Source organism: Miniopterus schreibersii (assembly GCF_964146895.1).
Source record: "Miniopterus schreibersii genome assembly, chromosome: 1".
Classification (NCBI taxonomy): Eukaryota; Metazoa; Chordata; class Mammalia; order Chiroptera; family Miniopteridae; genus Miniopterus; species Miniopterus schreibersii.
Window position 1 is genome coordinate 108,011,541 of NC_138101.1, and position 72,089 is coordinate 108,083,629.

Here is a 72,089-nt window from a genome sequence, read left to right on the forward strand (position 1 = left end):
AACGAGCACAGCAGTATGGGAGATGTGCATGTAGGCAGTTTCAACCAGAAGATCTTTGTGGACACTTGGAAACAGCGCTGTGAAAATATTTCGTACGAAGCGGGAATTGACCAAAGATGAAAGACCTTCCAAAACCAACCCTAAAGAACTTAGCCAAACAATGAATGCTGCAATAAGCTCCTGCAGGAGAGGTGCTTCTATGACACAACCCCCGAGCATGTAGCTACATTCTGCACAGTACAAAATGCATATGAATTCCTGGCTGAAAACTGATTCCAGAAGAGTGAAATGCGTGTGTTTCTCATTGATGGAACACTCAGCCACTATGCTTTTGCTTGCTGCTTCAGAGTCTTTCTAGAAACGTGTGTTTTCACTCCTGGAATACGTTTTGGGGTGCATTGTTCAAAGTCTTGCAAGCCTCACGTTCTTTCTTACACAATGTGGAAAAATAAGGAGTATGTTTCCCAATCACTTGTAATGCAGAAAAATGCACACTGCATCACTCTTGCTCAAACAGATCTTTCTCCTAACGTGTTGAGAACTTTCAAGAAACAAGAAAAGAAGGGCATTTTGCTGTGAAATTCACACGGGCATGCACAAGAGGTCATTTCTACTGTTTGCAGAGTGCAAAACCATGATTGACTTCATTTTCTCTATGAAAGCCTTATATTTGCAAGTGACTTGAGGTAGCACTTTCCCAAAAAGATGTGGTTGCGTGTCTGTGGTGAAAGGAGCTCTAAGTTGTGTATTCAGTGCCTGAGAGTGACACACTCTAACTAGGTTACACAGCTTTTTGAGAGCACCAACAGGCTTCAAACTGAAACTGCTACAAGGTGTGTGTAGCATGCAGAATGAAGGCTTGTCATTTCAAAGAAAGAAGAGGAAACCAAAATCCAGGTAGTGAAACGAGCACAGCAGTATGGTAGATGTGCATGTAGGCAGTTTCAAGCAGCAGATCTTTGTGGACACTTGGAAACAGCGCTGTGAAAATATTTCGTACGAAGAGGGATATGACCAAATATGAAACACCTTCCAAAACCAACCCTAAAGAACTTAGCCAAACAATGAATGTTGCAATAAGCTCCTGCAGGAGAGGTGCTTCTATGACACAACCCCCGAGCATGTAGCTACATTCTGCACAGTACAAAATGCATATGAATTCCTGGCTGAAAACTGACTCCAGAAGAGTGAAATGCGTGTGTTTCTCATTGAAAGAACACTCAGCCACTATGCTTTTGCTTGCTGCTTCAGAGTCTTTCTAGAAACGTGTGTTTTCACTCCTGGAATACGTTTTGGGGTGCATTGTTCAAACTCTTGCAAGCCTCACGTTGTTTCTTACACAATGTGGAAAAATAAGGAGTATGTTTCCCAATTACTTGTAATGCAGAAAAATGCACACTGCATCACTCTTGCTCAAACAGATCTTTCTCCTAACGTGTTGAGAACTTTCAAGAAACAAGAAAAGAAGGGCATTTTGCTGTGAAATTCACACGGGCATGTACAAGAGGTCATTTCTATTGTTTGCAGAGTGCAAAACCATGATTGACTTCATTTTCTCCTTGAAACCCTTACATTTGCAAGTGACTTGAGGTAGCACTTTCCCAAAAAGATGTGGTTGCGTGTCTGTGGTGAAAGGAGCTCTAAGTTGTGTATTCAGTGGTGGAGAGTGACACACTCTAACTAGGTTACACAGCTTTTTGATAGCACCAACATGCTTCAAACTGAAACTGCTACAAGGTGTGTGTAGCATGCAGAATGAAGTCTTGTCATTTCAAAGAAAGAAGAGGAAACCAAAATCCAGGTAGTGAAACGAGCACAGCAGTATGGGAGATGTGCATGTAGGAAGTTTCAAGCCGCAGATCTTTGTGGACACTTGGAAACAACGCTGTGAATATTTCGTACGAAGCGGGATTTGACCAAATATGAAACACCTTCCAAAACCAACCCTAAAGAACTTAGCCAAACAATGAATGCTGCAATAAGCTCCTGCAGGAGAGGTGCTTCTATGACACAACCCCCGAGCATGTAGCTACATTCTGCACAGTACAAAATGCATATGAATTCCTCGCTGAAAACTGACTCCAGAAGAGTGAAATGCGTGTGTTTTTCATTGATGGAACACTCAGCCACTATGCTTTTGCTTGCTGCTTCAGAGTCTTTCTAGAAACGTGTGTTTTCACTCCTGGAATACGTTTTGTTGTGCATTGTTCAAACTCTTGCAAGCCTCACGTTGTTTCTTACAAAATGTGGAAAAATAAGGAGTATGTTTCCCAATCACTTGTAATGCAGAAAAATGCACACTGCAGCACTCTTGCTCACACAGATCTTTCTCCTAATGTGTTGAGAACTTTCAAGAAACAAGAAAAGAAGGGCATTTTGCTGTGAAATTCACACGGGCATGTACAAGTGGTCATTTCTATTGTTTGCAGAGTGCAAAATCATGATTGACTTCATTTTCTCTATGAAACCCATACATTTGCAAGTGACTTGAGGTAGCACTTTCCCAAAAAGATGTGTTTGCGTGTCTGTGGTCAAAGGAGCTCTAAGTTGTGTATTCAGTGCCGGACAGTGACACACTCTAACTAGGTTACACAGCTTTTTGAGAGCACCAATATGCTTCTAACTGAAACTGCTACAAGGTGTGTGTAGCATGGAGAATGAAGGCTTGTCATTTCAAAGCAAGAAGAGGAAACCAAAATCCAGGTAGTGAAACGAGCACAGCAGTATGGGAGATGTGCATGTAGGCAGTTTCAAGCAGTAGATCCTTGTGGACACTTGGAAACAGCGCTGTGAAAATATTTCGTACGAAGCGGGATTTCACCAAAGATGAAACACCTTCCAAAACCAACCCTAAAGAACTTAGCCAAACAATGAATGTTGCAATAAGCTCCTGCAGGAAAGGGGCTTCTATGACACAACCCCCGAGAATGTAGGTACATTCTGCAAAGTACAAAATGCATATGAATTCCTGGCTGAAAACTGACTCCAGAAGAGTGAAATGCGTGTGTTCTCATTGATGGAACACTCAGCCACTATGCTTTTGCTTGCTGCTTCAGAGTCTTTCTAGAAACCTGTGTTTTCACTCCTGGAATACGTTTTGGGGAGAATTGTTCAAACTCTTGCAAGCCTCACGTTGTTTCTTACACAATGTGGAAAAATAAGGAGTATGTTTCCCAATCATTTGTAATGCAGAAAAATGCACACTGCATCACTCTTGCTCAAACAGATCTTTCTCCTAACGTGTTGAGAACTTTCAAGAAACAAGAAAAGAAGGGCATTTTGCTGTGAAATTCACACGGGCATGCAGAAGAGGTCATTTCACTGTTTGCAGAGTGCAAAACCATGATTGACTTCATTTTCTCTATGAAAGCCTTACATTTGCAAGTGACTTTAGGTAGCACTTTCCCAAGAAGATGTGGTTGCGTGTCTGCGGTGAAAGGAGCTCTAAGTTGTGTATTCAGTGCCGGAGAGTGACACACTCTAACGAGGTTACACAGCTTTTTGAGAGCACCAATATGCTTCTAACTGAAACTGCTACAAGGTGTGTGCAGCATGCAGAATGAAGGCTTGTCATTTCAAAGCAAGAAGAGGAAACCAAAATCCAGGTAGTGAAACGAGCACAGCAGTATGGGAGATGTGCTTGTAGGTAGTTTCAAGCAGCAGATCTTTGTGGACACTTGGAAACAGCGCTGTGAAAATATTTCGTACGAAGCGGGATTTGACCAAATATGAAACACCTTCCAAAACCAACCCTAAAGAACTTAGCCAAACAATGAATGTTGCAATAAGCTCCTGCAGGAGAGGTGCTTCTATGACACAACCCCCGAGCATGTAGCTACATTCTACACAGTACAAAATGCATATGAATTCCTGGCTGAAAACTGACTTCAGAAGAGTGAAATGCGTGTGTTTCTCATTGAAAGAACACTCAGCCACTATGCTTTTGCTTGCTGCTTCAGAGTCTTTCTAGAAACGTGTGTTTTCACTCCTGGAATACGTTTTGGGGTGCATTGTTCAAACTCTTGCAAGCCTCACGTTGTTTCTTACACAATGTGGAAAAATAAGGAGTATGTTTCCAAATCACTTGTAATGCAGAAAAATGCACACTGCATCACTCTTGCTCAAACAGATCTTTCTCCTAACGTGTTGAGAACTTTCAAGAAACAAGAAAAGAAGGGCATTTTGTGTGAAATTCACACGGGCATGTACAAGAGGTCATTTCTATTGTTTGCAGAGTGCAAAACCATGATTGACTTCATTTTTTCCTTGAAACCCTTACATTTGCAAGTGACTTGAGGTAGCACTTTCCCAAAAAGATGTGTTTGCGTGTCTGTGGTGAAAGGAGCTCTAAGTTGTTTATTCAGTGCCGGAGAGTGACACACTCTAACTAGGTTACACAGCTTTTTGAGAGCACCAATATGCTTCTAACTGAAACTGCTACAAGGTTTGTGTAGCATGGAGAATGAAGGCTTGCATTTCAAAGCAAGAAGAGGAAACCAAAATCCAGGTAGTGAAACGAGCACAGCAGTATGGGAGATGTGCATGTAGGCAGTTTCAACCAGAAGATCTTTGTGGACACTTGGAAACAGCGCTGTGAAAATATTTCGTACGAAGCGGGATTTGACCAAATATGAAACACCTTCCAAAACCAACCCTAAAGAACTTAGCCAAACAATGAATGTTGCAATAATCTCCTGCAGGAGAGGTGCTTCTATGACACAACCCCCGAGCATGTAGCTACATTCTGCACAGTACAAAATGCATATGAATTCCTGGCTGAAAACTGACTCCAGAAGAGTGAAATGCGTGTGTTTCTCATTGAAAGAACACTCAGCCACTATGCTTTTGCTTGCTGCTTCAGAGTCTTTCTAGAAACATGTGTTTTCACTCCTGGAATACGTTTTGGGGAGCATTGTTCAAACTCTTGCAAGCCTCACGTTGTTTCTTACACAATGTGGAAAAATAAGGAGTATGTTTCCCAATTACTTGTAATGCAGAAAAATGCACACTGCATCACTCTTGCTCAAACAGATCTTTCTCCTAACGTGTTGAGAACTTTCAAGAAACAAGAAAAGAAGGGCATTTTGCTGTGAAATTCACACGGGCATGTACAAGAGGTCATTTCTATTGTTTGCAGAGTGCAAAACCATGATTGACTTCATTTTCTCCTTGAAACCCTTACATTTGCAAGTGACTTGAGGTAGCACTTTCCCAAAAAGATGTGGTTGCGTGTCTGTGGTGAAAGGAGCTCTAAGTTGTGTATTCAGTGCTGGAGAGTGACACACTCTAACTAGGTTACAGAGTTTTTGAGAGCACCAACATGCTTGAAACTGAAACTGCTACAAGGTGTGTGTAGCATGCAGAATGAAGGCTTGTCATTTCAAAGCAAGAAGAGGAAACAAAAATCCAGGTAGTGAAACGAGCACAGCAGTATGGGAGATATGCATGTAGGCAGTTTCAAGCAGCAGATCTTTGTGGACACTTGGAAACAGCGCTGTGAAAATATTTCGTCCGAAGCGGGATTTGACCAAATATGAAACACCTTCCAAAACCAACCCTAAAGAACTTAGCCAAACAATGAATGCTGCAATAAGCTCCTGCAGGAGAGGTGCTTCTATGACACAACCCCCGAGCATGTAGCTACATTCTGCACAGTACAAAATGCATATGAATTCCTGGCTGAAAACTGACTCCAGAAGAGTGAAATGCGTGTGTTTCTCATTGAAAGAACAATCAGCCACTATGCTTTTGCTTGCTGCTTCAGAGTCTTTCTAGAAACGTGTGTTTTCACTCCTGGAATACGTTTTGGGGTGCATTGTTCAAACTCTTGCAAGCCTCATGTTGTTTCTTACACAATGTGGAAAAATAAGGAGTATGTTTCCCAATCACTTGTAATGCAGAAAAATGCACACTGCATCACTCTTGCTCAAACAGATCTTTCTCCTAATGTGTTGAGAACTTTCAAGAAACAAGAAAAGAAGGGCATTTTGCTGTGAAATTCACACGGGCATGCACAAGAGGTCATTTCTACAGTTTGCAGGGTGCAAAACCATGATTGACTTCATTTTCTCTATGAAAGCCTTACATTTGCAAGTGACTTGAGGTAGCACTTTCCCAAAAAGATGTGTTTGCGTGTCTGTGGTGAAAGGAGCTCTAAGTTGTGTATTCAGTGTCGGAGAGTGACACACTCTAACTAGGTTACACAGCTTTTTGAGAGCACCAACATGCTTCAATCTGAAACTGCTACAAGGTGTGTGTAGCATGCAGAATGAAGGCTTGTCATTTCAAAGCAAGAAGAGGAAACCAAAATCCAGGTAGTGAAACGAGCACAGCAGTATGGGAGATGTGCATGTAGGCAGTTTCAAGCAGCAGATCTTTGTGGACACTTGGAAACAGCGCTGTGAAAATATTTCGTCCGAAGCGGGATTTGACCAAATATGAAAGACCTTCCAAAACCAAGCCTAAAGAACTTAGCCAAACAATGAATGCTGCAATAAGCTCCTGCAGGAGAGGTGCTTCTATGACACAACCCCCGAGCATGTAGCTACATTCTGCACAGTACAAAATGCATATGAATTCCTGGCTGAAAACTGACTCCAGAAGAGTGAAATGCGTGTGTTTCTCATTGAAAGAACAATCAGCCACTATGCTTTTGCTTGCTGCTTCAGAGTCTTTCTAGTAACGTGTGTTTTCACACCTGGAATACGTTTTGGGGTGCATTTTTCAAACTCTTGCAAGACTCACGTTGTTTCTTACACAATGTGGAAAAATAAGGAGTATGTTTCCCAATTACTTGTAATGCAGAAAAATGCACACAGCATCACTCTTGCTCAAACAGATCTTTCTCCTAACGTGTTGAGAACTTTCAAGAAACAAGAAAAGAAGGGCATTTTGCTGTGAAATTCACACGGGCATGTACAAGAGGTCATTTCTATTGTTTGCAGAGTGCAAAACCATGATTGACTTCATTTTCTCCTTGAAACCCTTACATTTGCAAGTGACTTGAGGTAGCACTTTCCCAAAAAGATGTGTTTGCGTGTCTGTGGTGAAAGGAGCTCTAAGTTGTGTATTCAGTGGTGGAGAGTGACACACTCTAACTAGGTTACACAGCTTTTTGAGAGCACCAACATGCTTCAAACTGAAACTGCTACAAGGTGTGTGTAGCATGCAGAATGAAGGCTTGTCATTTCAAAGCAAGAAGAGGAAACCAAAATCCAGGTAGTGAAACGAGCACAGCAGTATGGGAGATGTGCATGTAGGCAGTTTCAAGCAGCAGATCTTTGTGGACACTTGGAAACAGCGCTGTGAAAATATTTCGTACAAAGCGGGATTTCACCAAAGATGAAACACCTTCCAACACCAACCCTAATGAACTTAGCCAAATAATGAATGTTGCAATAAGCTCCTGCAGGAGAGGTGCTTCTATGACACAACCCCCGAGCATGTAGCTACATTCTGCACAGTACAAAATGCATATGAATTCCTGGCTGAAAACTGATTCCAGAAGAGTGAAATGCGTGTGTTTCTCATTGATGGAACACTCAGCCACTATGCTTTTGCTTGCTGCTTCAGAGTCTTTCTAGAAACGTGTGTTTTCACTCCTGGAATACGTTTTGGGGTGCATTGTTCAAACTCTTGCAAGCCTCACGTTGTTTCTTACACAATGTGGAAAAATAAGGAGTATGTTTCCCAATCACTTGTAATGCAGAAAAATGCACACTGCATCACTCTTGCTCAAACAGATCTTTCTCCTAACGTGTTGAGAACTTTCAAGAAACAAGAAAAGAAGGGCATTTTGCTGTGAAATTCACACGGGCATGCACAAGAGGTCATTTCTACTGTTTGCAGAGTGCAAAACCATGATTGACTTCATTTTCTCTATGAAAGCCTTATATTTGCAAGTGACTTGAGGTAGCACTTTCCCAAAAAGATGTGGTTGCGTGTCTGTGGTGAAAGGAGCTCTAAGTTGTGTATTCAGTGCCTGAGAGTGACACACTCTAACTAGGTTACACAGCTTTTTGAGAGCACCAACAGGCTTCAAACTGAAACTGCTACAAGGTGTGTGTAGCATGCAGAATGAAGGCTTGTCATTTCAAAGAAAGAAGAGGAAACCAAAATCCAGGTAGTGAAACGAGCACAGCAGTATGGTAGATGTGCATGTAGGCAGTTTCAAGCAGCAGATCTTTGTGGACACTTGGAAACAGCGCTGTGAAAATATTTCGTACGAAGAGGGATATGACCAAATATGAAACACCTTCCAAAACCAACCCTAAAGAACTTAGCCAAACAATGAATGTTGCAATAAGCTCCTGCAGGAGAGGTGCTTCTATGACACAACCCCCGAGCATGTAGCTACATTCTGCACAGTACAAAATGCATATGAATTCCTGGCTGAAAACTGACTCCAGAAGAGTGAAATGCGTGTGTTTCTCATTGAAAGAACACTCAGTCACTATGCTTTTGCTTGCTGCTTCAGAGTCTTTCTAGAAACGTGTGTTTTCACTCCTGGAATACGTTTTGGGGTGCATTGTTCAAACTCTTGCAAGCCTCACGTTGTTTCTTACACAATGTGGAAAAATAAGGAGTATGTTTCCAAATCACTTGTAATGCAGAAAAATGCACACTGCATCACTCTTGCTCAAACAGATCTTTCTCCTAACGTGTTGAGAACTTTCAAGAAACAAGAAAAGAAGGGCATTTTGCTGTGAAATTCACACGGGCATGTACAAGAGGTCATTTCTATTGTTTGCAGAGTGCAAAACCATGATTGACTTCATTTTCTCCTTGAAACCCTTACATTTGCAAGTGACTTGAGGTAGCACTTTCCCAAAAAGATGTGGTTGCGTGTCTGTGGTGAAAGGAGCTCTAAGTTGTGTATTCAGTGGTGGAGAGTGACACACTCTAACTAGGTTACACAGCTTTTTGATAGCACCAACATGCTTCAAACTGAAACTGCTACAAGGTGTGTGTAGCATGCAGAATGAAGTCTTGTCATTTCAAAGAAAGAAGAGGAAACCAAAATCCAGGTAGTGAAACGAGCACAGCAGTATGGGAGATGTGCATGTAGGAAGTTTCAAGCCGCAGATCTTTGTGGACACTTGGAAACAACGCTGTGAATATTTCGTACGAAGCGGGATTTGACCAAATATGAAACACCTTCCAAAACCAACCCTAAAGAACTTAGCCAAACAATGAATGCTGCAATAAGCTCCTGCAGGAGAGGTGCTTCTATGACACAACCCCCGAGCATGTAGCTACATTCTGCACAGTACAAAATGCATATGAATTCCTCGCTGAAAACTGACTCCAGAAGAGTGAAATGCGTGTGTTTTTCATTGATGGAACACTCAGCCACTATGCTTTTGCTTGCTGCTTCAGAGTCTTTCTAGAAACGTGTGTTTTCACTCCTGGAATACGTTTTGTTGTGCATTGTTCAAACTCTTGCAAGCCTCACGTTGTTTCTTACAAAATGTGGAAAAATAAGGAGTATGTTTCCCAATCACTTGTAATGCAGAAAAATGCACACTGCAGCACTCTTGCTCACACAGATCTTTCTCCTAATGTGTTGAGAACTTTCAAGAAACAAGAAAAGAAGGGCATTTTGCTGTGAAATTCACACGGGCATGTACAAGTGGTCATTTCTATTGTTTGCAGAGTGCAAAATCATGATTGACTTCATTTTCTCTATGAAACCCATACATTTGCAAGTGACTTGAGGTAGCACTTTCCCAAAAAGATGTGTTTGCGTGTCTGTGGTCAAAGGAGCTCTAAGTTGTGTATTCAGTGCCGGACAGTGACACACTCTAACTAGGTTACACAGCTTTTTGAGAGCACCAATATGCTTCTAACTGAAACTGCTACAAGGTGTGTGTAGCATGGAGAATGAAGGCTTGTCATTTCAAAGCAAGAAGAGGAAACCAAAATCCAGGTAGTGAAACGAGCACAGCAGTATGGGAGATGTGCATGTAGGCAGTTTCAAGCAGTAGATCCTTGTGGACACTTGGAAACAGCGCTGTGAAAATATTTCGTACGAAGCGGGATTTCACCAAAGATGAAACACCTTCCAAAACCAACCCTAAAGAACTTAGCCAAACAATGAATGTTGCAATAAGCTCCTGCAGGAAAGGGGCTTCTATGACACAACCCCCGAGAATGTAGGTACATTCTGCACAGTACAAAATGCATATGAATTCCTGGCTGAAAACTGACTCCAGAAGAGTGAAATGCGTGTGTTCTCATTGATGGAACACTCAGCCACTATGCTTTTGCTTGCTGCTTCAGAGTCTTTCTAGAAACCTGTGTTTTCACTCCTGGAATACGTTTTGGGGAGAATTGTTCAAACTCTTGCAAGCCTCACGTTGTTTCTTACACAATGTGGAAAAATAAGGAGTATGTTTCCCAATCATTTGTAATGCAGAAAAATGCACACTGCATCACTCTTGCTCAAACAGATCTTTCTCCTAACGTGTTGAGAACTTTCAAGAAACAAGAAAAGAAGGGCATTTTGCTGTGCAATTCACACGGGCATGCAGAAGAGGTCATTTCACTGTTTGCAGAGTGCAAAACCATGATTGACTTCATTTTCTCTATGAAAGCCTTACATTTGCAAGTGACTTTAGGTAGCACTTTCCCAAGAAGATGTGGTTGCGTGTCTGTGGTGAAAGGAGCTCTAAGTTGTGTATTCAGTGCCGGAGAGTGACACACTCTAACGAGGTTACACAGCTTTTTGAGAGCACCAATATGCTTCTAACTGAAACTGCTACAAGGTGTGTGCAGCATGCAGAATGAAGGCTTGTCATTTCAAAGCAAGAAGAGGAAACCAAAATCCAGGTAGTGAAACGAGCACAGCAGTATGGTAGATGTGCATGTAGGCAGTTTCAAGCAGCAGATCTTTGTGGACACTTGGAAACAGCGCTGTGAAAATATTTCGTACGAAGCGGGATTTGACCAAATATGAAACACCTTCCAAAACCAACCCTAAAGAACTTAGCCAAACAATGAATGTTGCAATAAGCTCCTGCAGGAGAGGTGCTTCTATGACACAACCCCCGAGCATGTAGCTACATTCTACACAGTACAAAATGCATATGAATTCCTGGCTGAAAACTGACTTCAGAAGAGTGAAATGCGTGTGTTTCTCATTGAAAGAACACTCAGCCACTATGCTTTTGCTTGCTGCTTCAGAGTCTTTCTAGAAACGTGTGTTTTCACTCCTGGAATACGTTTTGGGGTGCATTGTTCAAACTCTTGCAAGCCTCACGTTGTTTCTTACACAATGTGGAAAAATAAGGAGTATGTTTCCAAATCACTTGTAATGCAGAAAAATGCACACTGCATCACTCTTGCTCAAACAGATCTTTCTCCTAACGTGTTGAGAACTTTCAAGAAACAAGAAAAGAAGGGCATTTTGTGTGAAATTCACACGGGCATGTACAAGAGGTCATTTCTATTGTTTGCAGAGTGCAAAACCATGATTGACTTCATTTTTTCCTTGAAACCCTTACATTTGCAAGTGACTTGAGGTAGCACTTTCCCAAAAAGATGTGTTTGCGTGTCTGTGGTGAAAGGAGCTCTAAGTTGTTTATTCAGTGCCGGAGAGTGACACACTCTAACTAGGTTACACAGCTTTTTGAGAGCACCAATATGCTTCTAACTGAAACTGCTACAAGGTTTGTGTAGCATGGAGAATGAAGGCTTGCATTTCAAAGCAAGAAGAGGAAACCAAAATCCAGGTAGTGAAACGAGCACAGCAGTATGGGAGATGTGCATGTAGGCAGTTTCAACCAGAAGATCTTTGTGGACACTTGGAAACAGCGCTGTGAAAATATTTCGTACGAAGCGGGATTTGACCAAATATGAAACACCTTCCAAAACCAACCCTAAAGAACTTAGCCAAACAATGAATGTTGCAATAATCTCCTGCAGGAGAGGTGCTTCTATGACACAACCCCCGAGCATGTAGCTACATTCTGCACAGTACAAAATGCATATGAATTCCTGGCTGAAAACTGACTCCAGAAGAGTGAAATGCGTGTGTTTCTCATTGAAAGAACACTCAGCCACTATGCTTTTGCTTGCTGCTTCAGAGTCTTTCTAGAAACATGTGTTTTCACTCCTGGAATACGTTTTGGGGAGCATTGTTCAAACTCTTGCAAGCCTCACGTTGTTTCTTACACAATGTGGAAAAATAAGGAGTATGTTTCCCAATTACTTGTAATGCAGAAAAATGCACACTGCATCACTCTTGCTCAAACAGATCTTTCTCCTAACGTGTTGAGAACTTTCAAGAAACAAGAAAAGAAGGGCATTTTGCTGTGAAATTCACACGGGCATGTACAAGAGGTCATTTCTATTGTTTGCAGAGTGCAAAACCATGATTGACTTCATTTTCTCCTTGAAACCCTTACATTTGCAAGTGACTTGAGGTAGCACTTTCCCAAAAAGATGTGGTTGCGTGTCTGTGGTGAAAGGAGCTCTAAGTTGTGTATTCAGTGCTGGAGAGTGACACACTCTAACTAGGTTACAGAGTTTTTGAGAGCACCAACATGCTTGAAACTGAAACTGCTACAAGGTGTGTGTAGCATGCAGAATGAAGGCTTGTCATTTCAAAGCAAGAAGAGGAAACAAAAATCCAGGTAGTGAAACGAGCACAGCAGTATGGGAGATATGCATGTAGGCAGTTTCAAGCAGCAGATCTTTGTGGACACTTGGAAACAGCGCTGTGAAAATATTTCGTCCGAAGCGGGATTTGACCAAATATGAAACACCTTCCAAAACCAACCCTAAAGAACTTAGCCAAACAATGAATGCTGCAATAAGCTCCTGCAGGAGAGGTGCTTCTATGACACAACCCCCGAGCATGTAGCTACATTCTGCACAGTACAAAATGCATATGAATTCCTGGCTGAAAACTGACTCCAGAAGAGTGAAATGCGTGTGTTTCTCATTGAAAGAACAATCAGCCACTATGCTTTTGCTTGCTGCTTCAGAGTCTTTCTAGAAACGTGTGTTTTCACTCCTGGAATACGTTTTGGGGTGCATTGTTCAAACTCTTGCAAGCCTCATGTTGTTTCTTACACAATGTGGAAAAATAAGGAGTATGTTTCCCAATCACTTGTAATGCAGAAAAATGCACACTGCATCACTCTTGCTCAAACAGATCTTTCTCCTAATGTGTTGAGAACTTTCAAGAAACAAGAAAAGAAGGGCATTTTGCTGTGAAATTCACACGGGCATGCACAAGAGGTCATTTCTACAGTTTGCAGGGTGCAAAACCATGATTGACTTCATTTTCTCTATGAAAGCCTTACATTTGCAAGTGACTTGAGGTAGCACTTTCCCAAAAAGATGTGTTTGCGTGTCTGTGGTGAAAGGAGCTCTAAGTTGTGTATTCAGTGTCGGAGAGTGACACACTCTAACTAGGTTACACAGCTTTTTGAGAGCACCAATATGCTTCAATCTGAAACTGCTACAAGGTGTGTGTAGCATGCAGAATGAAGGCTTGTCATTTCAAAGCAAGAAGAGGAAACCAAAATCCAGGTAGTGAAACGAGCACAGCAGTATGGGAGATGTGCATGTAGGCAGTTTCAAGCAGCAGATCTTTGTGGACACTTGGAAACAGCGCTGTGAAAATATTTCGTCCGAAGCGGGATTTGACCAAATATGAAAGACCTTCCAAAACCAAGCCTAAAGAACTTAGCCAAACAATGAATGCTGCAATAAGCTCCTGCAGGAGAGGTGCTTCTATGACACAACCCCCGAGCATGTAGCTACATTCTGCACAGTACAAAATGCATATGAATTCCTGGCTGAAAACTGACTCCAGAAGAGTGAAATGCGTGTGTTTCTCATTGAAAGAACAATCAGCCACTATGCTTTTGCTTGCTGCTTCAGAGTCTTTCTAGTAACGTGTGTTTTCACACCTGGAATACGTTTTGGGGTGCATTTTTCAAACTCTTGCAAGACTCACGTTGTTTCTTACACAATGTGGAAAAATAAGGAGTATGTTTCCCAATTACTTGTAATGCAGAAAAATGCACACAGCATCACTCTTGCTCAAACAGATCTTTCTCCTAACGTGTTGAGAACTTTCAAGAAACAAGAAAAGAAGGGCATTTTGCTGTGAAATTCACACGGGCATGTACAAGAGGTCATTTCTATTGTTTGCAGAGTGCAAAACCATGATTGACTTCATTTTCTCCTTGAAACCCTTACATTTGCAAGTGACTTGAGGTAGCACTTTCCCAAAAAGATGTGTTTGCGTGTCTGTGGTGAAAGGAGCTCTAAGTTGTGTATTCAGTGCCGGAGAGTGACACACTCTAACTAGGTTACACAGCTTTTTGAGAGCACCAACATGCTTCAAACTGAAACTGCTACAAGGTGTGTGTAGCATGCAGAATGAAGGCTTGTCATTTCAAAGCAAGAAGAGGAAACCAAAATCCAGGTAGTGAAACGAGCACAGCAGTATGGGAGATGTGCATGTAGGCAGTTTCAAGCAGCAGATCTTTGTGGACACTTGGAAACAGCGCTGTGAAAATATTTCGTACAAAGCGGGATTTCACCAAAGATGAAACACCTTCCAACACCAACCCTAATGAACTTAGCCAAATAATGAATGTTGCAATAAGCTCCTGCAGGAGAGGTGCTTCTATGACACAACCCCCGAGCATGTAGCTACATTCTGCACAGTACAAAATGCATATGAATTCCTGGCTGAAAACTGACTCCAGAAGAGTGAAATGCGTGTGTTTCTCATTGAAAGAACACTCAGCCACTATGCTTTTGCTTGCTGCTTCAGAGTCTTTCTAGTAACGTGTGTTTTCACTCCTGGAATACGTTTTGGGGTGCATTGTTCAAAGTCTTGCAAGCCTCACGTTGTTTCTTACACAATGTGGAAAAATAAGGAGTATGTTTCCCAATCACTTGTTATGCAGAAAAATGCACACTGCATCACTCTTGCTCAAACAGATCTTTCTCCTAATGTGTTGAGAACTTTCAAGAAACAAGAAAAGAAGGGCATTTTGCTGTGAAATTCACACGGGCATGCACAAGAGGTCATTTCTACTGTTTGCAGAGTGCAAAACCATGATTGACTTCATTTTCTCTATGAAAGCCTTACATTTGCAAGTGACTTGAGGTAGCACTTTCCCAAAAAGATGTGTTTGCGTGTCTGTGGTGAAAGGAGCTATAAGTTGTGTATTCAGTGTCGGAGAGTGACACACTCTAACTAGGTTACACAGCTTTTTGAGAGCACCAATATGCTTCTAACTGAAACTGCTACAAGGTGTGTGTAGCATGGAGAATGAAGGCTTGCATTTCAAAGCAAGAAGAGGAAACCAAAATCCAGGTAGTGAAACGAGCACAGCAGTATGGGAGATGTGCATGTAGGCAGTTTCAAGCAGCAGATCTTTGTGGACACTTGGAAACAGCGCTGTGAAAATATTTCGTACGAAGCGGGATTTGACCAAATATGAAACACCTTCCAAAACCAACCCTAAAGAACTTAGCCAAACAATGAATGTTGCAATAATCTCCTGCAGGAGAGGTGCTTCTATGACACAACGCCCGAGCATGTAGCTACATTCTGCACAGTACAAAATGCATATGAATTCCTGGCTGAAAACTGACTCCAGAAGAGTGAAATGCGTGTGTTTCTCATTGAAAGAACACTCAGCCACTATGCTTTTGCTTGCTGCTTCAGAGTCTTTCTAGAAACGTGTGTTTTCACTCCTGGAATACGTTTTGGGGAGCATTGTTCAAACTCTTGCAAGCCTCACGTTGTTTCTTACACAATGTGGAAAAATAAGGAGTATGTTTCCCAATTACTTGTAATGCAGAAAAATGCACACTGCATCACTCTTGCTCAAACAGATCTTTCTCCTAACGTGTTGAGAACTTTCAAGAAACAAGAAAAGAAGGGCATTTTGCTGTGAAATTCACACGGGCATGTACAAGAGGTCATTTCTATTGTTTGCAGAGTGCAAAACCATGATTGACTTCATTTTCTCCTTGAAACCCTTACATTTGCAAGTGACTTGAGGTAGCACTTATCCAAAAAGATGTGGTTGCGTGTCTGTGGTGAAAGGAGCTCTAAGTTGTGTATTCAGTGCTGGAGAGTGACACACTCCAACTAGGTTACAGAGTTTTTGAGAGCACCAACATGCTTCAAACTGAAACTGCTACAAGGTGTGTGTAGCATGCAGAATGAAGGCTTGTCATTTCAAAGCAAGAAGAGGAAACCAAAATCCAGGTAGTGAAACGAGCACAGCAGTATGGGAGATATGCATGTAGGCAGTTTCAAGCAGCAGATCTTTGTGGACACTTGGAAACAGCGCTGTGAAAATATTTCGTCCGAAGCGGGATTTGACCAAATATGAAACACCTTCCAAAACCAACCCTAAAGAACTTAGCCAAACAATGAATGCTGCAATAAGCTCCTGCAGGAGAGGTGCTTCTATGACACAACCCCCGAGCATGTAGCTACATTCTGCACAGTACAAAATGCATATGAATTCCTGGCTGAGAACTGACTCCAGAAGAGTGAAATGCGTGTGTTTCTCATTGAAAGAACAATCAGCCACTATGCTTTTGCTTGCTGCTTCAGAGTCTTTCTAGAAACGTGTGTTTTCACTCCTGGAATACGTTTTGGGGTGCATTGTTCAAACTCTTGCAAGCCTCATGTTGTTTCTTACACAATGTGGAAAAATAAGGAGTATGTTTCCCAATCACTTGTAATGCAGAAAAATGCACACTGCATCACTCTTGCTCAAACAGATCTTTCTCCTAATGTGTTGAGAACTTTCAAGAAACAAGAAAAGAAGGGCATTTTGCTGTGAAATTCACACGGGCATGCACAAGAGGTCATTTCTACAGTTTGCAGGGTGCAAAACCATGATTGACTTCATTTTCTCTATGAAAGCCTTACATTTGCAAGTGACTTGAGGTAGCACTTTCCCAAAAAGATGTGTTTGCGTGTCTGTGGTGAAAGGAGCTCTAAGTTGTGTATTCAGTGTCGGAGAGTGACACACTCTAACTAGGTTACACAGCTTTTTGAGAGCACCAACATGCTTCAATCTGAAACTGCTACAAGGTGTGTGTAGCATGCAGAATGAAGGCTTGTCATTTCAAAGCAAGAAGAGGAAACCAAAATCCAGGTAGTGAAACGAGCACAGCAGTATGGGAGATGTGCATGTAGGCAGTTTCAAGCAGCAGATCTTTGTGGACACTTGGAAACAGCGCTGTGAAAATATTTCGTCCGAAGCGGGATTTGACCAAATATGAAAGACCTTCCAAAACCAAGCCTAAAGAACTTAGCCAAACAATGAATGCTGCAATAAGCTCCTGCAGGAGAGGTGCTTCTATGACACAACCCCCGAGCATGTAGCTACATTCTGCACAGTACAAAATGCATATGAATTCCTGGCTGAAAACTGACTCCAGAAGAGTGAAATGCGTGTGTTTCTCATTGAAAGAACAATCAGCCACTATGCTTTTGCTTGCTGCTTCAGAGTCTTTCTAGTAACGTGTGTTTTCACACCTGGAATACGTTTTGGGGTGCATTTTTCAAACTCTTGCAAGACTCACGTTGTTTCTTACACAATGTGGAAAAATAAGGAGTATGTTTCCCAATTACTTGTAATGCAGAAAAATGCACACAGCATCACTCTTGCTCAAACAGATCTTTCTCCTAACGTGTTGAGAACTTTCAAGAAACAAGAAAAGAAGGGCATTTTGCTGTGAAATTCACACGGGCATGTACAAGAGGTCATTTCTATTGTTTGCAGAGTGCAAAACCATGATTGACTTCATTTTCTCCTTGAAACCCTTACATTTGCAAGTGACTTGAGGTAGCACTTTCCCAAAAAGATGTGTTTGCGTGTCTGTGGTGAAAGGAGCTCTAAGTTGTGTATTCAGTGCCGGAGAGTGACACACTCTAACTAGGTTACACAGCTTTTTGAGAGCACCAACATGCTTCAAACTGAAACTGCTACAAGGTGTGTGTAGCATGCAGAATGAAGGCTTGTCATTTCAAAGCAAGAAGAGGAAACCAAAATCCAGGTAGTGAAACGAGCACAGCAGTATGGGAGATGTGCATGTAGGCAGTTTCAAGCAGCAGATCTTTGTGGACACTTGGAAACAGCGCTGTGAAAATATTTCGTACAAAGCGGGATTTCACCAAAGATGAAACACCTTCCAACACCAACCCTAATGAACTTAGCCAAATAATGAATGTTGCAATAAGCTCCTGCAGGAGAGGTGCTTCTATGACACAACCCCCGAGCATGTAGCTACATTCTGCACAGTACAAAATGCATATGAATTCCTGGCTGAAAACTGACTCCAGAAGAGTGAAATGCGTGTGTTTCTCATTGAAAGAACACTCAGCCACTATGCTTTTGCTTGCTGCTTCAGAGTCTTTCTAGTAACGTGTGTTTTCACTCCTGGAATACGTTTTGGGGTGCATTGTTCAAAGTCTTGCAAGCCTCACGTTGTTTCTTACACAATGTGGAAAAATAAGGAGTATGTTTCCCAATCACTTGTTATGCAGAAAAATGCACACTGCATCACTCTTGCTCAAACAGATCTTTCTCCTAATGTGTTGAGAACTTTCAAGAAACAAGAAAAGAAGGGCATTTTGCTGTGAAATTCACACGGGCATGCACAAGAGGTCATTTCTACTGTTTGCAGAGTGCAAAACCATGATTGACTTCATTTTCTCTATGAAAGCCTTACATTTGCAAGTGACTTGAGGTAGCACTTTCCCAAAAAGATGTGTTTGCGTGTCTGTGGTGAAAGGAGCTCTAAGTTGTGTATTCAGTGCCGGAGAGTGACACACTCTAACTAGGTTACACAGCTTTTTGAGAGCACCAATGGGCTTCTAACTGAAACTGCTACAAGGTGTGTGTAGCATGGAGAATGAAGGCTTGCATTTCAAAGCAAGAAGAGGAAACCAAAATCCAGGTAGTGAAACGAGCACAGCAGTATGGGAGATGTGCATGTAGGCAGTTTCAAGCAGCAGATCTTTGTGGACACTTGGAAACAGCGCTGTGAAAATATTTCGTACGAAGCGGGATTTGACCAAATATGAAACACCTTCCAAAACCAACCCTAAAGAACTTAGCCAAACAATGAATGTTGCAATAATCTCCTGCAGGAGAGGTGCTTCTATGACACAACGCCCGAGCATGTAGCTACATTCTGCACAGTACAAAATGCATATGAATTCCTGGCTGAAAACTGACTCCAGAAGAGTGAAATGCGTGTGTTTCTCATTGAAAGAACACTCAGCCACTATGCTTTTGCTTGCTGCTTCAGAGTCTTTCTAGAAACGTGTGTTTTCACTCCTGGAATACGTTTTGGGGAGCATTGTTCAAACTCTTGCAAGCCTCACGTTGTTTCTTACACAATGTGGAAAAATAAGGAGTATGTTTCCCAATTACTTGTAATGCAGAAAAATGCACACTGCATCACTCTTGCTCAAACAGATCTTTCTCCTAACGTGTTGAGAACTTTCAAGAAACAAGAAAAGAAGGGCATTTTGCTGTGAAATTCACACGGGCATGTACAAGAGGTCATTTCTATTGTTTGCAGAGTGCAAAACCATGATTGACTTCATTTTCTCCTTGAAACCCTTACATTTGCAAGTGACTTGAGGTAGCACTTATCCAAAAAGATGTGGTTGCGTGTCTGTGGTGAAAGGAGCTCTAAGTTGTGTATTCAGTGCTGGAGAGTGACACACTCCAACTAGGTTACAGAGTTTTTGAGAGCACCAACATGCTTCAAACTGAAACTGCTACAAGGTGTGTGTAGCATGCAGAATGAAGGCTTGTCATTTCAAAGCAAGAAGAGGAAACCAAAATCCAGGTAGTGAAACGAGCACAGCAGTATGGGAGATATGCATGTAGGCAGTTTCAAGCAGCAGATCTTTGTGGACACTTGGAAACAGCGCTGTGAAAATATTTCGTCCGAAGCGGGATTTGACCAAATATGAAACACCTTCCAAAACCAACCCTAAAGAACTTAGCCAAACAATGAATGCTGCAATAAGCTCCTGCAGGAGAGGTGCTTCTATGACACAACCCCCGAGCATGTAGCTACATTCTGCACAGTACAAAATGCATATGAATTCCTGGCTGAGAACTGACTCCAGAAGAGTGAAATGCGTGTGTTTCTCATTGAAAGAACAATCAGCCACTATGCTTTTGCTTGCTGCTTCAGAGTCTTTCTAGAAACGTCTGTTTTCACTCATGGAATACGTTTTGGGGTGCATTGTTCAAACTCTTGCAAGCCTCATGTTGTTTCTTACACAATGTGGAAAAATAAGGAGTATGTTTCCCAATCACTTGTAATGCAGAAAAATGCACACTGCATCACTCTTGCTCAAACAGATCTTTCTCCTAATGTGTTGAGAACTTTCAAGAAACAAGAAAAGAAGGGCATTTTGCTGTGAAATTCACACGGGCATGCACAAGAGGTCATTTCTACAGTTTGCAGGGTGCAAAACCATGATTGACTTCATTTTCTCTATGAAAGCCTTACATTTGCAAGTGACTTGAGGTAGCACTTTCCCAAAAAGATGTGTTTGCGTGTCTGTGGTGAAAGGAGCTCTAAGTTGTGTATTCAGTGTCGGAGAGTGACACACTCTAACTAGGTTACACAGCTTTTTGAGAGCACCAACATGCTTCAATCTGAAACTGCTACAAGGTGTGTGTAGCATGCAGAATGAAGGCTTGTCATTTCAAAGCAAGAAGAGGAAACCAAAATCCAGGTAGTGAAACGAGCACAGCAGTATGGGAGATGTGCATGTAGGCAGTTTCAAGCAGCAGATCTTTGTGGACACTTGGAAACAGCGCTGTGAAAATATTTCGTCCGAAGCGGGATTTGACCAAATATGAAAGACCTTCCAAAACCAACCCTAAAGAACTTAGCCAAACAATGAATGCTGCAATAAGCTCCTGCAGGAGAGGTGCTTCTATGACACAACCCCCGAGCATGTAGCTACATTCTGCACAGTACAAAATGCATATGAATTCCTGGCTGAAAACTGACTCCAGAAGAGTGAAATGCGTGTGTTTCTCATTGAAAGAACAATCAGCCACTATGCTTTTGCTTGCTGCTTCAGAGTCTTTCTAGTAACGTGTGTTTTCACACCTGGAATACGTTTTGGGGTGCATTGTTCAAACTCTTGCAAGCCTCACGTTGTTTCTTACACAATGTGGAAAAATAAGGAGTATGTTTCCCAATTACTTGTAATGCAGAAAAATGCACACAGCATCACTCTTGCTCAAACAGATCTTTCTCCTAACGTGTTGAGAACTTTGAAGAAACAAGAAAAGAAGGGCATTTTGCTGTGAAATTCACACGGGCATGTACAAGAGGTCATTTCTATTGTTTGCAGAGTGCAAAACCATGATTGACTTCATTTTCTCCTTGAAACCCTTACATTTGCAAGTGACTTGAGGTAGCACTTTCCCAAAAAGATGTGTTTGCGTGTCTGTGGTGAAAGGAGCTCTAAGTTGTGTATTCAGTGCCGGAGAGTGACACACTCTAACTAGGTTACACAGCTTTTTGAGAGCACCAACATGCTTCAAACTGAAACTGCTACAAGGTGTGTGTAGCATGCAGAATGAAGGCTTGTCATTTCAAAGAAAGAAGAGGAAACCAAAATCCAGGTAGTGAAACGAGCACAGCAGTATGGGAGATGTGCATGTAGGCAGTTTCAAGCAGCAGATCTTTGTGGACACTTGGAAACAGCGCTGTGAAAATATTTCGTACAAAGCGGGATTTCACCAAAGATGAAACACCTTCCAACACCAACCCTAATGAACTTAGCCAAATAATGAATGTTGCAATAAGCTCCTGCAGGAGAGGTGCTTCTATGACACAGCCCCCGAGCATGTAGCTACATTCTGCACAGTACAAAATGCATATGAATTCCTGGCTGAAAACTGACTCCAGAAGAGTGAAATGCGTGTGTTTCTCATTGAAAGAACACTCAGCCACTATGCTTTTGCTTGCTGCTTCAGAGTCTTTCTAGAAACGTGTGTTTTCACTCCTGGAATACGTTTTGGGGTGCATTGTTCAAAGTCTTGCAAGCCTCATGTTGTTTCTTACACAATGTGGAAAAATAAGGAGTATGTTTCCCAATCACTTGTTATGCAGAAAAATGCACACTGCATCACTCTTGCTCAAACAGATCTTTCTCCTAATGTGTTGAGAACTTTCAAGAAACAAGAAAAGAAGGGCATTTTGCTGTGAAATTCACACGGGCATGCACAAGAGGTCATTTCTACAGTTTGCAGGGTGCAAAACCATGATTGACTTCATTTTCTCTATGAAAGCCTTACATTTGCAAGTGACTTGAGGTAGCACTTTCCCAAAAAGATGTGTTTGCGTGTCTGTGGTGAAAGGAGCTCTAAGTTGTGTATTCAGTGTCGGAGAGTGACACACTCTAACTAGGTTACACAGCTTTTTGAGAGCACCAACATGCTTCAATCTGAAACTGCTACAAGGTGTGTGTAGCATGCAGAATGAAGGCTTGTCATTTCAAAGCAAGAAGAGGAAACCAAAATCCAGGTAGTGAAACGAGCACAGCAGTATGGGAGATGTGCATGTAGGCAGTTTCAAGCAGCAGATCTTTGTGGACACTTGGAAACAGCGCTGTGAAAATATTTCGTCCGAAGCGGGATTTGACCAAATATGAAACACCTTCCAAAACCAACCCTAAAGAACTTAGCCAAACAATGAATGCTGCAATAAGCTCCTGCAGGAGAGGTGCTTCTATGACACAGCCCCCGAGCATGTAGCTACATTCTGCACAGTACAAAATGCATATGAATTCCTGGCTGAAAACTGACTCCAGAAGAGTGAAATGCGTGTGTTTCTCATTGAAAGAACACTCAGCCACTATGCTTTTGCTTGCTGCTTCAGAGTCTTTCTAGTAACGTGTGTTTTCACACCTGGAATACGTTTTGGGGTGCATTGTTCAAACTCTTGCAAGCCTCACGTTGTTTCTTACACAATGTGGAAAAATAAGGAGTATGTTTCCCAATTACTTGTAATGCAGAAAAATGCACACAGCATCACTCTTGCTCACACAGATCTTTCTCCTAACGTGTTGAGAACTTTCAAGAAACAAGAAAAGAAGGGCATTTTGCTGTGAAATTCACACGGGCATGTACAAGAGGTCATTTCTATTGTTTGCAGAGTGCAAAACCATGATTGACTTCATTTTCTCCTTGAAACCCTTACATTTGCAAGTGACTTGAGGTAGCACTTTCCCAAAAAGATGTGTTTGCGTGTCTGTGGTGAAAGGAGCTCTAAGTTGTGTATTCAGTGCCGGAGAGTGACACACTCTAACTAGGTTACACAGCTTTTTGAGAGCACCAACATGCTTCAAACTGAAACTGCTACAAGGTGTGTGTAGCATGCAGAATGAAGGCTTGTCATTTCAAAGCAAGAAGAGGAAACCAAAATCCAGGTAGTGAAACGAGCACAGCAGTATGGGAGATGTGCATGTAGGCAGTTTCAAGCAGCAGATCTTTGTGGACACTTGGAAACAGCACTGTGAAAATATTTCGTACAAAGCGGGATTTCACCAAAGATGAAACACCTTCCAAAACCAACCCTAAAGAACTTAGCCAAACAATGAATGTTGCAAAAAGCTCCTGCAGGAGAGGTGCTTCTATGACACAACCCCCGAGCATGTAGCTACATTCTGCACAGTACAAAATGCATATGAATTCCTGGCTGAAAACTGACTCCAGAAGAGTGAAATGCGTGTGTTTCTCATTGAAAGAACACTCAGCCACTATGCTTTTGCTTGCTGCTTCAGAGTCTTTCTAGTAACGTGTGTTTTCACACCTGGAATACGTTTTGGGGTGCATTGTTCAAACTCTTGCAAGCCTCACGTTGTTTCTTACACAATGTGGAAAAATAAGGAGTATGTTTCCCAATCACTTGTAATGCAGAAAAATGCACACTGCATCACTCTTGCTCAAACAGATCTTTCTCCTAATGTGTTGAGAACTTTCAAGAAACAAGAAAAGAAGGGCATTTTGCTGTGAAATTCACACGGGCATGTACAAGAGGTCATTTCTATTGTTTGCAGAGTGCAAAATCATGATTGACTTCATTTTCTCTATGAAACCCATACATTTGCAAGTGACTTGAGGTAGCACATTCCCAAAAAGATGTGTTTGCGTGTCTGTGGTGAAAGGAGCTCTAAGTTGTGTATTGAGTGCCGGAGAGTGACACATTCTAAGTAGGTTACACAGCTTTTGAGAGCACCAATATGCTTCTAACTGAAACTGCTACAAGGTGTGTGTAGCATGGAGAATGAAGGCTTGTCATTTCAAAGCAAGAAGAGGAAACCAAAATCCAGGTAGTGAAACGAGCACAGCAGTATGGGAGATGTGCATGTAGGCAGTTTCAAGCAACAGATCTTTGTAGACACTTGGAAACAGCGCTGTGAAAATATTTCGTACGAAGCGGGATTTGACCAAATATGAAACACCTTCCAAAACCAACCCTAAAGAACTTAGCCAAACAATGAATGTTGCAATAAGCTCCTGCAGGAAAGGGGCTTCTATGACACAACCCCCGAGCATGTAGGTACATTCTGCACAGTACAAAATGCATATGAATTCCTGGCTGAAAACTGACTCCAGAAGAGTGAAATGCGTGTGTTCTCATTGATGGAACACTCAGCCACTATGCTTTTGCTTGCTGCTTCAGAGTCTTTCTAGAAACGTGTGTTTTCACTCCTGGAATACGTTTTGGGGTGCATTGTTCAAACTCTTGCAAGCCTCACGTTGTTTCTTACACAATGTGGAAAAATAAGGAGTATGTTTCCCAATCACTTGTAATGCAGAAAAATGCACACTGCATCACTCTTGCTCAAACAGATCTTTCTCCTAACGTGTTGAGAACTTTCAAGAAACAAGAAAAGAAGGGCATTTTGCTGTGAATTTCACACGGGCATGCAGAAGAGGTCATTTCACTGTTTGCAGAGTGCAAAACCATGATTGACTTCATTTTCTCTATGAAAGCCTTACATTTGCAAGTGACTTGAGGTAGCACTTTCCCAAAAAGATGTGGTTGCGTGTCTGTGGTGAAAGTAGCTCTAAGTTGTGTATTCAGTGCTGGAGAGTGACACACTCTAACTAGGTTACACAGTTTTTGAGAGCACCAACATGCTTCAAACTGAAACTGCTACAAGGTGTGTGTAGCATGCAGAATGAAGGCTTGTCATTTCAAAGCAAGAAGAGGAAACCAAAATCCAGGTAGTGAAACGAACACAGCAGTATGGGAGATGTGCATGTAGGCAGTTTCATGCAGCAGATCTTTGTGGACACTTGGAAACAGCGCTGTGAAAATATTTCGTACGAAGCGGGACTTGACCAAATATGAAACAGCTTCCAAAACCAACCCTAAAGAACTTAGCCAAACAATGAATGTTGCAATAAGCTCCTGCAGGAGAGGTGCTTCTATGACACAACCCCCGAGAATGTAGCTACATTCTGCACAGTACAAAATGCATATGAATTCCTGGCTGAAAACTGACTCCAGAAGAGTGAAATGCGTGTGTTTCTCATTGAAAGAACACTCAGCCACTATGCTTTTGCTTGCTGCTTCAGAGTCTTTCTAGAAACGTGTGTTTTCACTCCTGGAATACGTTTTGGGGTGCATTGTTCAAAGTCTTGCAAGCCTCACGTTCTTTCTTACACAATGTGGAAAAATAAGGAGTATGTTTCCCAATCACTTGTAATGCAGAAAAATGCACACTGCATCACTCTTGCTCAAACAGATCTTTCTCCTAACGTGTAGAGAACGTTCAAGAAACAAGAAAAGAAGGGCATTTTGCTGTGAAATTCACACGGGCATGCACAAGAGGTCATTTCTACTGTTTGTAGAGTGCAAAACCATGATTGACTTCATTTTCTCTATGAAACCCCTACATTTGCAAGTGACTTGAGGTAGCACTTTCCCAAAAAGATGTGGTTGCGTGTCTGTGGTGAAAGGAGCTCTAAGTTGTGTATTCAGTGCTGGAGAGTGACACACTCTAACTAGGTTACACAGCTTTTTGATAGCACCAACATGCTTCAAACTGAAACTGCTACAAGGTGTGTGTAGCATGCAGAATGAAGGCTTGTCATTTCAAAGAAAGAAGAGGAAACCAAAATCCAGGTAGTGAAACGAGCACAGCAGTATGGGAGATGTGCATGTAGGAAGTTTCAAGCCGCAGATCTTTGTGGACACTTGGAAACAACGCTGTGAATATTTCGTACGAAGCGGGATTTGACCAAATATGAAACACCTTCCAAAACCAACCCTAAAGAACTTAGCCAAACAATGAATGCTGCAATAAGCTCCTGCAGGAGAGGTGCTTCTATGACACAACCCCCGAGCATGTAGCTACATTCTGCACAGTACAAAATGCATATGAATTCCTCGCTGAAAACTGACTCCAGAAGAGTGAAATGCGTGTGTTTTTCATTGATGGAACACTCAGCCACTATGCTTTTGCTTGCTGCTTCAGAGTCTTTCTAGAAACGTGTGTTTTCACTCCTGGAATACGTTTTGTTGTGCATTGTTCAAACTCTTGCAAGCCTCACGTTGTTTCTTACAAAATGTGGAAAAATAAGGAGTATGTTTCCCAATCACTTGTAATGCAGAAAAATGCACACTGCAGCACTCTTGCTCACACAGATCTTTCTCCTAATGTGTTGAGAACTTTCAAGAAACAAGAAAAGAAGGGCATTTTGCTGTGAAATTCACACGGGCATGTACAAGTGGTCATTTCTATTGTTTGCAGAGTGCAAAATCATGATTGACTTCATTTTCTCTATGAAACCCATACATTTGCAAGTGACTTGAGGTAGCACTTTCCCAAAAAGATGTGTTTGCGTGTCTGTGGTCAAAGGAGCTCTAAGTTGTGTATTCAGTGCCGGAGAGTGACACACTCTAACTAGGTTACACAGCTTTTTGAGAGCACCAATATGCTTCTAACTGAAACTGCTACAAGGTGTGTGTAGCATGGAGAATGAAGGCTTGTCATTTCAAAGCAAGAAGAGGAAACCAAAATCCAGGTAGTGAAACGAGCACAGCAGTATGGGAGATGTGCATGTAGGCAGTTTCAAGCACTAGATCCTTGTGGACACTTGGAAACAGCGCTGTGAAAATATTTCGTACGAAGCGGGATTTCACCAAAGATGAAACACCTTCCAAAACCAACCCTAAAGAACTTAGCCAAACAATGAATGTTGCAATAAGCTCCTGCAGGAAAGGGGCTTCTATGACACAACCCCCGAGAATGTAGGTACATTCTGCACAGTACAAAATGCATATGAATTCCTGGCTGAAAACTGACTCCAGAAGAGTGAAATGCGTGTGTTCTCATTGATGGAACACTCAGCCAATATGCTTTTGCTTGCTGCTTCAGAGTCTTTCTAGAAACCTGTGTTTTCACTCCTGGAATACGTTTTGGGGAGAATTGTTCAAACTCTTGCAAGCCTCACGTTGTTTCTTACACAATGTGGAAAAATAAGGAGTATGTTTCCCAATCATTTGTAATGCAGAAAAATGCACACTGCATCACTCTTGCTCAAACAGATCTTTCTCCTAACGTGTTGAGAACTTTCAAGAAACAAGAAAAGAAGGGCATTTTGCTGTGAAATTCACACGGGCATGTACAAGAGGTCATTTCTATTGTTTGCAGAGTGCAAAACCATGATTGACTTCATTTTCTCCTTGAAACCCTTACATTTGCAAGTGACTTGAGGTAGCACTTTCCCAAAAAGATGTGGTTGCGTGTCTGTGGTGAAAGGAGCTCTAAGTTGTGTATTCAGTGCTGGAGAGTGACACACTCTAACTAGGTTACAGAGTTTTTGAGAGCACCAACATGCTTCAAACTGAAACTGCTACAAGGTGTGTGTAGCATGCAGAATGAAGGCTTGTCATTTCAAAGCAAGAAGAGGAAACCAAAATCCAGGCAGTGAAACGAGCACAGCAGTATGGGAGATGTGCATGTAGGCAGTTTCAACCAGCAGATCTTTGTGGACACTTGGAAACAGCGCTGTGAAAATATTTCGTACGAAGCGGGATTTGACCAAATATGAAACACCTTCCAAAACCAACCCTAAAGAACTTAGCCAAACAATGAATGTTGCAATAAGCTCCTGCAGGAGAGGTGCTTCTATGACACAACCCCCGAGCATGTAGCTACATTCTGCACAGTACAAAATGCATATGAATTCCTGGCTGAAAACTGACTCCAGAAGAGTGAAATGCGTGTGTTTCTCATTGAAAGAACACTCAGCCACTATGCTTTTGCTTGCTGCTTCAGAGTCTTTCTAGTAACGTGTGTTTTCACAGCTGGAATACGTTTTGGGGTGCATTGTTCAAACTCTTGCAAGCCTCACGTTGTTTCTTACACAATGTGGAAAAATAAGGAGTATGTTTCCCAATCACTTGTAATGCAGAAAAATGCACACTGCATCACTCTTGCTCAAACAGATCTTTCTCCTAACGTGTTGAGAACTTTCAAGAAACAAGAAAAGAAGGGCATTTTGCTGTGAAATTCACACGGGCATGTACAAGAGGTCATTTCTATTGTTTGCAGAGTGCAAAACCATGATTGACTTCATTTTTTCCTTGAAACCCTTACATTTGCAAGTGACTTGAGGTAGCACTTTCCCAAAAAGATGTGTTTGCGTGTCTGTGGTGAAAGGAGCTCTAAGTTGTTTATTCAGTGCTGGAGAGTGACACACTCTAACTAGGTTACACAGCTTTTTGAGAGCACCAATATGCTTCTAACTGAAACTGCTACAAGGTGTGTGTAGCATGGAGAATGAAGGCTTGCATTTCAAAGCAAGAAGAGGAAACCAAAATCCAGGTAGTGAAACGAGCACAGCAGTATGGGAGATGTGCATGTAGGCAGTTTCAACCAGAAGATCTTTGTGGACACTTGGAAACAGCGCTGTTAAAATATTTCGTACGAAGCGGGATTTGACCAAATACGAAACACCTTCCAAAACCAACCCTAAAGAACTTAGCCAAACAATGAATGTTGCAATAATCTCCTGCAGGAGAGGTGCTTCTATGACACAACCCCCGAGCATGTAGCTACATTCTGCACAGTACAAAATGCATATGAATTCCTGGCTGAAAACTGACTCCAGAAGAGTGAAATGCGTGTGTTTCTCATTGAAAGAACACTCAGCCACTATGCTTTTGCTTGCTGCTTCAGAGTCTTTCTAGAAACATGTGTTTTCACTCCTGGAATACGTTTTGGGGAGCATTGTTCAAACTCTTGCAAGCCTCACGTTGTTTCTTACACAATGTGGAAAAATAAGGAGTATGTTTCCCAATTACTTGTAATGCAGAAAAATGCACACTGCATCACTCTTGCTCAAACAGATCTTTCTCCTAACGTGTTGAGAACTTTCAAGAAACAAGAAAAGAAGGGCATTTTGCTGTGAAATTCACACGGGCATGTACAAGAGGTCATTTCTATTGTTTGCAGAGTGCAAAACCATGATTGACTTCATTTTCTCCTTGAAACCCTTACATTTGCAAGTGACTTGAGGTAGCACTTTCCCAAAAAGATGTGGTTGCGTGTCTGTGGTGAAAGGAGCTCTAAGTTGTGTATTCAGTGCTGGAGAGTGACACACTCTAACTAGGTTACAGAGTTTTTGAGAGCACCAACATGCTTGAAACTGAAACTGCTACAAGGTGTGTGTAGCATGCAGAATGAAGGCTTGTCATTTCAAAGCAAGAAGAGGAAACCAAAATCCAGGTAGTGAAACGAGCACAGCAGTATGGGAGATATGCATGTAGGCAGTTTCAAGCAGCAGATCTTTGTGGACACTTGGAAACAGCGCTGTGAAAATATTTCGTCCGAAGCGGGATTTGACCAAATATGAAACACCTTCCAAAACCAACCCTAAAGAACTTAGCCAAACAATGAATGCTGCAATAAGCTCCTGCAGGAGAGGTGCTTCTATGACACAACCCCCGAGCATGTAGCTACATTCTGCACAGTACAAAATGCATATGAATTCCTGGCTGAAAACTGACTCCAGAAGAGTGAAATGCGTGTGTTTCTCATTGAAAGAACAGTCAGCCACTATGCTTTTGCTTGCTGCTTCAGAGTCTTTCTAGAAACGTGTGTTTTCACTCCTGGAATACGTTTTGGGGTACATTGTTCAAACTCTTGCAAGCCTCATGTTGTTTCTTACACAATGTGGAAAAATAAGGAGTATGTTTCCCAATCACTTGTAATGCAGAAAAATGCACACTGCATCACTCTTGCTCAAACAGATCTTTCTCCTAATGTGTTGAGAACTTTCAAGAAACAAGAAAAGAAGGGCATTTTGCTGTGAAATTCACACGGGCATGCACAAGAGGTCATTTCTACAGTTTGCAGGGTGCAAAACCATGATTGACTTCATTTTCTCTATGAAAGCCTTACATTTGCAAGTGACTTGAGGTAGCACTTTCCCAAAAAGATGTGTTTGCGTGTCTGTGGTGAAAGGAGCTCTAAGTTGTGTATTCAGTGTCGGAGAGTGACACACTCTAACTAGGTTACACAGCTTTTTGAGAGCACCAACATGCTTCAATCTGAAACTGCTACAAGGTGTGTGTAGCATGCAGAATGAAGGCTTGTCATTTCAAAGCAAGAAGAGGAAACCAAAATCCAGGTGGTGAAACGAGCACAGCAGTATGGGAGATGTGCATGTAGGCAGTTTCAACCAGAAGATCTTTGTGGACACTTGGAAACAGCGCTGTGAAAATATTTCGTCCGAAGCGGGATTTGACCAAATATGAAACACCTTCCAAAACCAACCCTAAAGAACTTAGCCAAACAATGAATGCTGCAATAAGCTCCTGCAGGAGAGGTGCTTCTATGACACAACCCCCGAGCATGTAGCTACATTCTGCACAGTACAAAATGCATATGAATTCCTGGCTGAAAACTGACTCCGGAAGAGTGAAATGCGTGTGTTTCTCATTGAAAGAACAATCAGCCACTATGCTTTTGCTTGCTGCTTCAGAGTCTTTCTAGAAACGTGTGTTTTCACACCTGGAATACGTTTTGGGGTGCATTGTTCAAACTCTTGCAAGCCTCACGTTGTTTCTTACACAATGTGGAAAAATAAGGAGTATGTTTCCCAATTACTTGTAATGCAGAAAAATGCACACTGCATCACTCTTGCTCAAACAGATCTTTCTCCTAACGTGTTGAGAACTTTCAAGAAACAAGAAAGAAGGGCATTTTGCTGTGAAATTCACACGGGCATGTACAAGAGGTCATTTCTATTGTTTGCAGAGTGCAAAACCATGATTGACTTCATTTTCTCCTTGAAACCCTTACATTTGCAAGTGACTTGAGGTAGCACTTTCCCAAAAAGATGTGTTTGCGTGTCTGTGGTCAAAGGAGCTCTAAGTTGTGTATTCAGTGCCGGAGAGTGACACACTCTAACTAGGTTACACAGCTTTTTGAGAGCACCAATATGCTTCTAACTGAAACTGCTACAAGGTGTTTGTATCATGCAGAATGAAGGCTTGTCATTTCAAAGCAAGAAGAGGAAACCAAAATCCAGGTAGTGAAACGGGCACAGCAGTATGGGAGATGTGCATGTAGGCAGTTTCAAGCAGCAGATCTTTGTGGACACTTGGAAACAGCGCTGTGAAAATATTTCGTACGAAGCGGGATTTGACCAAATATGAAACACCTTCCAAAACCAACCCTAAAGAACTTAGCCAAACAATGAATGTTGCAATAATCTCCTGCAAGAGAGGTGCTTCTATGACACAACCCCCGAGCATGTAGCTACATTCTGCACAGTACAAAATGCATATGAATTCCTGGCTGAAAACTGACTCCAGAAGAGTGAAATGCGTGTGTTTCTCATTGAAAGAACAGTCAGCCACTATGCTTTTGCTTGCTGCTTCAGAGTCTTTCTAGAAACGTGTGTTTTCACTCCTGGAATACGTTTTGGGGAGCATTGTTCAAACTCTTTCAAGCCTCACGTTGTTTCTTACACAATGTGGAAAAATAAGGAGTATGTTTCCCAATTACTTGTAATGCAGAAAAATGCACACTGCATCACTCTTGCTCAAACAGATCTTTCTCCTAACGTGTTGAGAACTTTCAAGAAACAAGAAAAGAAGGGCATTTTGCTGTGAAATTCACACGGGCATGTACAAGAGGTCATTTCTATTGTTTGCAGAGTGCAAAACCATGATTGACTTCATTTTCTCCTTGAAACCCTTACATTTGCAAGTGACTTGAGGTAGCACTTTCCCAAAAAGATGTGGTTGCGTGTCTGTGGTGAAAGGAGCTCTAAGTTGTGTATTCAGTGCTGGAGAGTGACACACTCTAACTAGGTTACAGAGTTTTTGAGAGCACCAACATGCTTCAAACTGAAACTGCTACAAGGTGTGTGTAGCATGCAGAATGAAGGCTTGTCATTTCAAAGCAAGAAGAGGAAACCAAAATCCAGGTAGTGAAACGAGCACAGCAGTATGGGAGATGTGCATGTAGGCAGTTTCAACCAGCAGATCTTTGTGGACACTTGGAAACAGCGCTGTGAAAATATTTCGTACGAAGCGGGATTTGACCAAATATGAAACACCTTCCAAAACCAACCCTAAAGAACTTAGCCAAACAATGAATGTTGCAATAAGCTCCTGCAGGAGAGGTGCTTCTATGACACAACCCCCGAGCATGTAGCTACATTCTGCACAGTACAAAATGCATATGAATTCCTGGCTGAAAACTGACTCCAGAAGAGTGAAATGCGTGTGTTTCTCATTGAAAGAACACTCAGCCACTATGCTTTTGCTTGCTGCTTCAGAGTCTTTCTAGTAACGTGTGTTTTCACAGCTGGAATACGTTTTGGGGTGCATTGTTCAAACTCTTGCAAGCCTCACGTTGTTTCTTACACAATGTGGAAAAATAAGGAGTATGTTTCCCAATCACTTGTAATGCAGAAAAATGCACACTGCATCACTCTTGCTCAAACAGATCTTTCTCCTAACGTGTTGAGAACTTTCAAGAAACAAGAAAAGAAGGGCATTTTGCTGTGAAATTCACACGGGCATGTACAAGAGGTCATTTCTATTGTTTGCAGAGTGCAAAACCATGATTGACTTCATTTTTTCCTTGAAACCCTTACATTTGCAAGTGACTTGAGGTAGCACTTTCCCAAAAAGATGTGTTTGCGTGTCTGTGGTGAAAGGAGCTCTAAGTTGTTTATTCAGTGCTGGAGAGTGACACACTCTAACTAGGTTACACAGCTTTTTGAGAGCACCAATATGCTTCTAACTGAAACTGCTACAAGGTGTGTGTAGCATGGAGAATGAAGGCTTGCATTTCAAAGCAAGAAGAGGAAACCAAAATCCAGGTAGTGAAACGAGCACAGCAGTATGGGAGATGTGCATGTAGGCAGTTTCAACCAGAAGATCTTTGTGGACACTTGGAAACAGCGCTGTGAAAATATTTCGTACGAAGCGGGATTTGACCAAATATGAAACACCTTCCAAAACCAACCCTAAAGAACTTAGCCAAACAATGAATGTTGCAATAATCTCCTGCAGGAGAGGTGCTTCTATGACACAACCCCCGAGCATGTAGCTACATTCTGCACAGTACAAAATGCATATGAATTCCTGGCTGAAAACTGACTCCAGAAGAGTGAAATGCGTGTGTTTCTCATTGAAAGAACACTCAGCCACTATGCTTTTGCTTGCTGCTTCAGAGTCTTTCTAGAAACATGTGTTTTCACTCCTGGAATACGTTTTGGGGAGCATTGTTCAAACTCTTGCAAGCCTCACGTTGTTTCTTACACAATGTGGAAAAATAAGGAGTATGTTTCCCAATTACTTGTAATGCAGAAAAATGCACACTGCATCACTCTTGCTCAAACAGATCTTTCTCCTAACGTGTTGAGAACTTTCAAGAAACAAGAAAAGAAGGGCATTTTGCTGTGAAATTCACACGGGCATGTACAAGAGGTCATTTCTATTGTTTGCAGAGTGCAAAACCATGATTGACTTCATTTTCTCCTTGAAACCCTTACATTTGCAAGTGACTTGAGGTAGCACTTTCCCAAAAAGATGTGGTTGCGTGTCTGTGGTGAAAGGAGCTCTAAGTTGTGTATTCAGTGCTGGAGAGTGACACACTCTAACTAGGTTACAGAGTTTTTGAGAGCACCAACATGCTTGAAACTGAAACTGCTACAAGGTGTGTGTAGCATGCAGAATGAAGGCTTGTCATTTCAAAGCAAGAAGAGGAAACCAAAATCCAGGTAGTGAAACGAGCACAGCAGTATGGGAGATATGCATGTAGGCAGTTTCAAGCAGCAGATCTTTGTGGACACTTGGAAACAGCGCTGTGAAAATATTTCGTCCGAAGCGGGATTTGACCAAATATGAAACACCTTCCAAAACCAACCCTAAAGAACTTAGCCAAACAATGAATGCTGCAATAAGCTCCTGCAGGAGAGGTGCTTCTATGACACAACCCCCGAGCATGTAGCTACATTCTGCACAGTACAAAATGCATATGAATTCCTGGCTGAAAACTGACTCCAGAAGAGTGAAATGCGTGTGTTTCTCATTGAAAGAACAGTCAGCCACTATGCTTTTGCTTGCTGCTTCAGAGTCTTTCTAGAAACGTGTGTTTTCACTCCTGGAATACGTTTTGGGGTGCATTGTTCAAACTCTTGCAAGCCTCATGTTGTTTCTTACACAATGTGGAAAAATAAGGAGTATGTTTCCCAATCACTTGTAATGCAGAAAAATGCACACTGCATCACTCTTGCTCAAACAGATCTTTCTCCTAATGTGTTGAGAACTTTCAAGAAACAAGAAAAGAAGGGCATTTTGCTGTGAAATTCACACGGGCATGCACAAGAGGTCATTTCTACAGTTTGCAGGGTGCAAAACCATGATTGACTTCATTTTCTCTATGAAAGCCTTACATTTGCAAGTGACTTGAGGTAGCACTTTCCCAAAAAGATGTGTTTGCGTGTCTGTGGTGAAAGGAGCTCTAAGTTGTGTATTCAGTGTCGGAGAGTGACACACTCTAACTAGGTTACACAGCTTTTTGAGAGCACCAACATGCTTCAATCTGAAACTGCTACAAGGTGTGTGTAGCATGCAGAATGAAGGCTTGTCATTTCAAAGCAAGAAGAGGAAACCAAAATCCAGGTGGTGAAACGAGCACAGCAGTATGGGAGATGTGCATGTAGGCAGTTTCAAGCAGCAGATCTTTGTGGACACTTGGAAACAGCGCTGTGAAAATATTTCGTCCGAAGCGGGATTTGACCAAATATGAAACACCTTCCAAAACCAACCCTAAAGAACTTAGCCAAACAATGAATGCTGCAATAAGCTCCTGCAGGAGAGGTGCTTCTATGACACAACCCCCGAGCATGTAGCTACATTCTGCACAGTACAAAATGCATATGAATTCCTGGCTGAAAACTGACTCCGGAAGAGTGAAATGCGTGTGTTTCTCATTGAAAGAACAATCAGCCACTATGCTTTTGCTTGCTGCTTCAGAGTCTTTCTAGTAACGTGTGTTTTCACACCTGGAATACGTTTTGGGGTGCATTGTTCAAACTCTTGCAAGCCTCACGTTGTTTCTTACACAATGTGGAAAAATAAGGAGTATGTTTCCCAATTACTTGTAATGCAGAAAAATGCACACTGCATCACTCTTGCTCAAACAGATCTTTCTCCTAACGTGTTGAGAACTTTCAAGAAACAAGAAAGAAGGGCATTTTGCTGTGAAATTCACACGGGCATGTACAAGAGGTCATTTCTATTGTTTGCAGAGTGCAAAACCATGATTGACTTCATTTTCTCCTTGAAACCCTTACATTTGCAAGTGACTTGAGGTAGCACTTTCCCAAAAAGATGTGTTTGCGTGTCTGTGGTCAAAGGAGCTCTAAGTTGTGTATTCAGTGCCGGAGAGTGACACACTCTAACTAGGTTACACAGCTTTTTGAGAGCACCAATATGCTTCTAACTGAAACTGCTACAAGGTGTTTGTATCATGCAGAATGAAGGCTTGTCATTTCAAAGCAAGAAGAGGAAACCAAAATCCAGGTAGTGAAACGGGCACAGCAGTATGGGAGATGTGCATGTAGGCAGTTTCAAGCAGCAGATCTTTGTGGACACTTGGAAACAGCGCTGTGAAAATATTTCGTACGAAGCGGGATTTGACCAAATATGAAACACCTTCCAAAACCAACCCTAAAGAACTTAGCCAAACAATGAATGTTGCAATAATCTCCTGCAAGAGAGGTGCTTCTATGACACAACCCCCGAGCATGTAGCTACATTCTGCACAGTACAAAATGCATATGAATTCCTGGCTGAAAACTGACTCCAGAAGAGTGAAATGCGTGTGTTTCTCATTGAAAGAACAGTCAGCCACTATGCTTTTGCTTGCTGCTTCAGAGTCTTTCTAGAAACGTGTGTTTTCACTCCTGGAATACGTTTTGGGGAGCATTGTTCAAACTCTTGCAAGCCTCACGTTGTTTCTTACACAATGTGGAAAAATAAGGAGTATGTTTCCCAATTACTTGTAATGCAGAAAAATGCACACTGCATCACTCTTGCTCAAACAGATCTTTCTCCTAACGTGTTGAGAACTTTCAAGAAACAAGAAAAGAAGGGCATTTTGCTGTGAAATTCACACGGGCATGTACAAGAGGTCATTTCTATTGTTTGCAGAGTGCAAAACCATGATTGACTTCATTTTCTCCTTGAAACCCTTACATTTGCAAGTGACTTGAGGTAGCACTTTCCCAAAAAGATGTGGTTGCGTGTCTGTGGTGAAAGGAGCTCTAAGTTGTGTATTCAGTGCTGGAGGGTGACACACTCTAACTAGGTTACAGAGTTTTTGAGAGCACCAACATGCTTGAAACTGAAACTGCTACAAGGTGTGTGTAGCATGCAGAATGAAGGCTTGTCATTTCAAAGCAAGAAGAGGAAACCAAAATCCAGGTAGTGAAACGAGCACAGCAGTATGGGAGATATGCATGTAGGCAGTTTCAAGCAGCAGATCTTTGTGGACACTTGGAAACAGCGCTGTGAAAATATTTCGTCCGAAGCGGGATTTGACCAAATATGAAACACCTTCCAAAACCAACCCTAAAGAACTTAGCCAAACAATGAATGCTGCAATAAGCTCCTGCAGGAGAGGTGCTTCTATGACACAACCCCCGAGCATGTAGCTACATTCTGCACAGTACAAAATGCATATGAATTCCTGGCTGAAAACTGACTCCAGAAGAGTGAAATGCGTGTGTTTCTCATTGAAAGAACAGTCAGCCACTATGCTTTTGCTTGCTGCTTCAGAGTCTTTCTAGAAACGTGTGTTTTCACTCCTGGAACACGTTTTGGGGTGCATTGTTCAAACTCTTGCAAGCCTCATGTTGTTTCTTACACAATGTGGAAAAATAAGGAGTATGTTTCCCAATCACTTGTAATGCAGAAAAATGCACACTGCATCACTCTTGCTCAAACAGATCTTTCTCCTAATGTGTTGAGAACTTTCAAGAAACAAGAAAAGAAGGGCATTTTGCTGTGAAATTCACACGGGCATGCACAAGAGGTCATTTCTACAGTTTGCAGGGTGCAAAACCATGATTGACTTCATTTTCTCTATGAAAGCCTTACATTTGCAAGTGACTTGAGGTAGCACTTTCCCAAAAAGATGTGTTTGCGTGTCTGTGGTGAAAGGAGCTCTAAGTTGTGTATTCAGTGTCGGAGAGTGACACACTCTAACTAGGTTACACAGCTTTTTGAGAGCACCAACATGCTTCAATCTGAAACTGCTACAAGGTGTGTGTAGCATGCAGAATGAAGGCTTGTCATTTCAAAGCAAGAAGAGGAAACCAAAATCCAGGTGGTGAAACGAGCACAGCAGTATGGGAGATGTGCATGTAGGCAGTTTCAAGCAGCAGATCTTTGTGGACACTTGGAAACAGCGCTGTGAAAATATTTCGTCCGAAGCGGGATTTGACCAAATATGAAACACCTTCCAAAACCAACCCTAAAGAACTTAGCCAAACAATGAATGCTGCAATAAGCTCCTGCAGGAGAGGTGCTTCTATGACACAACCCCCGAGCATGTAGCTACATTCTGCACAGTACAAAATGCATATGAATTCCTGGCTGAAAACTGACTCCGGAAGAGTGAAATGCGTGTGTTTCTCATTGAAAGAACAATCAGCCACTATGCTTTTGCTTGCTGCTTCAGAGTCTTTCTAGTAACGTGTGTTTTCACACCTGGAATACGTTTTGGGGTGCATTGTTCAAACTCTTGCAAGCCTCACGTTGTTTCTTACACAATGTGGAAAAATAAGGAGTATGTTTCCCAATTACTTGTAATGCAGAAAAATGCACACTGCATCACTCTTGCTCAAACAGATCTTTCTCCTAACGTGTTGAGAACTTTCAAGAAACAAGAAAGAAGGGCATTTTGCTGTGAAATTCACACGGGCATGTACAAGAGGTCATTTCTATTGTTTGCAGAGTGCAAAACCATGATTGACTTCATTTTCTCCTTGAAACCCTTACATTTGCAAGTGACTTGAGGTAGCACTTTCCCAAAAAGATGTGTTTGCGTGTCTGTGGTCAAAGGAGCTCTAAGTTGTGTATTCAGTGCCGGAGAGTGACACACTCTAACTAGGTTACACAGCTTTTTGAGAGCACCAATATGCTTCTAACTGAAACTGCTACAAGGTGTTTGTATCATGCAGAATGAAGGCTTGTCATTTCAAAGCAAGAAGAGGAAACCAAAATCCAGGTAGTGAAACGGGCACAGCAGTATGGGAGATGTGCATGTAGGCAGTTTCAAGCAGCAGATCTTTGTGGACACTTGGAAACAGCGCTGTGAAAATATTTCGTACGAAGCGGGATTTGACCAAATATGAAACACCTTCCAAAACCAACCCTAAAGAACTTAGCCAAACAATGAATGTTGCAATAATCTCCTGCAAGAGAGGTGCTTCTATGACACAACCCCCGAGCATGTAGCTACATTCTGCACAGTACAAAATGCATATGAATTCCTGGCTGAAAACTGACTCCAGAAGAGTGAAATGCGTGTGTTTCTCATTGAAAGAACACTCAGCCACTATGCTTTTGCTTGCTGCTTCAGAGTCTTTCTAGAAACGTGTGTTTTCACTCCTGGAATACGTTTTGGGGAGCATTGTTCAAACTCTTGCAAGCCTCACGTTGTTTCTTACACAATGTGGAAAAATAAGGAGTATGTTTCCCAATTACTTGTAATGCAGAAAAATGCACACTGCATCACTCTTGCTCAAACAGATCTTTCTCCTAACGTGTTGAGAACTTTCAAGAAACAAGAAAAGAAGGGCATTTTGCTGTGAAATTCACACGGGCATGTACAAGAGGTCATTTCTATTGTTTGCAGAGTGCAAAACCATGATTGACTTCATTTTCTCCTTGAAACCCTTACATTTGCAAGTGACTTGAGGTAGCACTTTCCCAAAAAGATGTGGTTGCGTGTCTGTGGTGAAAGGAGCTCTAAGTTGTGTATTCAGTGCTGGAGAGTGACACACTCTAACTAGGTTACAGAGTTTTTGAGAGCACCAACATGCTTGAAACTGAAACTGCTACAAGGTGTGTGTAGCATGCAGAATGAAGGCTTGTCATTTCAAAGCAAGAAGAGGAAACCAAAATCCAGGTAGTGAAACGAGCACAGCAGTATGGGAGATATGCATGTAGGCAGTTTCAAGCAGCAGATCTTTGTGGACACTTGGAAACAGCGCTGTGAAAATATTTCGTCCGAAGCGGGATTTGACCAAATATGAAACACCTTCCAAAACCAACCCTAAAGAACTTAGCCAAACAATGAATGCTGCAATAAGCTCCTGCAGGAGAGGTGCTTCTATGACACAACCCCCGAGCATGTAGCTACATTCTGCACAGTACAAAATGCATATGAATTCCTGGCTGAAAACTGACTCCAGAAGAGTGAAATGCGTGTGTTTCTCATTGAAAGAACAGTCAGCCACTATGCTTTTGCTTGCTGCTTCAGAGTCTTTCTAGAAACGTGTGTTTTCACTCCTGGAACACGTTTTGGGGTGCATTGTTCAAACTCTTGCAAGCCTCATGTTGTTTCTTACACAATGTGGAAAAATAAGGAGTATGTTTCCCAATCACTTGTAATGCAGAAAAATGCACACTGCATCACTCTTGCTCAAACAGATCTTTCTCCTAATGTGTTGAGAACTTTCAAGAAACAAGAAAAGAAGGGCATTTTGCTGTGAAATTCACACGGGCATGCACAAGAGGTCATTTCTACAGTTTGCAGGGTGCAAAACCATGATTGACTTCATTTTCTCTATGAAAGCCTTACATTTGCAAGTGACTTGAGGTAGCACTTTCCCAAAAAGATGTGTTTGCGTGTCTGTGGTGAAAGGAGCTCTAAGTTGTGTATTCAGTGTCGGAGAGTGACACACTCTAACTAGGTTACACAGCTTTTTGAGAGCACCAACATGCTTCAATCTGAAACTGCTACAAGGTGTGTGTAGCATGCAGAATGAAGGCTTGTCATTTCAAAGCAAGAAGAGGAAACCAAAATCCAGGTGGTGAAACGAGCACAGCAGTATGGGAGATGTGCATGTAGGCAGTTTCAAGCAGCAGATCTTTGTGGACACTTGGAAACAGCGCTGTGAAAATATTTCGTCCGAAGCGGGATTTGACCAAATATGAAACACCTTCCAAAACCAACCCTAAAGAACTTAGCCAAACAATGAATGCTGCAATAAGCTCCTGCAGGAGAGGTGCTTCTATGACACAACCCCCGAGCATGTAGCTACATTCTGCACAGTACAAAATGCATATGAATTCCTGGCTGAAAACTGACTCCGGAAGAGTGAAATGCGTGTGTTTCTCATTGAAAGAACAATCAGCCACTATGCTTTTGCTTGCTGCTTCAGAGTCTTTCTAGTAACGTGTGTTTTCACACCTGGAATACGTTTTGGGGTGCATTGTTCAAACTCTTGCAAGCCTCACGTTGTTTCTTACACAATGTGGAAAAATAAGGAGTATGTTTCCCAATTACTTGTAATGCAGAAAAATGCACACTGCATCACTCTTGCTCAAACAGATCTTTCTCCTAACGTGTTGAGAACTTTCAAGAAACAAGAAAGAAGGGCATTTTGCTGTGAAATTCACACGGGCATGTACAAGAGGTCATTTCTATTGTTTGCAGAGTGCAAAACCATGATTGACTTCATTTTCTCTATGAAAGGCTTACATTTGCAAGTGACTTGAGGTAGCACTTTCCCAAAAAGATGTGGTTGCGTGTCTGTGGTGAAAGGAGCTCTAAGTTGTGTATTCAGTGCTGGAGAGTGACACACTCTAACTAGGTTACAGAGTTTTTGAGAGCACCAACATGCTTCAAACTGAAACTGCTACAAGGTGTGTGTAGCATGCAGAATGAAGGCTTGTCATTTCAAAGCAAGAAGAGGAAACCAAAATCCAGGTAGTGAAACGAGCACAGCAGTATGGGAGATGTGCATGTAGGCAGTTTCAACCAGCAGATCTTTGTGGACACTTGGAAACAGCGCTGTGAAAATATTTCGTCCGAAGCGGGATTTGACCAAATATGAAACACCTTCCGAAACCAACCCTAAAGAACTTAGCCAAACAATGAATGCTGCAATAAGCTCCTGCAGGAGAGGTGCTTCTATGACACAACCCCCGAGCATGTAGCTACATTCTGCACAGTACAAAATGCATATGAATTCCTGGCTGAAAACTGACTCCAGAAGAGTGAAATGCGTGTGTTTCTCATTGAAAGAACAGTCCGCCACTATGCTTTTGCTTGCTGCTTCAGAGTCTTTCTAGAAACGTGTGTTTTCACTCCTGGAATACGTTTTGGGGTGCATTGTTCAAACTCTTGCAAGCCTCATGTTGTTTCTTACACAATGTGGAAAAATAAGGAGTATGTTTCCCAATCACTTGTAATGCAGAAAAATGCACACTGCATCACTCTTGCTCAAACAGATCTTTCTCCTAATGTGTTGAGACCTTTCAAGAAACAAGAAAAGAAGGGCATTTTGCTGTGAAATTCACACGGGCATGCACAAGAGGTCATTTCTACAGTTTGCAGGGTGCAAAACCATGATTGACTTCATTTTCTCTATGAAAGCCTTACATTTGCAAGTGACTTGAGGTAGCACTTTCCCAAAAAGATGTGTTTGCGTGTCTGTGGTGAAAGGAGCTCTAAGTTGTGTATTCAGTGCCGGAGAGTGACACACTCTAACTAGGTTACACAGCTTTTTGAGAGCACCAACATGCTTCAATCTGAAACTGCTACAAGGTGTGTGTAGCATGCAGAATGAAGGCTTGTCATTTCAAAGCAAGAAGAGGAAACCAAAATCCAGGTAGTGAAACGAGCACAGCAGTATGGGAGATGTGCATGTAGGCAGTTTCAAGCAGCAGATCTTTGTGGACACTTGGAAACAGCGCTGTGAAAATATTTCGTACGAAGCGGGATTTGACCAAATATGAAACACCTTCCAAAACCAACCCTAAAGAACTTAGCCAAACAATGAATGCTGCAATAAGCTCCTGCAGGAGAGGTGCTTCTATGACACAACCCCCGAGCATGTAGCTACATTCTGCACAGTACAAAATGCATATGAATTCCTGGCTGAAAACTGACTCCAGAAGAGTGAAATGCGTGTGTTTCTCATTGAAAGAACAATCAGCCACTATGCTTTTGCTTGCTGCTTCAGAGTCTTTCTAGTAACGTGTGTTTTCACTCCTGGAATACGTTTTGGGGTGCATTGTTCAAAGTCTTGCAAGCCTCATGTTGTTTCTTACACAATGTGGAAAAATAAGGAGTATGTTTCCCAATCACTTGTAATGCAGAAAAATGCACACTGCATCACTCTTGCTCAAACAGATCTTTCTCCTAACGTGTTGAGAACTTTCAAGAAACAAGAAAAGAAGGGCATTTTGCTGTGAAATTCACACGGGCATGCACAAGAGGTCATTTCTACAGTTTGCAGAGTGCAAAACCATGATTGACTTCATTTTCTCTATGAAAGCCTTACATTTGCAAGTGACTTGAGGTAGCACTTTCCCAAAAAGATGTGTTTGCGTGTCTGTGGTGAAAGGAGCTCTAAGTTGTGTATTCAGTGCTGGAGAGTGACACACTCTAACTAGGTTACAGAGTTTTTGAGAGCACCAACATGCTTGAAACTGAAACTGCTACAAGGTGTGTGTAGCATGCAGAATGAAGGCTTGTCATTTCAAAGCAAGAAGAGGAAACCAAAATCCAGGTAGTGAAACGAGCACAGCAGTATGGGAGATATGCATGTAGGCAGTTTCAAGCAGCAGATCTTTGTGGACACTTGGAAACAGCGCTGTGAAAATATTTCGTCCGAAGCGGGATTTGACCAAATATGAAACACCTTCCAAAACCAACCCTAAAGAACTTAGCCAAACAATGAATGCTGCAATAAGCTCCTGCAGGAGAGGTGCTTCTATGACACAACCCCCGAGCATGTAGCTACATTCTGCACAGTACAAAATGCATATGAATTCCTGGCTGAAAACTGACTCCAGAAGAGTGAAATGCGTGTGTTTCTCATTGAAAGAACAGTCAGCCACTATGCTTTTGCTTGCTGCTTCAGAGTCTTTCTAGAAACGTGTGTTTTCACTCCTGGAATACGTTTTGGGGTGCATTGTTCAAACTCTTGCAAGCCTCATGTTGTTTCTTACACAATGTGGAAAAATAAGGAGTATGTTTCCCAATCACTTGTAATGCAGAAAAATGCACACTGCATCACTCTTGCTCAAACAGATCTTTCTCCTAATGTGTTGAGAACTTTCAAGAAACAAGAAAAGAATGGCATTTTGCTGTGAAATTCACACGGGCATGCACAAGAGGTCATTTCTACAGTTTGCAGGGTACAAAACCATGATTGACTTCATTTTCTCTATGAAAGCCTTACATTTGCAAGTGACTTGAGGTAGCACTTTCCCAAAAAGATGTGTTTGCGTGTCTGTGGTGAAAGGAGCTCTAAGTTGTGTATTCAGTGCCGGAGAGTGACACACTCTAACTAGGTTACACAGCTTTTTGAGAGCACCAACATGCTTCAAACTGAAACTGCTACAAGGTGTGTGTAGCATGCAGAATGAAGGCTTGTCATTTCAAAGCAAGAAGAGGAAACCAAAATCCAGGTAGTGAAACGAGCACAGCAGTATGGGAGATGTGCATGTAGGCAGTTTCAAGCAGCAGATCTTTGTGGACACTTGGAAACAGCGCTGTGAAAATATTTCGTACGAAGTGGGATTTCACCAAAGATGAAACACTCTATAAAAACCGACCCTAAAGAACTTAGCCAAACAATGAATGCTGCAATAAGCTCCTGCAGGAGAGGTGCTTCTATGACACAACCCCCGAGCATGTAGCTACATTCTGCACAGTACAAAATGCATATGAATTCCTGGCTGAAAACTGACTCCAGAAGAGTGAAATGCGTGTGTTTTTCATTGATGGAACACTCAGCCACTATGCTTTTGCTTGCTGCTTCAGAGTCTTTCTAGAAACGTGTGTTTTCACTCCTGGAATACGTTTTGGGGTGTATTGTTCAAACTCTTGCAAGCCTAACGTTGTTTCTTACACAATGTGGAAAAATAAGGAGTATGTTTCCCAATCACTTGTAATGCAGAAAAATGCACACTGCATCACTCTTGCTCAAACAGATCTTTCTCCTAACGTGTTGAGAACTTTCAAGAAACAAGAAAAGAAGGGCATTTTGCTGTGAAATTCACACGGGCATGTACAAGAGGTCATTTCTATTGTTTGCAGAGTGCAAAACCATGATTGACTTCATTTTCTCCTTGAAACCCTTACATTTGCAAGTGACTTGAGGTAGCACTTTCCCAAAAAGATGTGGTTGCGTGTCTGTGGTGAAAGGAGCTCTAAGTTGTGTATTCAGTGCTGGAGAGTGACACACTCTAACTAGGTTACAGAGTTTTTGAGAGCACCAACGTGCTTGAAACTGAAACTGCTACAAGGTGTGTGTAGCATGCAGAATGAAGGCTTGTCATTTCAAAGCAAGAAGAGGAAACCAAAATCCAGGTAGTGAAACGAGCACAGCAGTATGGGAGATATGCATGTAGGCAGTTTCAAGCAGCAGATCTTTGTGGACACTTGGAAACAGCGCTGTGAAAATATTTCGTCCGAAGCGGGATTTGACCAAATATGAAACACCTTCCGAAACCAACCCTAAAGAACTTAGCCAAACAATGAATGCTGCAATAAGCTCCTGCAGGAGAGGTGCTTCTATGACACAACCCCCGAGCATGTAGCTACATTCTGCACAGTACAAAATGCATATGAATTCCTGGCTGAAAACTGACTCCAGAAGAGTGAAATGCGTGTGTTTCTCATTGAAAGAACAGTCCGCCACTATGCTTTTGCTTGCTGCTTCAGAGTCTTTCTAGAAACGTGTGTTTTCACTCCTGGAATACGTTTTGGGGTGCATTGTTCAAACTCTTGCAAGCCTCATGTTGTTTCTTACACAATGTGGAAAAATAAGGAGTATGTTTCCCAATCACTTGTAATGCAGAAAAATGCACACTGCATCACTCTTGCTCAAACAGATCTTTCTCCTAATGTGTTGAGACCTTTCAAGAAACAAGAAAAGAAGGGCATTTTGCTGTGAAATTCACACGGGCATGCACAAGAGGTCATTTCTACAGTTTGCAGGGTGCAAAACCATGATTGACTTCATTTTCTCTATGAAAGCCTTACATTTGCAAGTGACTTGAGGTAGCACTTTCCCAAAAAGATGTGTTTGCGTGTCTGTGGTGAAAGGAGCTCTAAGTTGTGTATTCAGTGCCGGAGAGTGACACACTCTAACTAGGTTACACAGCTTTTTGAGAGCACCAACATGCTTCAATCTGAAACTGCTACAAGGTGTGTGTAGCATGCAGAATGAAGGCTTGTCATTTCAAAGCAAGAAGAGGAAACCAAAATCCAGGTAGTGAAACGAGCACAGCAGTATGGGAGATGTGCATGTAGGCAGTTTCAAGCAGCAGATCTTTGTGGACACTTGGAAACAGCGCTGTGAAAATATTTCGTACGAAGCGGGATTTGACCAAATATGAAACACCTTCCAAAACCAACCCTAAAGAACTTAGCCAAACAATGAATGCTGCAATAAGCTCCTGCAGGAGAGGTGCTTCTATGACACAACCCCCGAGCATGTAGCTACATTCTGCACAGTACAAAATGCATATGAATTCCTGGCTGAAAACTGACTCCAGAAGAGTGAAATGCGTGTGTTTCTCATTGAAAGAACAATCAGCCACTATGCTTTTGCTTGCTGCTTCAGAGTCTTTCTAGTAACGTGTGTTTTCACTCCTGGAATACGTTTTGGGGTGCATTGTTCAAAGTCTTGCAAGCCTCATGTTGTTTCTTACACAATGTGGAAAAATAAGGAGTATGTTTCCCAATCACTTGTAATGCAGAAAAATGCACACTGCATCACTCTTGCTCAAACAGATCTTTCTCCTAACGTGTTGAGAACTTTCAAGAAACAAGAAAAGAAGGGCATTTTGCTGTGAAATTCACACGGGCATGCACAAGAGGTCATTTCTACAGTTTGCAGAGTGCAAAACCATGATTGACTTCATTTTCTCTATGAAAGCCTTACATTTGCAAGTGACTTGAGGTAGCACTTTCCCAAAAAGATGTGTTTGCGTGTCTGTGGTGAAAGGAGCTCTAAGTTGTGTATTCAGTGCCGGAGAGTGACACACTCTAACTAGGTTACACAGCTTTTTGAGAGCACCAACATGCTTCAAACTGAAACTGCTACAAGGTGTGTGTAGCATGCAGAATGAAGGCTTGTCATTTCAAAGCAAGAAGAGGAAACCAAAATCCAGGTAGTGAAACGAGCACAGCAGTATGGGAGATGTGCATGTAGGCAGTTTCAAGCAGCAGATCTTTGTGGACACTTGGAAACAGCGCTGTGAAAATATTTCGTACGAAGTGGGATTTCACCAAAGATGAAACACTTTATAAAAACCGACCCTAAAGAACTTAGCCAAACAATGAATGCTGCAATAAGCTCCTGCAGGAGAGGTGCTTCTATGACACAACCCCCGAGCATGTAGCTACATTCTGCACAGTACAAAATGCATATGAATTCCTGGCTGAAAACTGACTCCAGAAGAGTGAAATGCGTGTGTTTCTCATTGAAAGAACACTCAGCCACTATGCTTTTGCTTGCTGCTTCAGAGTCTTTCTAGAAACATGTGTTTTCACTCCTGGAATACGTTTTGGGGAGCATTGTTCAAACTCTTGCAAGCCTCACGTTGTTTCTTACACAATGTGGAAAAATAAGGAGTATGTTTCCCAATTACTTGTAATGCAGAAAAATGCACACTGCATCACTCTTGCTCAAACAGATCTTTCTCCTAACGTGTTGAGAACTTTCAAGAAACAAGAAAAGAAGGGCATTTTGCTGTGAAATTCACACGGGCATGTACAAGAGGTCATTTCTATTGTTTGCAGAGTGCAAAACCATGATTGACTTCATTTTCTCCTTGAAACCCTTACATTTGCAAGTGACTTGAGGTAGCACTTTCCCAAAAAGATGTGGTTGCGTGTCTGTGGTGAAAGGAGCTCTAAGTTGTGTATTCAGTGCTGGAGAGTGACACACTCTAACTAGGTTACAGAGTTTTTGAGAGCACCAACATGCTTGAAACTGAAACTGCTACAAGGTGTGTGTAGCATGCAGAATGAAGGCTTGTCATTTCAAAGCAAGAAGAGGAAACCAAAATCCAGGTAGTGAAACGAGCACAGCAGTATGGGAGATATGCATGTAGGCAGTTTCAAGCAGCAGATCTTTGTGGACACTTGGAAACAGCGCTGTGAAAATATTTCGTCCGAAGCGGGATTTGACCAAATATGAAACACCTTCCAAAACCAACCCTAAAGAACTTAGCCAAACAATGAATGCTGCAATAAGCTCCTGCAGGAGAGGTGCTTCTATGACACAACCCCCGAGCATGTAGCTACATTCTGCACAGTACAAAATGCATATGAATTCCTGGCTGAAAACTGACTCCAGAAGAGTGAAATGCGTGTGTTTCTCATTGAAAGAACAGTCAGCCACTATGCTTTTGCTTGCTGCTTCAGAGTCTTTCTAGAAACGTGTGTTTTCACTCCTGGAATACGTTTTGGGGTGCATTGTTCAAACTCTTGCAAGCCTCATGTTGTTTCTTACACAATGTGGAAAAATAAGGAGTATGTTTCCCAATCACTTGTAATGCAGAAAAATGCACACTGCATCACTCTTGCTCAAACAGATCTTTCTCCTAATGTGTTGAGAACTTTCAAGAAACAAGAAAAGAATGGCATTTTGCTGTGAAATTCACACGGGCATGCACAAGAGGTCATTTCTACAGTTTGCAGGGTACAAAACCATGATTGACTTCATTTTCTCTATGAAAGCCTTACATTTGCAAGTGACTTGAGGTAGCACATTTCCAAAAAGATGTGTTTGCGTGTCTGTGGTGAAAGGAGCTCTAAGTTGTGTATTCAGTGTCGGAGAGTGACACACTCTAACTAGGTTACACAGCTTTTTGAGAGCACCAACATGCTTCAATCTGAAACTGCTACAAGGTGTGTGTAGCATGCAGAATGAAGGCTTGTCATTTCAAAGCAAGAAGAGGAAACCAAAATCCAGGTGGTGAAACGAGCACAGCAGTATGGGAGATGTGCATGTAGGCAGTTTCAACCAGAAGATCTTTGTGGACACTTGGAAACAGCGCTGTGAAAATATTTCGTCCGAAGCGGGATTTGACCAAATATGAAACACCTTCCAAAACCAACCCTAAAGAACTTAGCCAAACAATGAATGTTGCAATAAGCTCCTGCAGGAGAGGTGCTTCTATGACACAACCCCCGAGCATGTAGCTACATTCTGCACAGTACAAAATGCATATGAATTCCTGGCTGAAAACTGACTCCGGAAGAGTGAAATGCGTGTGTTTCTCATTGAAAGAACAATCAGCCACTATGCTTTTGCTTGCTGCTTCAGAGTCTTTCTAGAAACGTGTGTTTTCACACCTGGAATACGTTTTGGGGTGCATTGTTCAAACTCTTGCAACCCTCACGTTGTTTCTTACACAATGTGGAAAAATAAGGAGTATGTTTCCCAATTACTTGTAATGCAGAAAAATGCACACTGCATCACTCTTGCTCAAACAGATCTTTCTCCTAACGTGTTGAGAACTTTCAAGAAACAAGAAAGAAGGGCATTTTGCTGTGAAATTCACACGGGCATGTACAAGAGGTCATTTCTATTGTTTGCAGAGTGCAAAACCATGATTGACTTCATTTTCTCCTTGAAACCCTTACATTTGCAAGTGACTTGAGGTAGCACTTTCCCAAAAAGATGTGTTTGCGTGTCTGTGGTCAAAGGAGCTCTAAGTTGTGTATTCAGTGCCGGAGAGTGACACACTCTAACTAGGTTACACAGCTTTTTGAGAGCACCAATATGCTTCTAACTGAAACTGCTACAAGGTGTTTGTATCATGCAGAATGAAGGCTTGTCATTTCAAAGCAAGAAGAGGAAACCAAAATCCAGGTAGTGAAACGGGCACAGCAGTATGGGAGATGTGCATGTAGGCAGTTTCAAGCAGCAGATCTTTGTGGACACTTGGAAACAGCGCTGTGAAAATATTTCGTACGAAGCGGGATTTGACCAAATATGAAACACCTTCCAAAACCAACCCTAAAGAACTTAGCCAAACAATGAATGTTGCAATAATCTCCTGCAAGAGAGGTGCTTCTATGACACAACCCCCGAGCATGTAGCTACATTCTGCACAGTACAAAATGCATATGAATTCCTGGCTGAAAACTGACTCCAGAAGAGTGAAATGCGTGTGTTTCTCATTGAAAGAACACTCAGCCACTATGCTTTTGCTTGCTGCTTCAGAGTCTTTCTAGAAACGTGTGTTTTCACTCCTGGAATACGTTTTGGGGAGCATTGTTCAAACTCTTGCAAGCCTCACGTTGTTTCTTACACAATGTGGAAAAATAAGGACTATGTTTCCCAATCACTTGTAATGCAGAAAAATGCAGACTGCATCACTCTTGCTCAAACAGATCTTTCTCCTAACGTGTTGAGAACTTTCAAGAAACAAGAAAAGAAGGGCATTTTGCTGTGAAATTCACACGGGCATGCACAAGAGGTCATTTCTATTGTTTGCAGAGTGCAAAACCATGATTGACTTCATTTTCTCCTTGAAACCCTTACATTTGCAAGTGACTTGAGGTAGCACTTTCCCAAAAAGATGTGGTTGCGTGTCTGTGGTGAAAGGAGCTCTAAGTTGTGTATTCAGTGCTGGAGAGTGACACACTCTAACTAGGTTACAGAGTTTTTGAGAGCACCAACATGCTTCAAACTGAAACTGCTACAAGGTGTGTGTAGCATGCAGAATGAAGGCTTGTCATTTCAAAGCAAGAAGAGGAAACCAAAATCCAGGTAGTGAAACGAGCACAGCAGTATGGGAGATGTGCATGTAGGCAGTTTCAACCAGCAGATCTTTGTGGACACTTGGAAACAGCGCTGTGAAAATATTTCGTACGAAGCGGGATTTGACCAAATATGAAACACCTTCCAAAACCAACCCTAAAGAACTTAGCCAAACAATGAATGTTGCAATAAGCTCCTGCAGGAGAGGTGCTTCTATGACACAACCCCCGAGCATGTAGCTACATTCTGCACAGTACAAAATGCATATGAATTCCTGGCTGAAAACTGACTCCAGAAGAGTGAAATGCGTGTGTTTCTCATTGAAAGAACACTCAGCCACTATGCTTTTGCTTGCTGCTTCAGAGTCTTTCTAGTAACGTGTGTTTTCACAGCTGGAATACGTTTTGGGGTGCATTGTTCAAACTCTTGCAAGCCTCACGTTGTTTCTTACACAATGTGGAAAAATAAGGAGTATGTTTCCCAATCACTTGTAATGCAGAAAAATGCACACTGCATCACTCTTGCTCAAACAGATCTTTCTCCTAACGTGTTGAGAACTTTCAAGAAACAAGAAAAGAAGGGCATTTTGCTGTGAAATTCACACGGGCATGTACAAGAGGTCATTTCTATTGTTTGCAGAGTGCAAAACCATGATTGACTTCATTTTTTCCTTGAAACCCTTACATTTGCAAGTGACTTGAGGTAGCACTTTCCCAAAAAGATGTGTTTGCGTGTCTGTGGTGAAAGGAGCTCTAAGTTGTTTATTCAGTGCTGGAGAGTGACACACTCTAACTAGGTTACACAGCTTTTTGAGAGCACCAATATGCTTCTAACTGAAACTGCTACAAGGTGTGTGTAGCATGGAGAATGAAGGCTTGCATTTCAAAGCAAGAAGAGGAAACCAAAATCCAGGTAGTGAAACGAGCACAGCAGTATGGGAGATGTGCATGTAGGCAGTTTCAACCAGAAGATCTTTGTGGACACTTGGAAACAGCGCTGTGAAAATATTTCGTACGAAGCGGGATTTGACCAAATATGAAACACCTTCCAAAACCAACCCTAAAGAACTTAGCCAAACAATGAATGTTGCAATAATCTCCTGCAGGAGAGGTGCTTCTATGACACAACCCCCGAGCATGTAGCTACATTCTGCACAGTACAAAATGCATATGAATTCCTGGCTGAAAACTGACTCCAGAAGAGTGAAATGCGTGTGTTTCTCATTGAAAGAACACTCAGCCACTATGCTTTTGCTTGCTGCTTCAGAGTCTTTCTAGAAACATGTGTTTTCACTCCTGGAATACGTTTTGGGGAGCATTGTTCAAACTCTTGCAAGCCTCACGTTGTTTCTTACACAATGTGGAAAAATAAGGAGTATGTTTCCCAATTACTTGTAATGCAGAAAAATGCACACTGCATCACTCTTGCTCAAACAGATCTTTCTCCTAACGTGTTGAGAACTTTCAAGAAACAAGAAAAGAAGGGCATTTTGCTGTGAAATTCACACGGGCATGTACAAGAGGTCATTTCTATTGTTTGCAGAGTGCAAAACCATGATTGACTTCATTTTCTCCTTGAAACCCTTACATTTGCAAGTGACTTGAGGTAGCACTTTCCCAAAAAGATGTGGTTGCGTGTCTGTGGTGAAAGGAGCTCTAAGTTGTGTATTCAGTGCTGGAGAGTGACACACTCTAACTAGGTTACAGAGTTTTTGAGAGCACCAACATGCTTGAAACTGAAACTGCTACAAGGTGTGTGTAGCATGCAGAATGAAGGCTTGTCATTTCAAAGCAAGAAGAGGAAACCAAAATCCAGGTAGTGAAACGAGCACAGCAGTATGGGAGATATGCATGTAGGCAGTTTCAAGCAGCAGATCTTTGTGGACACTTGGAAACAGCGCTGTGAAAATATTTCGTCCGAAGCGGGATTTGACCAAATATGAAACACCTTCCAAAACCAACCCTAAAGAACTTAGCCAAACAATGAATGCTGCAATAAGCTCCTGCAGGAGAGGTGCTTCTATGACACAACCCCCGAGCATGTAGCTACATTCTGCACAGTACAAAATGCATATGAATTCCTGGCTGAAAACTGACTCCAGAAGAGTGAAATGCGTGTGTTTCTCATTGAAAGAACAGTCAGCCACTATGCTTTTGCTTGCTGCTTCAGAGTCTTTCTAGAAACGTGTGTTTTCACTCCTGGAATACGTTTTGGGGTGCATTGTTCAAACTCTTGCAAGCCTCATGTTGTTTCTTACACAATGTGGAAAAATAAGGAGTATGTTTCCCAATCACTTGTAATGCAGAAAAATGCACACTGCATCACTCTTGCTCAAACAGATCTTTCTCCTAATGTGTTGAGAACTTTCAAGAAACAAGAAAAGAAGGGCATTTTGCTGTGAAATTCACACGGGCATGCACAAGAGGTCATTTCTACAGTTTGCAGGGTGCAAAACCATGATTGACTTCATTTTCTCTATGAAAGCCTTACATTTGCAAGTGACTTGAGGTAGCACTTTCCCAAAAAGATGAGTTTGCGTGTCTGTGGTGAAAGGAGTTCTAAGTTGTGTATTCAGTGTCGGAGAGTGACACACTCTAACTAGGTTACACAGCTTTTTGAGAGCACCAACATGCTTCAATCTGAAACTGCTACAAGGTGTGTGTAGCATGCAGAATGAAGGCTTGTCATTTCAAAGCAAGAAGAGGAAACCAAAATCCAGGTAGTGAAACGAGCACAGCAGTATGGGAGATGTGCATGTAGGCAGTTTCAAGCAGCAGATCTTTGTGGACACTTGGAAACAGCGCTGTGAAAATATTTCGTCCGAAGCGGGATTTGACCAAATATGAAACACCTTCCAAAACCAACCCTAAAGAACTTAGCCAAACAATGAATGCTGCAATAAGCTCCTGCAGGAGAGGTGCTTCTATGACACAACCCCCGAGCTTGTAGCTACATTCTGCACAGTACAAAATGCATATGAATTCCTGGCTGAAAACTGACTCCGGAAGAGTGAAATGCGTGTGTTTCTCATTGAAAGAACAATCAGCCACTATGCTTTTGCTTGCTGCTTCAGAGTCTTTCTAGTAACGTGTGTTTTCACACCTGGAATACGTTTTGGGGTGCATTGTTCAAACTCTTGCAAGCCTCACGTTGTTTCTTACACAATGTGGAAAAATAAGGAGTATGTTTCCCAATTACTTGTAATGCAGAAAAATGCACACTGCATCACTCTTGCTCAAACAGATCTTTCTCCTAACGTGTTGAGAACTTTCAAGAAACAAGAAAGAAGGGCATTTTGCTGTGAAATTCACACGGGCATGTACAAGAGGTCATTTCTATTGTTTGCAGAGTGCAAAACCATGATTGACTTCATTTTCTCCTTGAAACCCTTACATTTGCAAGTGACTTGAGGTAGCACTTTCCCAAAAAGATGTGTTTGCGTGTCTGTGGTCAAAGGAGCTCTAAGTTGTGTATTCAGTGCCGGAGAGTGACACACTCTAACTAGGTTACACAGCTTTTTGAGAGCACCAATATGCTTCTAACTGAAACTGCTACAAGGTGTTTGTATCATGCAGAATGAAGGCTTGTCATTTCAAAGCAAGAAGAGGAAACCAAAATCCAGGTAGTGAAACGGGCACAGCAGTATGGGAGATGTGCATGTAGGCAGTTTCAAGCAGCAGATCTTTGTGGACACTTGGAAACAGCGCTGTGAAAATATTTCGTACGAAGCGGGATTTGACCAAATATGAAACACCTTCCAAAACCAACCCTAAAGAACTTAGCCAAACAATGAATGTTGCAATAATCTCCTGCAAGAGAGGTGCTTCTATGACACAACCCCCGAGCATGTAGCTACATTCTGCACAGTACAAAATGCATATGAATTCCTGGCTGAAAACTGACTCCAGAAGAGTGAAATGCGTGTGTTTCTCATTGAAAGAACACTCAGCCACTATGCTTTTGCTTGCTGCTTCAGAGTCTTTCTAGAAATGTGTGTTTTCACTCCTGGAATACGTTTTGGGGAGCATTGTTCAAACTCTTGCAAGCCTCACGTTGTTTCTTACACAATGTGGAAAAATAAGGAGTATGTTTCCCAATTACTTGTAATGCAGAAAAATGCACACTGCATCACTCTTGCTCAAACAGATCTTTCTCCTAACGTGTTGAGAACTTTCAAGAAACAAGAAAAGAAGGGCATTTTGCTGTGAAATTCACACGGGCATGTACAAGAGGTCATTTCTATTGTTTGCAGAGTGCAAAACCATGATTGACTTCATTTTCTCCTTGAAACCCTTACATTTGCAAGTGACTTGAGGTAGCACTTTCCCAAAAAGATGTGGTTGCGTGTCTGTGGTGAAAGGAGCTCTAAGTTGTGTATTCAGTGCTGGAGAGTGACACACTCTAACTAGGTTACAGAGTTTTTGAGAGCACCAACATGCTTGAAACTGAAACTGCTACAAGGTGTGTGTAGCATGCAGAATGAAGGCTTGTCATTTCAAAGCAAGAAGAGGAAACCAAAATCCAGGTAGTGAAACGAGCACAGCAGTATGGGAGATATGCATGTAGGCAGTTTCAAGCAGCAGATCTTTGTGGACACTTGGAAACAGCGCTGTGAAAATATTTCGTCCGAAGGGAGATTTGACCAAATATGAAACACCTTCCAAAACCAACCCTAAAGAACTTAGCCAAACAATGAATGCTGCAATAAGCTCCTGCAGGAGAGGTGCTTCTATGACACAACCCCCGAGCATGTAGCTACATTCTGCACAGTACAAAATGCATATGAATTCCTGGCTGAAAACTGACTCCAGAAGAGTGAAATGCGTGTGTTTCTCATTGAAAGAACAGTCAGCCACTATGCTTTTTCTTGCTGCTTCAGAGTCTTTCTAGAAACATGTGTTTTCACTCCTGGAATACGTTTTGGGGTGCATTGTTCAAACTCTTGCAAGCCTCATGTTGTTTCTTACACAATGTGGAAAAATAAGGAGTATGTTTCCCAATCACTTGTAATGCAGAAAAATGCACACTGCATCACTCTTGCTCAAACAGATCTTTCTCCTAATGTGTTGAGAACTTTCAAGAAACAAGAAAAGAAGGGCATTTTGCTGTGAAATTCACACGGGCATGCACAAGAGGTCATTTCTACAGTTTGCAGGGTGCAAAACCATGATTGACTTCATTTTCTCTATGAAAGCCTTACATTTGCAAGTGACTTGAGGTAGCACTTTCCCAAAAAGATGTGTTTGCGTGTCTGTGGTGAAAGGAGCTCTAAGTTGTGTATTCAGTGTCGGAGAGTGACACACTCTAACTAGGTTACACAGCTTTTTGAGAGCACCAACATGCTTCAATCTGAAACTGCTACAAGGTGTGTGTAGCATGCAGAATGAAGGCTTGTCATTTCAAAGCAAGAAGAGGAAACCAAAATCCAGGTGGTGAAACGAGCACAGCAGTATGGGAGATGTGCATGTAGGCAGTTTCAAGCAGCAGATCTTTGTGGACACTTGGAAACAGCGCTGTGAAAATATTTCGTCCGAAGCGGGATTTGACCAAATATGAAACACCTTCCAAAACCAACCCTAAAGAACTTAGCCAAACAATGAATGCTGCAATAAGCTCCTGCAGGAGAGGTGCTTCTATGACACAACCCCCGAGCATGTAGCTACATTCTGCACAGTACAAAATGCATATGAATTCCTGGCTGAAAACTGACTCCGGAAGAGTGAAATGCGTGTGTTTCTCATTGAAAGAACAATCAGCCACTATGCTTTTGCTTGCTGCTTCAGAGTCTTTCTAGTAACGTGTGTTTTCACACCTGGAATACGTTTTGGGGTGCATTGTTCAAACTCTTGCAAGCTTCACGTTGTTTCTTACACAATGTGGAAAAATAAGGAGTATGTTTCCCAATTACTTGTAATGCAGAAAAATGCACACTGCATCACTCTTGCTCAAACAGATCTTTCTCCTAACGTGTTGAGAACTTTCAAGAAACAAGAAAAGAAGGGCATTTTGCTGTGAAATTCACACGGGCATGTACAAGAGGTCATTTCTATTGTTTGCAGAGTGCAAAACCATGATTGACTTCATTTTCTCCTTGAAACCCTTACATTTGCAAGTGACTTGAGGTAGCACTTTCCCAAAAAGATGTGTTTGCGTGTCTGTGGTCAAAGGAGCTCTAAGTTGTGTATTCAGTGCCGGAGAGTGACACACTCTAACTAGGTTACACAGCTTTTTGAGAGCACCAATATGCTTCTAACTGAAACTGCTCCAAGGTGTTTGTATCATGCAGAATGAAGGCTTGTAATTTCAAAGCAAGAAGAGGAAACCAAAATCCAGGTAGTGAAACTGGCACAGCAGTATGGGAGATGTGCATGTAGGCAGTTTCAAGCAGCAGATCTTTGTGGACACTTGGAAACAGCGCTGTGAAAATATTTCGTACGAAGCGGGATTTGACCAAATATGAAACACCTTCCAAAACCAACCCTAAAGAACTTAGCCAAACAATGAATGTTGCAATAATCTCCTGCAAGAGAGGTGCTTCTATGACACAACCCCCGAGCATGTAGCTACATTCTGCACAGTACAAAATGCATATGAATTCCTGGCTGAAAACTGACTCCAGAAGAGTGAAATGCGTGTGTTTCTCATTGAAAGAACACTCAGCCACTATGCTTTTGCTTGCTGCTTCAGAGTCTTTCTAGAAACGTGTGTTTTCACTCCTGGAATACGTTTTGGGGAGCATTGTTCAAACTCTTGCAAGCCTCACGTTGTTTCTTACACAATGTGGAAAAATAAGGAGTATGTTTCCCAATTACTTGTAATGCAGAAAAATGCACACTGCATCACTCTTGCTCAAACAGATCTTTCTCCTAACGTGTTGAGAACTTTCAAGAAACAAGAAAAGAAGGGCATTTTGCTGTGAAATTCACACGGGCATGTACAAGAGGTCATTTCTATTGTTTGCAGAGTGCAAAACCATGATTGACTTCATTTTCTCCTTGAAACCCTTACATTTGCAAGTGACTTGAGGTAGCACTTTCCCAAAAAGATGTGGTTGCGTGTCTGTGGTGAAAGGAGCTCTAAGTTGTGTATTCAGTGCTGGAGAGTGACACACTCTAACTAGGTTACAGAGTTTTTGAGAGCACCAACATGCTTCAAACTGAAACTGCTACAAGGTGTGTGTAGCATGCAGAATGAAGGCTTGTCATTTCAAAGCAAGAAGAGGAAACCAAAATCCAGGTAGTGAAACGAGCACAGCAGTATGGGAGATGTGCATGTAGGCAGTTTCAACCAGCAGATCTTTGTGGACACTTGGAAACAGCGCTGTGAAAATATTTCGTACGAAGCGGGATTTGACCAAATATGAAACACCTTCCAAAACCAACCCTAAAGAACTTAGCCAAACAATGAATGTTGCAATAAGCTCCTGCAGGAGAGGTGCTTCTATGACACAACCCCCGAGCATGTAGCTACATTCTGCACAGTACAAAATGCATATGAATTCCTGGCTGAAAACTGACTCCAGAAGAGTGAAATGCGTGTGTTTCTCATTGAAAGAACAGTCAGCCACTATGCTTTTGCTTGCTGCTTCAGAGTCTTTCTAGTAACGTGTGTTTTCACAGCTGGAATACGTTTTGGGGTGCATTGTTCAAACTCTTGCAAGCCTCACGTTGTTTCTTACACAATGTGGAAAAATAAGGAGTATGTTTCCCAATCACTTGTAATGCAGAAAAATGCACACTGCATCACTCTTGCTCAAACAGATCTTTCTCCTAACGTGTTGAGAACTTTCAAGAAACAAGAAAAGAAGGGCATTTTGCTGTGAAATTCACACGGGCATATACAAGAGGTCATTTCTATTGTTTGCAGAGTGCAAAACCATGATTGACTTCATTTTTTCCTTGAAACCCTTACATTTGCAAGTGACTTGAGGTAGCACTTTCCCAAAAAGATGTGTTTGCGTGTCTGTGGTGAAAGGAGCTCTAAGTTGTTTATTCAGTGCTGGAGAGTGACACACTCTAACTAGGTTACACAGCTTTTTGAGAGCACCAATATGCTTCTAACTGAAACTGCTACAAGGTGTGTGTAGCATGGAGAATGAAGGCTTGCATTTCAAAGCAAGAAGAGGAAACCAAAATCCAGGTAGTGAAACGAGCACAGCAGTATGGGAGATGTGCATGTAGGCAGTTTCAACCAGAAGATCTTTGTGGACACTTGGAAACAGCGCTGTGAAAATATTTCGTACGAAGCGGGATTTGACCAAATATGAAACACCTTCCAAAACCAACCCTAAAGAACTTAGCCAAACAATGAATGTTGCAATAATCTCCTGCAGGAGAGGTGCTTCTATGACACAACCCCCGAGCATGTAGCTACATTCTGCACAGTACAAAATGCATATGAATTCCTGGCTGAAAACTGACTCCAGAAGAGTGAAATGCGTGTGTTTCTCATTGAAAGAACACTCAGCCACTATGCTTTTGCTTGCTGCTTCAGAGTCTTTCTAGAACCATGTGTTTTCACTCCTGGAATACGTTTTGGGGAGCATTGTTCAAACTCTTGCAAGCCTCACGTTGTTTCTTACACAATGTGGAAAAATAAGGAGTATGTTTCCCAATTACTTGTAATGCAGAAAAATGCACACTGCATCACTCTTGCTCAAACAGATCTTTCTCCTAACGTGTTGAGAACTTTCAAGAAACAAGAAAAGAAGGGCATTTTGCTGTGAAATTCACACGGGCATGTACAAGAGGTCATTTCTATTGTTTGCAGAGTGCAAAACCATGATTGACTTCATTTTCTCCTTGAAACCCTTACATTTGCAAGTGACTTGAGGTAGCACTTTCCCAAAAAGATGTGGTTGCGTGTCTGTGGTGAAAGGAGCTCTAAGTTGTGTATTCAGTGCTGGAGAGTGACACACTCTAACTAGGTTACAGAGTTTTTGAGAGCACCAACATGCTTGAAACTGAAACTGCTACAAGGTGTGTGTAGCATGCAGAATGAAGGCTTGTCATTTCAAAGCAAGAAGAGGAAACCAAAATCCAGGTAGTGAAACGAGCACAGCAGTATGGGAGATATGCATGTAGGCAGTTTCAAGCAGCAGATCTTTGTGGACACTTGGAAACAGCGCTGTGAAAATATTTCGTCCGAAGCGGGATTTGACCAAATATGAAACACCTTCCAAAACCAACCCTAAAGAACTTAGCCAAACAATGAATGCTGCAATAAGCTCCTGCAGGAGAGGTGCTTCTATGACACAACCCCCGAGCATGTAGCTACATTCTGCACAGTACAAAATGCATATGAATTCCTGGCTGAAAACTGACTCCAGAAGAGTGAAATGCGTGTGTTTCTCATTGAAAGAACAGTCAGCCACTATGCTTTTGCTTGCTGCTTCAGAGTCTTTCTAGAAACGTGTGTTTTCACTCCTGGAATACGTTTTGGGGTGCATTGTTCAAACTCTTGCAAGCCTCATGTTGTTTCTTACACAATGTGGAAAAATAAGGAGTATGTTTCCCAATCACTTGTAATGCAGAAAAATGCACACTGCATCACTCTTGCTCAAACAGATCTTTCTCCTAATGTGTTGAGAACTTTCAAGAAACAAGAAAAGAAGGGCATTTTGCTGTGAAATTCACACGGGCATGCACAAGAGGTCATTTCTACAGTTTGCAGGGTGCAAAACCATGATTGACTTCATTTTCTCTATGAAAGCCTTACATTTGCAAGTGACTTGAGGTAGCACTTTCCCAAAAAGATGTGTTTGCGTGTCTGTGGTGAAAGGAGTTCTAAGTTGTGTATTCAGTGTCGGAGAGTGACACACTCTAACTAGGTTACACAGCTTTTTGAGAGCACCAACATGCTTCAATCTGAAACTGCTACAAGGTGTGTGTAGCATGCAGAATGAAGGCTTGTCATTTCAAAGCAAGAAGAGGAAACCAAAATCCAGGTAGTGAAACGAGCACAGCAGTATGGGAGATGTGCATGTAGGCAGTTTCAAGCAGCAGATCTTTGTGGACACTTGGAAACAGCGCTGTGAAAATATTTCGTCCGAAGCGGGATTTGACCAAATATGAAACACCTTCCAAAACCAACCCTAAAGAACTTAGCCAAACAATGAATGCTGCAATAAGCTCCTGCAGGAGAGGTGCTTCTATGACACAACCCCCGAGCATGTAGCTACATTCTGCACAGTACAAAATGCATATGAATTCCTGGCTGAAAACTGACTCCAGAAGAGTGAAATGCGTGTGTTTCTCATTGAAAGAACACTCAGCCACTATGCTTTTGCTTGCTGCTTCAGAGTCTTTCTAGTAACGTGTGTTTTCACACCTGGAATACGTTTTGGGGTGCATTGTTCAAACTCTTGCAAGCCTCACGTTGTTTCTTACACAATGTGGAAAAATAAGGAGTATGTTTCCCAATCACTTGTAATGCAGAAAAATGCACACTGCATCACTCTTGCTCAAACAGATCTTTCTCCTAACGTGTTGAGAACTTCCAAGAAACAAGAAAAGAAGGGCATTTTGCTGTGAAATTCACACGGGCATGTACAAGAGGTCATTTCTATTGTTTGCAGAGTGCAAAACCATGATTGACTTCATTTTTTCCTTGAAACCCTTACATTTGCAAGTGACTTGAGGTAGCACTTTCCCAAAAAGATGTGTTTGCGTGTCTGTGGTGAAAGGAGCTCTAAGTTGTTTATTCAGTGCTGGAGAGTGACACACTCTAACTAGGTTACACAGCTTTTTGAGAGCACCAATATGCTTCTAACTGAAACTGCTACAAGGTGTGTGTAGCATGGAGAATGAAGGCTTGCATTTCAAAGCAAGAAGAGGAAACCAAAATCCAGGTAGTGAAACGAGCACAGCAGTATGGGAGATGTGCATGTAGGCAGTTTCAACCAGAAGATCTTTGTGGACACTTGGAAACAGCGCTGTGAAAATATTTCGTACGAAGCGGGATTTGACCAAATATGAAACACCTTCCAAAACCAACCCTAAAGAACTTAGCCAAACAATGAATGTTGCAATAATCTCCTGCAGGAGAGGTGCTTCTATGACACAACCCCCGAGCAGGTAGCTACATTCTGCACAGTACAAAATGCATATGAATTCCTGGCTGAAAACTGACTCCAGAAGAGTGAAATGCGTGTGTTTCTCATTGAAAGAACACTCAGCCACTATGCTTTTGCTTTCTGCTTCAGAGTCTTTCTAGAAACATGTGTTTTCACTCCTGGAATACGTTTTGGGGAGCATTGTTCAAACTCTTGCAAGCCTCACGTTGTTTCTTACACAATGTGGAAAAATAAGGAGTATGTTTCCCAATTACTTGTAATGCAGAAAAATGCACACTGCATCACTCTTGCTCAAACAGATCTTTCTCCTAACGTGTTGAGAACTTTCAAGAAACAAGAAAAGAAGGGCAATTTGCTGTGAAATTCACACGGGCATGTACAAGAGGTCATTTCTATTGTTTGCAGAGTGCAAAACCATGATTGACTTCATTTTCTCCTTGAAACCCTTACATTTGCAAGTGACTTGAGGTAGCACTTTCCCAAAAAGATGTGGTTGCGTGTCTGTGGTGAAAGGAGCTCTAAGTTGTGTATTCAGTGCTGGAGAGTGACACACTCTAACTAGGTTACAGAGTTTTTGAGAGCACCAACATGCTTGAAACTGAAACTGCTACAAGGTGTGTGTAGCATGCAGAATGAAGGCTTGTCATTTCAAAGCAAGAAGAGGAAACCAAAATCCAGGTAGTGAAACGAGCACAGCAGTATGGGAGATGTGCATGTAGGCAGTTTCAAGCAGCAGATCTTTGTGGACACTTGGAAACAGCGCTGTGAAAATATTTCGTACGAAGTGGGATTTCACCAAAGATGAAACACTTTATAAAAACCGACCCTAAAGAACTTAGCCAAACAATGAATGCTGCAATAAGCTCCTGCAGGAGAGGTGCTTCTATGACACAACCCCCGAGCATGTAGCTACATTCTGCACAGTACAAAATGCATATGAATTCCTGGCTGAAAACTGACTCCAGAAGAGTGAAATGCGTGTGTTTTTCATTGATGGAACACTCAGCCACTATGCTTTTGCTTGCTGCTTCAGAGTCTTTCTAGAAACGTGTGTTTTCACTCCTGGAATACGTTTTGGGGTGTATTGTTCAAACTCTTGCAAGCCTAACGTTGTTTCTTACACAATGTGGAAAAATAAGGAGTATGTTTCCCAATCACTTGTAATGCAGAAAAATGCACACTGCAGCACTCTTGCTCACACAGATCTTTCTCCTAATGTGTTGAGAACTTTCAAGAAACAAGAAAAGAAGGGCATTTTGCTGTGAAATTCACACGGGCATGTACAAGAGGTCATTTATATTGTTTGCAGAGTGCAAAATCATGATTGACTTCATTTTCTCTATGAAAGCCTTACATTTGCAAGTGACTTGAGGTAGCACTTTCCCAAAAAGATGTGTTTGCGTGTCTGTGGTCAAAGGAGCTCTAAGTTGTGTATTCAGTGCCGGAGAGTGACACACTCTAACTAGGTTACACAGCTTTTTGAGAGCACCAATATGCTTCTAACTGAAACTGCTACAAGGTGTGTGTAGCATGCAGAATGAAGGCTTGTCATTTCAAAGCAAGAAGAGGAAACCAAAATCCAGGTAGTGAAACGAGCAAAGCAGTATGGGAGATGTGCATGTAGGCAGTTTCAAGCAGCAGATCTTTGTGGACACTTGGAAACAGCGCTGTGAAAATATTTCGTACGAAGCGGGATTTGACCAAATATGAAACACCTTCCAAAACCAACCCTAAAGAACTTAGCCAAACAATGAATGTTGCAATAAGCTCCTGCAGGAGAGGTGCTTCTATGACACAACCCCCGAGCATGTAGCTACATTCTGCACAGTACAAAATGCATATGAATTCCTGGCTGAAAACTGACTCCAGAAGAGTGAAATGCGTGTGTTTCTCATTGAAAGAACACTCAGCCACTATGCTTTTGCTTGCTGCTTCAGAGTCTTTCTAGAAACGTGTGTTTTCACTCCTGGAATACGTTTTGGGGAGCATTGTTCAAACTCTTGCAAGCCTCACGTTGTTTCTTACACAATGTGGAAAAATAAGGAGTATGTTTCCCAATCAATTGTAATGCAGAAAAATGCACACTGCATCATTCTTGCTCAAACAGATCTTTCTCCTAATGTGTTGAGAACTTTCAAGAAACAAGAAAAGAAGGGCATTTTGCTGTGAAATTCACACGGGCATGCACAAGAGGTCATTTCTACTGTTTGCAGAGTGCAAAACCATGATTGACTTCATTTTCTCTATGAAAGCCTTACATTTGCAAGTGACTTGAGGTAGCACTTTCCCAAAAAGATGTGTTTGCGTGTCTGTGGTGAAAGGAGCTCTAAGTTGTGTATTCAGTGCCGGAGAGTGACACACTCTAACTAGGTTACACAGCTTTTTGAGAGCACCAACATGCTTCAAACTGAAACTGCTACAAGGTGTGTGTAGCATGCAGAATGAAGGCTTGTCATTTCAAAGCAAGAAGAGGAAACCAAAATCCAGGTAGTGAAACGAGCACAGCAGTATGGGAGATGTGCATGTAGGCAGTTTCAAGCAGCAGATCTTTGTGGACACTTGGAAACAGCGTTGTGAAAATATTTCGTCCGAAGCGGGATTTGACCAAATATGAAACACCTTCCAAAACCAACCCTAAAGAACTTAGCCAAACAATGAATGCTGCAATAAGCTCCTGCAAGAGAGGTGCTTCTATGACACAACCCCCGAGCATGTAGCTACATTCTGCACAGTACAAAATGCATATGAATTCCTGGCTGAAAACTGACTCCAGAAGAGTGAAATGCGTGTGTTTCTCATTGAAGGAACACTCAGCCACTATGCTTTTGCTTGCTGCTTCAGAGTCTTTCTAGAAACGTGTGTTTTCACTCCTGGAATACGTTTTGGGGTGCATTGTTCAAACTCTTGCAAGCCTCACGTTGTTTCTTACACAATGTGGAAAAATAAGGAGTATGTTTCCCAATCACTTGTAATGCAGAAAAATGCACACTGCATCACTCTTGCTCAAACAGATCTTTCTCCTAACGTGTTGAGAACTTTCAAGAAACAAGAAAAGAAGGGCATTTTGCTGTGAAATTCACACGGGCATGTAAAAGAGGTCATTGCTATTGTTTGCAGAGTGCAAAACCATGATTGACTTCATTTTTTCCTTGAAACCCTTACATTTGCAAGTGACTTGAGGTAGCACTTTCCCAAAAAGATGTGTTTGCGTGTCTGTGGTGAAAGGAGCTCTAAGTTGTGTATTCAGTGCCGGAGAGTGACACACTCTAACTAGGTTACACAGCTTTTTGAGAGCACCAACATGCTTCAAACTGAAACTGCTACAAGGTGTGTGTAGCATGCAGAATGAAGGCTTGTCATTTCAAAGCAAGAAGAGGAAACCAAAATCCAGGTAGTGAAACGAGCACAGCAGTATGGGAGATGTGCATGTAGGCAGTTTCAAGCAGCAGATCTTTGTGGACACTTGGAAACAGCGCTGTGAAAATATTTCGTACAAAGCGGGATTTCACCAAAGATGAAACACCTTCCAAAACCAACCCTAATGAACTTAGCCAAATAATGAATGTTGCAATAAGCTCCTGCAGGAGAGGTGCTTCTATGACACAACCCCCGAGCATGTAGCTACATTCTGCACAGTACAAAATGCATATGAATTCCTGGCTGAAAACTGACTCCAGAAGAGTGAAATGCGTGTGTTTCTCATTGAAAGAACACTCAGCCACTATGCTTTTGCTTGCTGCTTCAGAGTCTTTCTAGAAACGTGTGTTTTCACTCCTGGAATACGTTTTGGGGTGCATTGTTCAAACTCTTGCAAGCCTCACGTTGTTTCTTACACAATGTGGAAAAATAAGGAGTATGTTTCCCAATCACTTGTAATGCAGAAAAATGCACACTGCATCACTCTTGCTCAAACAGATCTTTCTCCTAATGTGTTGAGAACTTTCAAGAAACAAGAAAAGAAGGGCATTTTGCTGTGAAATTCACACGGGCATGCACAAGAGGTCATTTCTACAGTTTGCAGAGTGCAAAACCATGATTGACTTCATTTTCTCTATGAAAGCCTTACATTTGCAAGTGACTTGAGGTAGCACTTTCCCAAAAAGATGTGTTTGCGTGTCTGTGGTGAAAGGAGCTCTAAGTTGTGTATTCAGTGTCGGAGAGTGACACACTCTAACTAGGTTACACAGCTTTTTGAGAGCACCAACATGCTTCAATCTGAAACTGCTACAAGGTGTGTGTAGCATGCAGAATGAAGGCTTGTCATTTCAAAGCAAGAAGAGGAAACCAAAATCCAGGTAGTGAAACGAACACAGCAGTATGGGAGATGTGCATGTACGCAGTTTCAACCAGCAGATCTTTGTGGACACTTGGAAACAGCGCTGTGAAAATATTTCGTACGAAGCGGGATTTGACCAAATATGAAACACCTTCCAAAACCAACCCTAAAGAACTTAGCCAAACAATGAATGTTGAAATAAGCTCCTGCAGGAGAGGTGCTTCTATGACACAACCCCCGAGCATGTAGCTACATTCTGCACAGTACAAAATGCATAAGAATTCCTGGCTGAAAACTGACTCCAGAAGAGTGAAATGCGTGTGTTTCTCATTGAAAGAACACTCAGCCACTATGCTTTTGCTTGCTGCTTCAGAGTCTTTCTAGAAACGTGTGTTTTCACTCCTGGAATACGTTTTGGGGTGCATTGTTCAAACTCTTGCAAGCCTCACGTTGTTTCTTACACAATGTGGAAAAATAAGGAGTATGTTTCCCAATCACTTGTAATGCAGAAAAATGCACACTGCATCACTCTTGCTCAAACAGATCTTTCTCCTAATGTGTTGAGAACTTTCAAGAAACAAGAAAAGAAGGGCATTTTGCTGTGAAATTCACACGGGCATCCACAAGAGGTCATTTCTACAGTTTGCAGAGTGCAAAACCATGATTGACTTCATTTTCTCTATGAAAGCCTTACATTTGCAAGTGACTTGAGGTAGCACTTTCCCAAAAAGATGTGTTTGCGTGTCTGTGGTGAAAGGAGCTCTAAGTTGTGTATTCAGTGTCGGAGAGTGACACACTCTAACTAGGTTACACAGCTTTTTGAGAGCACCAACATGCTTCAATCTGAAACTGCTACAAGGTGTGTGTAGCTTGCAGAATGAAGGCTTGTCATTTCAAAGAAAGAAGAGGAAACCAAAATCCAGGTAGTGAAACGAGCACTGCAGTATGGGAGATGTGCATGTAGGCAGTTTCAAGCAGCAGATCTTTGTGGACACTTGGAAACAGCGCTGTGAAAATATTTCGTCCGAAGCGGGATTTGACCAAATATGAAACACGTTCCAAAACCAACCCTAAAGAACTTAGCCAAACAATGAATGCTGCAATAAGCTCCTGCAGGAGAGGTGCTTCTATGACACAACCCCCGAGCATGTAGCTACATTCTGCACAGTACAAAATGCATATGAATTCCTGGCTGAAAACTGACTCCAGAAGAGTGAAATGCGTGTGTTTCTCATTGAAAGAACAATCAGCCACTATGCTTTTGCTTGCTGCTTCAGAGTCTTTCTAGAAACGTGTGTTTTCACTCCTGGAATACGTTTTGGGGTGCATTGTTCAAAGTCTTGCAAGCCTCATGTTGTTTCTTACACAATGTGGAAAAATAAGGAGTATGTTTCCCAATCACTTGTAATGCAGAAAAATGCACACTGCATCACTCTTGCTCAAACAGATCTTTCTCCTAATGTGTTGAGAACTTTCAAGAAACAAGAAAAGAAGGGCATTTTGCTGTGAAATTCACACGGGCATGTACAAGAGGTCATTTCTATTGTTTGCAGAGTGCAAAACCATGATTGACTTCATTTTCTCCTTGAAACCCTTACATTTGCAAGTGACTTGAGGTAGCACTTTCCCAAAAAGATGTGTTTGCGTGTCTGTGGTGAAAGGAGCTCTAAGTTGTGTATTCAGTGCCGGAGAGTGACACACTCTAACTAGGTTACACAGCTTTTTGAGAGCACCAACATGCTTCAAACTGAAACTGCTACAAGGTGTGTTTAGCATGCAGAATGAAGGCTTGTCATTTCAAAGCAAGAAGAGGAAACCAAAATCCAGGTAGTGAAACGAGCACAGCAGTATGGGAGATGTGCATGTAGGCAGTTTCAAGCAGCAGATCTTTGTGGACACTTGGAAACAGCGCTGTGAAAATATTTCGTACGAAGCGGGATTTGACCAAATATGAAACACCTTCCAAAACCAACCCTAAAGAACTTAGCCAAACAATGAATGCTGCAATAAGCTCCTGCAGGAGAGGTGCTTCTATGACACAACCCCCGAGCATGTAGCTACATTCTGCACAGTACAAAATGCATATGAATTCCTGGCTGAAAACTGACTCCAGAAGAGTGAAATGCGTGTGTTTCTCATTGAAAGAACAATCAGCCACTATGCTTTTGCTTGCTGCTTCAGAGTCTTTCTAGAAACGTGTGTTTTCACTCCTGGAATACGTTTTGGGGTGCATTGTTCAAAGTCTTGCAAGCCTCATGTTGTTTCTTACACAATGTGGAAAAATAAGGAGTATGTTTCCCAATCACTTGTAATGCAGAAAAATGCACACTGCATCACTCTTGCTCAAACAGATCTTTCTCCTAATGTGTTGAGAACTTTCAAGAAACAAGAAAAGAAGGGCATTTTGCTGTGAAATTCACACGGGCATGCACAAGAGGTCATTTCTACAGTTTGCAGAGTGCAAAACCATGATTGACTTCATTTTCTCTATGAAAGCCTTACATTTGCAAGTGACTTGAGGTAGCACTTTCCCAAAAAGATGTGTTTGCGTGTCTGTGGTGAAAGGAGCTCTAAGTTGTGTATTCAGTGCCGGAGAGTGACACACTCTAACTAGGTTACACAGCTTTTTGAGAGCACCAACATGCTTCAAACTGAAACTGCTACAAGGTGTGTGTAGCATGCAGAATGAAGGCTTGTCATTTCAAAGCAAGAAGAGGAAACCAAAATCCAGGTAGTGAAATGAGCACAGCAGTATGGGAGATGTGCATGTAGGCAGTTTCAAGCAGCAGATCTTTGTGGACACTTGGAAACAGCGCTGTGAAAATATTTCGTACGAAGTGGGAATTCACCAAAGATGAAACACTTTCCAAAACCAACCCTAAAGAACTTAGCCAAACAATGAATGCTGCAATAAGCTTCTGCAGGAGAGGTGCTTCTATGACACAACCCCCGAGCATGTAGCTACATTCTGCACAGTACAAAATGCATATGAATTCCTGGCTGAAAACTGACTCCAGAAGAGTGAAATGCGTGTGTTTTTCATTGATGGAACACTCAGCCACTATGCTTTTGCTTGCTGCTTCAGAGTCTTTCTAGAAACGTGTGTTTTCACTCCTGGAATACGTTTTGGGGTGTATTGTTCAAACTCTTGCAAGCCTAACGTTGTTTCTTACACAATGTGGAAAAATAAGGAGTATGTTTCCCAATCACTTGTAATGCAGAAAAATGCACACTGCAGCACTCTTGCTCACACAGATCTTTCTCCTAATGTGTTGAGAACTTTCAAGAAACAAGAAAAGAAGGGCATTTTGCTGTGAAATTCACACGGGCATGTACAAGAGGTCATTTATATTGTTTGCAGAGTGCAAAATCATGATTGACTTCATTTTCTCTATGAAAGCCTTACATTTGCAAGTGACTTGAGGTAGCACTTTCCCAAAAAGATGTGTTTGCGTGTCTGTGGTCAAAGGAGCTCTAAGTTGTGTATTCAGTGCCGGAGAGTGACACACTCTAACTAGGTTACACAGCTTTTTGAGAGCACCAATATGCTTCTAACTGAAACTGCTACAAGGTGTGTGTAGCATGCAGAATGAAGGCTTGTCATTTCAAAGCAAGAAGAGGAAACCAAAATCCAGGTAGTGAAACGAGCAAAGCAGTATGGGAGATGTGCATGTAGGCAGTTTCAAGCAGCAGATCTTTGTGGACACTTGGAAACAGCGCTGTGAAAATATTTCGTACGAAGCGGGATTTGAAAAAATATGAAACACCTTCCAAAACCAACCCTAAAGAACTTAGCCAAACAATGAATGTTGCAATAAGCTCCTGCAGGAGAGGTGCTTCTATGACACAACCCCCGAGCATGTAGCTACATTCTGCACAGTACAAAATGCATATGAATTCCTGGTTGAAAACTGACTTCAGAAGAGTGAAATGCGTGTGTTTCTCATTGAAAGAACACTCAGCCACTATGCTTTTGCTTGCTGCTTCAGAGTCTTTCTAGAAACGTGTGTTTTCACTCCTGGAATACGTTTTGGGGAGCATTGTTCAAACTCTTGCAAGCCTCACGTTGTTTCTTACACAGTGTGGAAAAATAAGGAGTATGTTTCCCAATCAATTGTAATGCAGAAAAATGCACACTGCATCACTCTTGCTCAAACAGATCTTTCTCCTAATGTGTTGAGAACTTTCAAGAAACAAGAAAAGAAGGGCATTTGCTGTGAAATTCACACGGGCATGCACAAGAGGTCATTTCTACTGTTTGCAGAGTGCAAAACCATGATTGACTTCATTTTCTCTATGAAAGCCTTACATTTGCAAGTGACTTGAGGTAGCACTTTCCCAAAAAGATGTGGTTGCGTGTCTGTGGTGAAAGGAGCTCTAAGTTGTGTATTCAGTGCTGGAGAGTGACACACTCTAACTAGGTTACACAGCTTTTTGAGAGCACCAACATGCTTCAAACTGAAACTGCTACAAGGTGTGTGTAGCATGCAGAATGAAGGCTTGTCATTTCAAAGCAAGAAGAGGAAACCAAAATCCAGGTAGTGAAACGAGCACAGCAGTATGGGAGATGGGCATGTAGGCAGTTTCAAGCAGCAGATCTTTGTGGACACTTGGAAACAGCGCTGTGAAAATATTTCGTACGAAGCGGGATTTGACCAAATATGAAACACCTTCCAAAACCAACCCTAAAGAACTTAGCCAAACAATGAATGTTGCAATAAGCTCCTGCAGGAGAGGTGCTTCTATGACACAACCCCCGAGCATGTAGCTACATTCTGCACAGTACAAAATGCATATCAATTCCTGGCTGAAAACTGACTCCAGAAGAGTGAAATGCGTGTGTTTCTCATTGAAAGAACAATCAGCCACTATGCTTTTGCTTGCTGCTTCAGAGTCTTTCTAGAAACGTGTGTTTTCACTCCTGGAATACGTTTTGGGGTGCATTGTTCAAACTCTTGCAAGCCTCACGTTGTTTCTTACACAATGTGGAAAAATACGGAGTATGTTTCCCAATCACTTGTAATGCAGAAAAATGCACACTGCAGCACTCTTGCTCAAACAGATCTTTCTCCTAATGTGTTGAGAACTTTCAAGAAACAAGAAAAGAAGGGCATTTTGCTGTGAAATTCACACGGGCATGCACAAGAGGTCATTTCTACAGTTTGCAGAGTGCAAAACCATGATTGACTTCATTTTCTCTATGAAAGCCTTACATTTGCAAGTGACTTGAGGTAGCACTTTCCCAAAAAGATGTGTTTGCGTGTCTGTGGTGAAAGGAGCTCTAAGTTGTGTATTCAGTGTCGGAGAGTGACACACTCTAACTAGGTTACACAGCTTTTTGAGAGCACCAACATGCTTCAAACTGAAACTGCTACAAGGTGTGTGTAGCATGCAGAATGAAGGCTTGTCATTTCAAAGCAAGAAGAGGAAACCAAAATCCAGGTAGTGTAACGAGCACAGCAGTATGGGAGATGTGCATGTAGGCAGTTTCAAGCAGCAGATCTTTGTGGACACTTGGAAACAACGCTGTGAAAATATTTCGTACAAAGCGGGATTTGACCAAATATGAAACACCTTCCAAAACCAACCCTAATGAACTTAGCCAAATAATGAATGTTGCAATAAGCTCCTGCAGGAGAGGTGCTTCTATGACACAACCCCTGAGCATGTAGCTACATTCTGCACAGTACAAAATGCATATCAATTCCTGGCTGAAAACTGACTCCAGAAGAGTGAAATGCGTGTGTTTCTCATTGATGGAACACTCAGCCACTATGCTTTTGCTTGCTGCTTCAGAGTCTTTCTAGACAAGTGTGTTTTCACTCCTGGAATACGTTTTGGGGTGCATTGTTCAAACTCTTGCAAGCCTCACGTTGTTTCTTACACAATGTGGAAAAATAAGGAGTATGTTTCCCAATCACTTGTAATGCAGAAAAATGCACACTGCATCACTCTTGCTCAAACAGATCTTTCTCCTAACGTGTTGAGAACTTTCAAGAAAAAAGAAAAGAAGGGCATTTTGCTGTGAAATTCACACGGGCATGTACAAGAGGTCATTTCTATTGTTTGCAGAGTGCAAAACCATGATTGACTTCATTTTCTCCTTGAAACCCTTACATTTGCAAGCGACTTGAGGTAGCACTTTCCCAAAAAGATATGTTTGCGTGTCTGT